General features: G+C 41.0%; 1 protein-coding gene across 1 annotated transcript; it reads right to left on the bottom strand.

The window, feature by feature from the left end:
- Nucleotides 1-23,049: 23,049 nt before the first annotated feature.
- EDN1 (endothelin 1) lies at nucleotides 23,050-29,919 on the bottom strand. The gene is made up of 5 exons (XM_041769900.1): nucleotides 29,499-29,919; nucleotides 27,702-27,870; nucleotides 26,591-26,749; nucleotides 26,323-26,436; nucleotides 23,050-24,290 (listed from the first exon to the last, which is right to left on the bottom strand). The coding sequence occupies exons 1-5, from the start codon at nucleotides 29,545-29,547 to the stop codon at nucleotides 24,188-24,190; spliced, it is 594 nt and encodes a 197-aa protein (XP_041625834.1). The 5' UTR covers nucleotides 29,548-29,919; the 3' UTR covers nucleotides 23,050-24,187.
- Nucleotides 29,920-72,089: the final 42,170 nt, after the last annotated feature.

Below are 72,089 nucleotides of genomic sequence, written 5' to 3' on the forward strand. Positions count from 1 at the left end.
GGAGAATGGCAGGAGATGAGCCCCCAAGGAGTCAGGGGCATGTCAGCCATGATTAGAAAAGCAGGTTTGTCTTAAAGGATATGGACACTATTATAGAGTTTTGAGCAGAGGGTGGATGCAATCTGACTTATGTTTTAAAAGGACCATTTGGGCTAGGTTGGGGAGAAAAGGCCATTGGAGAGCAAGGGTGGAAGAGGGAGACCGGTAGGGAGGCTATTTCCACGGTCGAGACAGTTGACAAGATTGGAGGTCATTAGTGAGTGTGAAGTCCATGCAGGCTCATTTGCTCATCCTCTCCACCCACTGATCCAGACAAAACTTCAAGTGGGGTTTCCAGTTCTTTAAAAAAATATACACAAAACCATATTAACCATTTTCTATTTTATTGAAGATTCCTCTGGGACGCCTGAAGAGGGGGACAATTTACATTGCAATCACCACAGCAAGCTATGCCGACAGTGTCATGTGACCTTCACACCCTCCTGTGCACCTGCCTGGTAGACAGCTCTCCTTTCCCTTCTGGATCCCTGCTCCCTATAGAGTTATGATTTCTTTTCTCCCTACCATGCAAAGATACCCATTGCTGCCCTAGCTTCTACTCCCAGAAAGCACATAGTGAATCCCCCATGATGTTTGGAAAATAAATTGCCCTTTAATTAACAAGATCTCCTCTTCCCTCAAGGTGTTGAAACCATCCATTGTTACTTGGGTATGTTTTTGTAATCTGTCTCCTTACTCCAAAGAGTTCATCTGAACTATCTTCTCCAAAAAGAACTGTCAGTTGAAATTTTCTACATCTAATTGTGCCCATATTGAGCAAATATTTCTCTTTATTTTTTAAGATTTTATTTATTTATTTATTTATTTATTTATTTGAGACACGGAGAGAGAGAAAGAAACAGACACAGGCAGAGGGAGAAGCAGGCTTCATTCCATGCAGAGAGCCAGACGTGGGACTTGATCCCAGGCCTCCAGGATCACACCCTGGGCCAAAGGCAGTGCTAAACTGCTGAGCCACCCAGGCTGCCTGCAAATATTTCTTTTAGTCTTATGACAGTGATTCTGTTGGTTCATGAGGGTTTCCTCCAGTGGACCACATTTCTTAAGAACTGGCATATCACCACACCCTCAGCATTAGTAGCACTGTCTGTCACTTAGCAAATATTGGGGGACTAGCACTGAATGGGCAGAAATCGTTATCTTATTTTCCTGCAATGAACCACACTAAACAGATAAGTTGATGGTTTTTCTCTGTGTTTAATAAACTGCATGCAAACTAATAAACCATTGTTTCAAAGTGGAGTACAGAAGTGCAAGTATCAGTAGTTCTTGCCTGAGACACTAATAAAATCCTTACCTTCCTCTTCTCTTCCTTTCTCTTCATTCCTGGGTAGTGTGCATGGTTTCTGAGCCTTTCTCTTGCTTTGCCAGTTAGGTCCCCTATAGTATTCTGGGAGGGGTGGGGGGGCAAGGGGAAGGAATATCAGTATCCCATGGAGGATGGAAACTTCTCAGGGTTGGGGATTTAGTCCCTCCACATGCTGTTTGGCACCTGGGACGTGTCACTCTTGGTATCACCCCAAGATATACACTTTCCATAGCAATTTGTCTAATCACACTGAGCAGAATAGGGATGAATTGCTTGATTCAGTAGGTCCCTTCTGACCTTCAGCATCTGGTTACAGAGGTTCTTACCAAGTGTGCCCAGTAACTCCTGTGAATCAGCTGTCACATGTTCTGCTTCATCACTTCTGGTCAACAGCTCCTGGATGTAGCTGGGAATGGAGGGTGACCACGAGGCAGCAGCACCATGAGCTGAAGAGCTGAACTGGGACAAACACACGAGGTCATTATGAGCTAGAACTTTTAAAAAGCTGCAAAGCATAGCAGATCTCTATCATCTAGCCTGCCCTCTATATCATGCCAACCAGTAAAAATCTAGTTTATCAGTATTACTTTTGTGGTTTTCTACACTAAATAAAAAACAAGGATCCTCAACAAATCATTGAATTGTATGATAGGTAGATTATGAACCACATGAGGGCTAAAGGTTGGGTCCAATTAGTATTCCCCAGAATAGTCTTGCCCACTGCCTGTCTCGTCGGGTGCCAAATTAACTTTTCTGAGCGAATGAATGAACCATGCCTTGTGTGCTTCCTCCGGGCTGGCTTTATCTTGCTAATTGTTGAGAGATTATGCTTCATCGTGTTCTTTAAAATAGCAAAGGAATCAAATCTCATGATATTCTTCAGTCTTCACATCAAAAGCCTAGTAATTCCTCCTGCTGTGAGTCTTTATTATTCTCTTATTGGTCTCAGAGGCTAATATATGTTTAAAGATCGTCTTATCACTCACCCCATTCCCAATTCCTTTTTTTAATATAAATTTATTTTTTATTGGTGTTCAATCTGCTAACCTATAGAATCACACCCAGTGCTCATCCTGTCAAGTGCCCACCTCGGTGCCCGTCACCCAGTCACCCCTTTTTCTTCAACCACTTAAAAGAAGAAATACCTCTAATCCCAGTAGCAAAATCCTAATTAGATGCTTGGATCTTAAAACAAAGACTTAATGAGCGAACTGTTGTTACCACCCCCGGGATGTTGACAAGGTCCCTCCCCAGCGGTGAGTCTCCCACCAGGAGCTGGCAAGGCTCCTACCACCCAGAAAGTGACAGACAAACCCACGGTAGATGCTTTGCCCTCAGGGTACCGCAAATGGAGAAGACAAAGGCAGGGCCTCCTCCAGAGGAGTGAGATAACCTGTCCTCCCTGTCCCTGTGTTTCCTAACCACATCCTCAGTGAAGAAGCAGAAAGAAGTTGAGTCTCAATTAGTCACCAGATGCACTCAGCATGTATCTGCTGACCTTATCTTTATGATAATTTCACAATAGCAACTGGAAGGGTAGATGCCCTCGTCTCCTTTGCTAGAGTGCAGGGGGAAAGAGACCCGTATGGAGGGAAAAGAAGACACACTGAGCTGAGCTTCATTCCCCAATGACGGGATCCACATTCCTAAGTCCAGATCTTGTGAGAAATAAAAAAGAAATGATTTTCCTGTGATTGACGGCACAGTAGGTACACCAAGGTAAACAAAGATTCCAGCCTTTTAGTTTGCAGATCGTAACTTTCCAATTCAGAGTCACGCAGTCCTTTTTGGCAAGCTGGGCCCTCAGCTGAATAAAGGGTGATACTAGGATAGCAAATACTGTCTGAGGCCTCCTTAAGCTAATTTATTTAATAAATTCCGTGTTCGTGAATCATATCTGGGACACGCCTAGAGCCTAGTTCCCTAGCCCCATAGAAGCAAATTGCTAGGCGCTGCCTTTCACTCTTTTTGTACTCTTCCTCAGATGGACTTCTTCATTTGAGATGGGTTTTCTCTCTTTAACTTAAAGTCTCTAGAAGGACTTCATTCACAGTAACCTAACTGGGAGGCAGGTACATGAAGGTGTAATCACAAATAGATGGAGCTGGCTGGGGTCCTACTTCAGGGTGGGTTTGGAACCAGGCATGTGTCCAAATACTTACCTGTGACTGGGACCTGGTAATGCCACATCCTCACCCCTGGTTCAACCAGAACTCTTAAGACTACAGTAAGTTTAAGAAAGAGCTCTAGATCTCACAAACCCTGGATATTTATAGAAAAAACAAATGAATAATTAAGGAGAATAAAATTTAAAAGATTACCAAAAAGATGAAGAAATTGTATTTCATCCACTCACGAGGTTTTCATAACTTATTAGTCTGAAGAGCTTCTTAAAGGAAAGCTGAAAACTGCTGGAACTCTCATGTAAGTGCAGAGCACAAATATACATGCCCACACATATACACATAATTTATTTAAATCATCTGAATTGGAATATATTTGAAAAACATTTCCTCACTGACTGTTCAAGCCTCAGTGAAAAAGCCTCAGGACTCAAACATGGTAATAAATCATCCATCCAAATATTTGCATCAGACAACTAGAGCAAAAATAACAAAAATAAATGCCAGCAACCCACACCAGTCTAACTCGTAGTATTTCCTTGTCTGGGTAAATTGGTGGTAAGCCTTACATCTTGTCCCCAAAGTGATTTTGGAAGATAAAAATTTCTACTGGTAATTGATTTTAAATAGTGCTGAGTTTCATATATAAATTTCTTAAGAAATATATTTATTTATTTTAGAGAGAGAGAGAGAGAGACAGGAAGCAGACTCCTCTAGAGCTCATGACCCTGAGCTCTACTCATCATGACTGAGTAGAAACCAAGAGTCAGGTAGTTAGCTGACTGAGCCATCTAGGTGCCAAAAATAAATTTATTAATCAGAACTATAACATACTCGATTCTCTCTATTTTTTTCAGATTTTTAAACATTTTTGAGGCTATGCTTTCAGAATAGCCATCATGAACATGACTTTGGTGACTCAGGGATGCATGCTTTTCTGTGGAGCATGCGCTGGGAAGGATCCTTCAGAGGCAAAGTCCATGCAATACTCAACGCGTTATCCCAGGGCCCAGTGCGGTGCCTCATGGCAGTGACCAGTCACAAATGTAGAAATGGAAGAATGGTTTTGAAAGAACATCCAAAGTAAACGAGGAGGTATTTGAACTAGTTGACTTCAAAAGCAGAACATCACTGTATTAACTTTGGGGACACACTTTTCAAATGCCCTTGTCCTTTGACAAGTAATGGGAGGCTCAAGCAGAGGCTTCATAAAAGAGGCTTATCAGATAGCAGGCAGCACATACACTTCACTCTTTCATCCGTGTATTCATTCAGCAAACATTTATTACTGATACTACCATGGTAAATCATTGTGACAAAAGATGTGGCAATGTGGAAGAGTCACTCACTGCCTTCCCAAGATTAAGGAGATAATACAAATATTCTTGCTTCCCCTTCCATTCCTTTGTGATTTGCTTGGTAGCCACCAGAATTTGTTGATTAAAAAAAAAAAAGAAGAAGATTGAATTTGCTATGGGCATTCATTCATATTCCCTTTGAACAGGATTTTTTAATTTCAGCACCATTAACATTTTGGACCAGATGATTCTTTGTTGCTGAGTGCTGTCCCACTCACTGATGGATGTTTAACAATATCCCTGGTTTTTACCCACTCTATGCCAATAGCACTCTCCCCGCCATAACAATCAGAAGTGTCCCCTGGGGAGCAAAAGCATCCTAATGGAGAGTCACTGATTTAAAAGAGGTGGGCAACAGGAAGTGATATGGATGGCTGAGTAGGGCAAAAGTTAAGAGAAATTAGGAAATGGACTCTGTGTGTGTGTGTGTGTGTGTGTGTGTGTGTGTGTGTGTTTTAATGGAAGGTATAGAATTTCAGTTGCCTAATGATTTTTTAACATCACTTTTAAAGGTTTGCTTCCTGTTAGGATATAAGAAGTAGCAAGAGACCATTGCAAAAACACATCCAGACAAACTATAATTATAATTTAAATTATAAATTTATAGTTTAATTTAAATTATAAATTTATAGTTTAAAGAAATTCTAGTTTAAAGAAATTCTAGTTTAAAGAAACCTATCAGAGATGTAGAGAAATAAATTTAAATGTCATGGATTTCAGGAGAGAGAGGCCCATGACTGCTTCAAGCCTTAGATGAAGTGAGGATTGGAAGAGCCTTCTGTAGATGGGGTGAGGAGAAGTCAGTTGGACTTTTGATGGACTTTTGATGTTCACTGGTTGGCTGGGATGGTGGGCTGGAGTCTTAAGGAACCCTAGTATGCACTCACTCTCTAGTTCTTGCCTATGGGTTGTCACTTGAACATAGTTTGGGGGCAAGAAAGTCCTGAGAGATCTCCCCTGTGAGATATGAGATGGATGGGGCCTTTGACAAATGCAAGGCAGAAGCTGCTAACTGCTGGAGATAGGGCAGGAGAGCTGATAGAAACCCTACAGGGCACTCTAGGCTTCCACTGGAGGGAGAGTAGAAGAACTACAAGGTTACCTCTGAGATGCTCTAGGACTTCACTAAGAGCCAAAGGCTGGGATCAGGACAGAAGAACTAAAATAACAACAGAGCCTCAGCCTGCCTCCACTACAAAGTTTACTCACCAAACCTCTACACTGAAAGTTTGACAGAAGAGGGAACATGCCTCTTCTCAGTGTAAAAGAATTGGTCTGGGTCTCTAATGTTCTTATTAATACACAATGTCTGGTATTAAATCTAAAATTAAGAAACTGAATATCTAAAATTAAGGAACATATGAAAAAGTATGAAAGCAAACCTGCAAAGAAAAATAGTTAATATAACCAGAGCTCAAGAAGTATTGATATTTTCAGAAAGGATCTTTAAAATTATATGTATATATGCTTAAATATATATTATATGCATATATAATATATGTGTACCCACATAATCCTTAATGAAATATTAGCAGTTAAAATTCAGAAACATATAAAAAGGGCAGCCTGGGTGGCTCAGCGATTTAGCACCACCTTTAGCCCAAGGTGTGATCCTGAGGACTGGGGATCGAGTCCCACATCAGGCTTCCCTGCATGGAGTCTGTTTCTCTCTCTGCCTGTGTCTCTGCCTCTTTCTCTCTGTGTGTCTCTCATGAATAAATAAATAAAATCTTTAAAAAAAAAAAAAAGAAACATATAAAAAGTCATCATCAATAGATAAAAATCATGACCAAGTGGGGTTTAAACAGAAATGCAAGATTGGTTTAATGTGTGAAAGTGAATCAATTTAACTTGAATGAGTGAATTTATTAGGAAAAGAAAGAAAAAAATAATTATCTCAATAAATGCAGAAAATCCACTAGACGAAGTTCAACACCCATTCATGCTAAAAACTATCAGCAAACTAGAAATAGTAAAAACCTTTCTCAAAAAAAGAAAAAAAAGAAAAAAACCTTTCTCCATCTAATTACAAGCTATTCTTCAAACTAGTGACACTGACTGCCTTTCCTCTAGGATTGGGGTTAAGGCAAGAACATCAACTCCTACTTCTATTTTGCAATATTCTAGAAGTTGTGGCAATTGTATAAGACAAGTAAATGCAATAAAAAGTGTGAAGATTCTAGAGGAGGAAACCAGACTGTTATCCAAAGAAAATAATTTTATGCATAGAAAACACTATGGAGGGGGATCCCTTGGTGGCTCAGCGGTTTAGCGCCTGCCTTTGGCCCAGGGAGTGATCCTGGAGTCCCCGGATCGAGTCCCACATCGGGCTCCCTGCATGGAGCCTGCTTCTCCCTCTCTATGTCTCTGCCTCTCTCTCTCTCTTTCTCTCTCTCTCCCTCTGTCTCTCATAAATAAATAAATAAATAAAATCTTAAAAAAAAAAAAAGAAGAAAACGCTATAGAATCTGTACAAATGTTAAAACTAATAAGTAAATTTAGCAAAGCATCAGGATACAAAGTCACCACACTCCACTGCATGCACTATACTCTAGCAATGAAAAATTGGCAAATAAAAATTTTAAGACATTACTTATTATATCACCACCCAAAACTTAAATAACCAGGAATAAATGTAGTGAAAGTATGCCAAATCTCTACACTTTGAAAACCACTAAACATTGTCAATAGAAATAAAACCTATTTAAATAAGACATACTATTTTTAAAAGCTGGTAGACTCAACATGTGAAGACATCCATTCTCCCTAAATTGATGATAAATTCTACCTAATTCTAATAAAAAAAAATCCAGCTGACTCTTTTAAAGAAAATGACAAGCTGATTCTAAAATAAATATAGAAATCCAAGGGATTTGGAGCAACCAAAACAATTTTGATAAAGAAAAAAGAAAAGTTGGAAGACTTACATGAACTAATTTTAAGACTTACTCTGAAGCTACAAGAAATGATATATGTCTGTGAAACCAAGTGAGTCCAGAAATAGATCAATGGAATAGAACAGAATACTGAGAAGTGGGCATACACATGTATATACTAACTGATTTTCAACCAAAGCATCAAGTTATTCTAATAAGGAAATAAAAGTCTTTGAACAAATCTTTTGAACTGTTTGGACACCTGAGTATTTGGGGAAAAATGAATCTTGACTTTCTACTTCGTACCATACATAACAATTAATTTGATACGGATCATAGACCATAAATATGTCAAGGCAAAATATAAAACTTCTTTGAGAAAATTTATGAGAATATCACAGTCTTTGGGAAGGCAAAGTTTTCTTAAACAGGTCGTAAAAAGCACATAAAAGAAGAAATTGCTAAGTCAAACCTCACAAAAATTAATTTCTATTCACCAGAAGTCATGATTAAAAAATGAATTATCAAACCACAGACTGGAAAATACGTATGTAATATATATACGTTTGATAAAAGATTCATATGCATAACATATAAAAACTCTTAAAAAACAAAAACAAACAGGCAAAAAACGTAGCCCTATTTGTAAAAATAAGCAAAGAATTAGAAAAGACATGTCACAAAAGAACAAATTGCCAATTTTTGAGCTCGTGAAAAGCACTCAATATCACAGATTATGGAGTGCTTGCCAACTGACACCACCATAGGATATGATTTCACATAAATTATAAAAAGTGAAAATACCAAATGCTGGCATAAGTAAAATTAAAATATTGATGATTCCATATATGGAGCAATTGAAACTCTTATGTTTTGCTAGTCAGAGTGTAAAATGGTAGAACCACTTGGGAAAAGTTTTGGAAGTTTCCTATAAACTTGCCATATATCTGCTTATAGTCCTAAAAGTCTACTTACACAAGAGAAATGGGAAAAACATGAGCACATGAAGACTTTTACAACAATGTCCATAGCAGTCTTAATAATAGCTGCAGACTGAATACAATCCAAGTGTACCCAATCAGGAGAATTGATAAACTTATTATGATGTATACATACAACGGAATACTACACAGAAATAATGTGATGCAAACAATGACATGGGCAATCCTCAAAAACAAAATGTTGAGCAAAATTAACCAGACCCAGAAGAAGACCTATCACTTCCAATTTATAAAGGCAAAACTAACTGATGGCAAGACAAATCAGAGCAATGGTTTCCTCCAAGTTCCATCAGATGGGGGCAGGTAGGTGGAGTGAGAGAGTGTGTGTATGAGGTACTGGCTGAAAAAGGACGTGATTTATTTCTCTAGGTGATGGAGATGTTCTACACCTTGGTTTAGATAGGTCTAGAAAGTTGTCAAATCCCACCAAGCTGTAGAATTAAAGTCTACATAGTTTAATCCATAAACTTTTTTTAAATATAAAAGATGCATCATTTATAAAACTGCTTGAAAGATTAAAGGCAAAATCTCTGAAAATATTTTTTGGAGGAACACGAAACAAAAACTTCCTGAAACCAATTGGCCACAACACTGTTACAACCCAATGAAAAGCGGACTCTTTGCATCTACTCCCTGTATACTTGAGCACAATCCTTTTTGGTATTGCAGTTGTGTCTGGTTTAGTAGAGATGCTAATTCCTTGGGCCCTGGACCAAAGTCATGGAATTGACCAAGTGGAGAGACCAGTGCAATTAGCCAAAAGAGCGCGAATGTTCAGCTTGGTCTTGAAGTCAAGTGTCAATCAACAAACACATCCTGCCAATTGATGCTCATCTCACTTTTAGTTCTAGGTCACAGGTGGAAAGAAACATACTCACAGGGCACCTACATCTGTCAAAGAGTTCAAGGAGTCAAATTCTCCAAGCTGCTCAAGGCCAATCAGCCACAACAAAGAATTGCTTACACACAGGCCAGTCTTTGCCGAAGCACTCTCTTTCCCGGGATATATTTGTTGATGGGCATGAGCAAGCAAAGAAAGCTTCAAGTGAAACCCAAGCATTAGTAAGAAATTAGAGTTGACACGTCAGTGTGGAGTGGGTGGGGAAGGAGGGAGTGGGGACAGCATCTCCTATGTCAAGCATATTTCCCAGTAGCTACAATGCTCCATACTCTCTGGTGTGTCTTTTCCCATGGAGGAAGTTCTTTGTGAAAGAGGGGGAGGTAAGCTAGCTCGTGGGAAAAAGACGTCTCTCAGACTGTGAGCAGTGAATTGGCTTGTACCCAAGTAATGTCCTCAAGGTGTGCCATGAGAGATGAAATCACTTGGCTCATTTTACCATCTTCAGGATGGCGTCAAGACCTGACAAAGCCAGGCAACATGTACAAGGAAGCTCATCTGAGGCAGGACTATGGCAGTGAAGGAACCTTCCTTATGCAGCCAGGATGGGGACCTTATGCAAGAAAATTGCATGGGAGGTCTTTGCTCTGAATAGGAAAGCTAGGTTTTGGAACAATGAAGTGAACTGAAGTAAGTAAAAATGCACATCTGATGCCCAGGCCAGACCAAGACATATATGGCTCCTTGAGGCATGCTGCAATCCTGGCATCCCTTCAAACTATTATTCTGTACATATTTGTTCAGCATATATTTAGTGAAGAAAGGGGACAAAAATGCTTTTTGGGAGGAGGAGGTAAACTTTCTTGAAATATAACACACGCACAACATATATCATAATGTACAGCTCCAAGAATTCCAACAAAGTGAACACACCCATGTTTTCAGCACCCGGACCAGGAAATAGAACATCAGAAGTCCCTCAGGCTCTCTGCTAGTCATGACCACCACTGCCCCCCACCACCCGCCACCCCAAGGGAGTGACTCTCTTGACTCCTAACCTCAAAACTGCTTTTTTAAATTCATGATTTTGTAAAGCTTCTTATGTTGATGTATTACTAAATTTATCATTTCAACTTATTAGAAATAATCTTTCATTTCATGGCTTATTCTGTTGCCTATAGCTAGAGAGCAATTTTTATTCACTCTTCAGTAGAGTTCAGCGACATGCCTGTAATGATAAAGCATTTCCCTGGAAAGGCCTCTTGTCAAGCCTCATTTGGGTTCAGAATGTCAGCTGCCTATTACTGGTGACTTTGGGTGATTGTCAGGTGGCCGGACTCAGAGACGGTTAGCGATCTGTCATTGCCCGAGTAACATATTCATGCACACAAATAGCAGAGGTAGGTTGATGCTAGGAAGGTCTTTATTTCTACCGAAGGACACTATCTACTTCAGCAGAGGCAGAACAAAGTTCTGTCTTGCCGGTGGTGAAAAGAGTTTCTGGTGGGAACCTGAGCTTCCAAGCACTGTTTTTCTGATTTATTGCAATGATATGTTAGCACCATTTCTTAGAGATTGGTATCCCAGCAATCAATGTCCAGTCTTTTATCTCAAAAATATTGCAAAATTTTTTTTCCCATTCTGTAGCTTGACAAGACCTTACTGTCTCCTGGACTAAACCTTTGTACGGTTCTCAGTTCAGGTTTGTAGAGGAGTTTAAAGCCAAGGATGGGAGAGATTCAAATCATTCTCCCCAAAATATGGGGTTGGGATCGTCATTTCTATTGCCAGACATTGAAAGAGTGCCTTTTCTACATGTTGAAGGCACAGAGATAAATAACACCCAGTTCCTCCCCTACAAGAGCTCACTGTCAAATGGGGAATGAGATGTATAAACAAATACCAGAGTAGAGACAGCAAAGCCCTTTGCCTTGAGGAGTCCAGGAAGACCATGTAGAAGAGAAAACATTTGAAGGAAGTCTTGAAAATAAATAAAATTTCACCAGCATAACTGTGAAGAAAGGACATTCCACTGAGGAAGCAGTATCCGAAAATCCAGAATGGAGAAAAATCTTGAAGTCCGAATGAAGAACAGCTAACAGAAGACTTTTTCAATTATAATCTAAAGGACACCTGCATCAGAACCATTCAGATGCTTGCTCAAATGAAGTTTGTTGCATCCTACCATGTATCAGATCCTAATTTCTGGGGTTTGTGACCTAGGGACATTCGTTTTTTGGCAAACTTTACAGTTTTATGTTTCACATAAAATTTGAGAGACATTGCCTTAAAATAGTCCCTAAAATAGGAGGTAGACACTGGAGGGTGAAGATAAGACAGGAGAAGTAAGTTGGAGGCACACAGCAACAGGTCTGTGTCAAGTGAGCTGATCTCTGGTGTGTTCTTTTATGTGGAAAGTTAATCTTTACAATCACATAGGTGGTAGGTACTGTTATTTCCAACGTTATGTATGAATAGATGGAGACTCAGGAAGGTAAAATAGCTTTCCAAAGGTCGCATAAATTGTGGATCCATGATTTGAATCCCAGTATGCCTGACCCAGTGACATGATTTGAATCCCAGTATGCCTGACCCAGTGACCATGCTCATAGTCATCTCACTGCATTTGGGCTACTATCCTTCTCGTATTTGTGCTGACCTGGCTCCCCTTCCTTCTCATGTTTCCCTCGTAAACAGGGACTCCCTCAGCTAGGTACAGTGATTGGATAGAATTAGAACTCATCTGCAGATCCCCAATCGCCTCAGGGAATGAGCCGGCTAGAGCCCTTTGTGCTCCTGATCACGTCACCTCCTGACTGGTGATCAGAGTTCAACTCCCGTGTCCCAGACCCTCATCCATAGGTAGCACAGGAAGATTTGATTTTGATTCTTTCTGAGCCCTTGTTTGATTTCTGGTGTCATCTTATTTTGGTTTCCTGCCCCCAAACATTTGATGATCTTTGTAAACAGTTGATGGTTTGTAGACATCTTTGTCTCTGTTGGGTGGAAGGTAATGGAGAATGTGGTTAATCTCTTCTCTTTGTCTATTCTGAGCTCAAATCAACTAAGAATTTCATGTCAACCAGGAAGTGAATGTCTGGACTGGTGAGTTTTGTATTTCTGGGTTTATGATTGAGCTAGCTGAAATTTTAGAATTGAAATCATAAGCTTTCTCTATCTGTGAGTCTATATGCTTATACACTTGTAATTTAGAAAGGCCTTTGCCTCTCGTATGAGTGTGTAATGTTTTCCTCTTTTTTTTTAAAGATTTTATTTATTTGTTTTCCTATCTCTTGATGGTATTAATGCACTAGATTAGAAAATCTCTTAAATTAAAGGAGCTCCAGTCTGATTGGCTTAGAGATAAATAAGCATTTACATAAATTAAATATTTCTAAAATTCCTAGAAATATTTAAAACATTGGTCTTTAACATTTTCAGTGTGGGGAGAAAAACATATTCTTATAGAAACCAACTCAGAAGTAGAAAGAAAGAAGAAAGAAAGAAAGAAAGAAAGAAAGAAAGAAAGAAAGAAAGAAAGAAAGAAAAAGAAAGGAAGAAAGGAAGGATAAAAGAAAGAAAGGAAAGAAACTCAAAAATAATTTAAGAATTTGAGTTCACATAATTTGGGTAAGTTTTGACAAGTAATACTAGCTTAATAATTTTGTTTTAATAAAAACAGCTGTTAAAAATGAAAACAGCTGTTTTCTCTTATTGGTGTTAAATGTAATGTAAGCATAGATTTTTATTCTACTTGTGTTTATGTTCTTTCTCAACTTCATAGATTTACTGATTGAATAAGCTAACATGATGTCTAGTAAATGTTTAAGACAATGAAAAATGTAAATTTATGTTTTACCCAGTTGAATCATTATTCTGAAAAAATTTATTTCAGCAATAATTATGTTTTGCAGTATGTCATTTTGAAGAGATTTGCAAGATCTTTAAGAAATTTAAAACTTTGAAACTTGCCATACTGAGTAAATGAATAGATATTCATTATGTGGCTAGATTATTATAATTTTACCTTTTCTTTTTATGTAGTCTAGAGGCACCATGTATGTATGTGTGTATGTGCATATATACACATATTTTTTAAAAGTTCCCTGGAAAGTCACCATGGCTTATTCCTTCATCTGTGTTAAAAAAGAAGTACTAGAAATAATTAGACTTTTGAAGAGTTACATTGATGAGTTAGTACACCAGAAGAGATGCTTAACTTTCCCTAGGTAAAATGTGTATGGATACAATTTTATAGATATTTCAGAAATTGATGTTATATGAGATATCCCTAGAAAATTATCAGTGTCCTCCTTGTCTGTGATATGTTTCTATCTATCAGAGTCCTAGTACTGCTTTGTCTAATATTAGGCAATAATAATGCAGCGTTGACAGTCATAATCTCAATTATTTTTTAAATATTTTATTTATTTATTTGAGAGAAAGAGGAAAAAGTGCGGGGAGGGGCAAAGAGAGTGCAGACCCCCCACTCCCCACTCCCAGCTGCAGGGCTCTATCCCAGGACCCTGGGATCATGACCTGAGCCTAAGACAGATGCTTAACTGACTGAGCCACCCAGGCACCATCAATTATTTTTTAAAAATATTAACTTGGGGCGGGGGGTGGGGGTGACTGGGTGATGGGCACTGAGGGGGGCACTTGATGGGATGAGCACTGGGTGTTATTCGATATGTTGGCAAATTGAACACTAATAAAAAATAAATTTATATAAAAATATATTAACTTGATCACAATTTTATTTCTTTAATTTGAATCTGGCATCTTTGGGACAGTGATTTTCAGTTTGGTATTCACATCACTCACTTATGGAGTTTTATTAACATATCGATGTATAAGACGTAGTCCAAACTTATAGAATCTCTTTGATATTCTTGACATATTCTTGAATATTCTCACTGTACATTTGGTATGCTATATTCATGGTATATTCTGTCAAGATTATTACAGTTATATCTGAGGATTTTTTAAAGATGATGTTCATCTACTTTTATAAACTAGATGAAATATCCATTCTTCTCTGAAATAGGAGTAGCAATTGTGTTTATAATTACTTTGTCTCAAAGTTTTTTGGATTGACTTTTTATCTTGTTTTGTATGCCACATAAACAACCACATTTTTTTGGTCAGTTGCACTATTCTTATAATGAACAATCCTCAAATATTTCAAAACTGAAAATGATCAGTAATAAGTTTACCACAGCCATGTAAAATCTTATGTCATCTACAGAAAGTTCTTTGTTTTACTCCAATGCTTCCCTAAAGCTCTTGCAATCAGCTACAGGCCAGAGTATTTCACCTTCAACACAGAAGTACTTTGGAGTATAGAGTTCTGGTGGCATCACTTAAACAAGTGGGCTGAGATCATACCAGTAGACTGAGTTAGGATTTCTGGAACTCTAGCTGAGAAACACATGAACTCATGACAGGGAAGAACAAGATTTAATTACATAAGACTCAATGAGCTGATGAAGAATGACTGTGTTTTTGTCTGGCATGTGGTTGTTCTAATATTCTATTTTCTGAGGAATAAGGAAGCCCTTACTTTTTCCTCTTCTACTCTCTATAATGGATAATTTAGTGGACGCTGTTTTTGTCAACTGAAAGATTTGCAAGTGATACCTTGTTTTTCTTGCCCAATTAATCCAGAACTCAGGAACTCTCATTGAGTATTTTTATATTCGTGGCAATAGTTTTGCATAGGTTCAGTAAGGATCTGTCCTTGTTACCATGACATAATTGAAAATATGGGTTACACAACCAAGGCCTTGCCCGGAATGTCATATTTGACAATGTTGCTTATTTAATCAGATATGACTAGCCACTTTGAAGAAATTAAGGTCAGCTTTATGGACTCAGTATTTACAAAGCTCTCAGGGGCAAACAGCCCAGATACCTGACATAAATTCCCAGCCTTATAGGTAAGTAAGAAAGGTCATTTCCAGGAAGGCCCATGAATCTCAGAATATTTGGGTAACTTCAAGAAGAAAAGAATTTGCCCAGATGTAGGCTATTACAGCTGAAATCTGGTAGCAAGCTTTCAGCTTGACATTTTAACATCAAGAGGCTTTTTTAAAAGTCCAGTCTGAAATTCCTTGTAAAAATTTCCAGAAAGTAAACTTAAAATGGCCTATATGGTAAATTACCATTCCTACTATACCTATCTAGGTAACTATGCCAGATTTAATTAAACTAACCTGATCAAGAATAACTTTTCTTTGAGGTTATCTTTGACCAAAACTGGGGTGACTGTAGAGAGAATTTTGGGTTTTTTGTTTTGTTTTGTTTTCTTTTCTTTTTGAGAATTTTGAATCTCAGTAAAAACTATATGTCATATAGCAGACCCTTCCAGGTTACCAGATTCTGACCCTGTTCATTGTCTTTGAACTATTTTAGATAGAACTCTTTTAAAATTGTGGATAACTGATGCCTATACAAACTCTGTCTTGCCTCTGGCTCTTTGAACTATCTTGCTCCCTACCTGTGGAAAAATCAGTGTGGGTACCTACCTGTAAATTGGACTGGCTCCTTTCCAAATTGTCAATCTTTATTAGATTTTCAATCCTTCCAATTTCCTTCAATATCTGACTATAATCCTTCAAACTAAGGTTTCCAATTTTTCGCCCTGCTACCTGACTCAGTGTCACTGAGAACTGGAACCTACTACCCAGGTCCCTGTGAGGACTCTAAGTTGCTTGGCAGCTGGCCCTTTCCTTAGGGTCCAAAGAATACTGCGAGCTAAAGCTCAGTGGCTTGACTTATGTCTCAAAGAACTCAGCACCACAGCCAGCCATTCACAGGTCTGATTTCTCCCTGAAAAGGCACAATCTGGACCATTAAGTAAGCCTGATAGAATGCTAGGTTCATGTATGGACTGGGGAAACATGATCAAAAGCATCAACATCCTAGCCCAAGAGTTCCTAGAAACTCAAAAAGCAGTGGTGCATACCATAAAGTATTCCTCCACTGGCCTCTTGGAACCCAGTGGGCTGCTTACCCTCAGAATTCAGCTCCCAGCTCTCCATTTTAATATAATCTTTAATGTTCACATTTATCTTTTTCATTGTAAGCATCTCCCTTTTAAGGGGCCTGATCTCCAGGATGCTATAACCACTGCTCTTTACCATCACTTATTAATAGCTGCTTCATTCACTTTAGCAGGAGCCGCACAAAAATCTTTGTAAACTATTTCTGAGACCTTGTTCTGCCCCACTCTGGAGGGTTATGATTGCTGAATTGTTCGATGATGAATAGACATTCATCCTAAACAAAAAAGGAGGACTGACAATGTCAAACTTTACCTGAGCTTTGTGTTCCTCAAAAGCAAGAGTTAAGAATACTCCTTCCCCTTTAGGGTTCTGAGAAATGGCTAACCACAAAATACCACCCTGATCTTGAATATTTCTCTCTGCTCTTTCTCAACAACTCAGAGGATACCCTCTCCAGCCTTCCTGGTGACTCTCATAGGACTATTGGACAACTTCTTTGTTTCCTTGCTTCTATAAAACCTTGGTCTCCTTTCCTTTTCTTGAAACAGTCTTCATTGATGAGCATTTTCCTAATTGTAATGGCCTGAATAAAAGCATTTCCTTAATTGCCCTGTGCATTTTGTCTTTCACCAAACTGAGGGACACCACCCATGGCCACTGACCAGAGAAAAATGAACCAGTTACTAGGGGGAGCAAGCCAGTGAACAATGTGTACAGGGGGGTGATTGGTAATGGCCTCTTAGCAAGCCCTGCAAGCCTGAAGAAGACATTTAAGTTTGGTTCAGCAGTTTCTACTCATATACCAAGTGGGAATTCTTGACATGGTGCAAGGACACTTGTGACCATGTGGCAAATCATAGGAGATTGGCAGAGTATCTGAGCTACAGCAGAATTTTATGTGTGGTTAAGTACAGAGGCTTCCGGTGGAGTTATTTCATTCTGTTAGACACAAGTTTAGTAAAATTTTCTAAACTTAGTTGAAAACTATTAGAATTGTATTCTTTTTAATGTTACGTCCCCAAATTTTAATTTACTTGAATGCCACTTGAAAAGAAGAGATTTCTGGAGCACCTGGGTGTCTCAGTGGTTGAACATCTGCCTTTGGCTCAAGTCATGATCCTGAGGTCCCGGGATCAAGTCCCTCATCCGGCTCCGTGCGGGGATCCTGCTTCTCCCTCTGCTTATGTCTCTCTCTCTTTGTCTCTCATGAATGAATAAATAAAATCTTTTTTAAAAAAAAAAGAAAAGAAAAGAAGAGATTTCTATCACATTTGCTATTGTCATGTTGCTTTAAGATTTTTCAATATTGTTAATTACACTTTCTGGGTTTTAGCAGAATGATTAATCAGAAAAATCAACACCACTTTGAAAAACAAAATTCCGACTTTATTTATCGTGATTGTGCTGCTTCAAGATTTTTAGTATCATTGAATTAATTACCCTTTCTGGGTTTTACTAGAATTAATCACCTCTTGATGAAAAAGATACCTATATACTTTTACTATAAGCCAGTCACGTGAGCAAATTAGGTTACATTCTTCTTATTATATCATTTGTAGACAAAGCATTTTATTGAGACTCTTACATACCTTTGGCAGAATTCAGAACCAGTGGTATTTTGCTTAGTGAGGGGCTCAAGGACCATTCTTCTCAGTCTCCTCCCATGAAACCTTCCCTGAAACCACCACTCTTCCTCTCCCTGTCTCCAGGCAGAATTGATCATTGCCACTTTTATACCATCATAGGACTTGTTTGTCCCCTGGTGTCACCTTTATTACTGTACTTTTCTTAGTCACAAAGCACAGTGCGTCAGATTATCTGGGTCATACCAGGCTCTGCCTCCTAATTAGTTGCGTGACCTGGGGCAAGTTACTACTCAGTCTCTCCCTGAGTTTCCTCACCTATAAAATAGGGTAAATAAAAATACCTGCCTCATAGGGTTATAGTCATGAGGAAGTGAGTTGATGAGGGCAAATCTCTCCATAGAGTATCTGGCACATAGTGAGCACTAAGTAAATGTTAACTATCATTACATGTGTTTATCTCCTTTGTTATTACGAGTCCCACAGGGTCTGGAAACACTTACTGTTCATCCCCTCTAAGCTCCAGACCCACATATCCAATTGACCATTTCACATTTCACTTGGTTGAACAAAGCATATCAAATTCATTGCATCCATACTGAAATATTTACAGATGAGATGACAGTGATACTATGGATTGTCTTCAAAGTAATCCACAAAGGGAACGCAGAATGTGGGTAGAGGTGAAATAACACTAATCCTATCTTGACAACTATATGATAGTTATACAGGGCTTATTATACTAATCTTTCAAATGTTGGGTATATTTAAAAATATCCATAATAAGGAATTTAAAATTCAAGTTGTCCAATAGCAAAATTATAATACTTTCTGTTCTTCTTTCTCAACCTGGTCCTTCTCCAGTGCTCCCTGCCTCAGTGGATAACATTCATTATTCTATAAGCAGAGAATGACAATGAAATGTCTTTTTGAGATGGGGAAATAGCATGAATTATTTCTTAAGTCCTTTCTAGCTCTGGATTCATTGAAATTATGATTAAAGCATTTGGGGAAGATTATTATGATGAAGGTGAAATGGATGAATTGGACTAGAGAGAAATAAAAAGATCCATCTCACTGTGACAAATAATTACCACTAGAGTGGAGCCTGAATAAAGGAATATTTCAACTACACAAATTCCCCCAAGGAGACCCCTGTAAGTGGGTCTTACAAACTTAACATCTGGCCTGGCTGGGGGCCAACAGGAATCTGATCCCAAATTTTTTACCTGTCTGTTCCAGTTGGTCACTGCCCATGCCATGCCAGTGGTAGCTTCATCCTAGATACTTCCACAGCAGTTTAGGGTGGAGGACCAGAATGACTCAGAATATGAAAGTGAAGAAATAAGATACAGAAACACACACACACGCACACACACACACACACCCTCTGAGCCAACAAGTCTGCATGTCAGATCCCCAGTGTGCTGCCTCTTAGAGCTATGAACAGCCTGTCATACTGGGGACCCATCATTTCCATTAGTCAGTGGAAACAGAGGCTTAGGCCCTCTGTTTTCATTATCCAATGGCACCAGCCCTAGATCTTTCTCTGATTATTCTGGGGAAATGGCACAACCTCTGCCATTCATTTATCACGGCAATTTCTTTCCACGTGTTGGACCTATGGCTGGTAGTTGTCAATAAAGCATTCCATGGTACCAGGTTTGAAAACAGCCATCATAAATTGTCATGATTTTTCTACCAACCGTGCATTGGCATAGGATGATATGCAATGAAAATGCTCAGGACTAGGATGCCAGTGCACACATGGAGCACTGATATCCGTAAAAGAAAAAAATAATTCCACTCATAGCTCACTGGCAAGATGGAAATAATCTACATTTGTGCAAGAGTCAGGGCCAGTACTATGCCCTGGGCTCTGGGGCAATTTTAGGGGAAAGAGTCAAGAGTCTTGAGATCCAGTATTGCTATTTGTCTGGGAGAAGAGCCTGAAGAAGTCACTTATTCATTCAATATATCTGTTTCCTCAGACATCATAGAGTATAAAATATGGCCCCAATATCCTGAAAAGATAGTTGGGTATGGGGGCGGGGGTCAATGACAAATGGGAAAATGCTGTGAGAAGTTCAGTTCTCTACAAAGATGAGAGGTTGCTGTTAAATCATAAGGTTCTGAGAACAGCAACATGCATTTGTAATACATACATCCTGAGCCCAGATCCAGGACCCCAAGAACCATGAGTGTGCAAAAAGGAGAGAAAGCCAAAGTGGGAGAAATTCCATTAGGAATCTGAGCTTGATAACAGTATTTTAAACATGGAGAACTTGGGTTGGAAAATAAGCATTTTCAGGACAAATGCTTTGTCTAAAGACAAAGAAAGAAAACATAGTACCTTGAGCATCACTATACTGGAGTATTACTAGAAGAAGAGAATGGAGCAAAAAGATTCCTCTTTACTCATATTATCTAAGGATTATTTAGTAAGTAAACCCTAAAAAATAATAGTAAATGCAAGTTCCCCATTATATTCTATTTCATCCTATAGAAATTGACTTCACAAAGCCATGGGACTTATACGTCTCCTTCTATTCCTTTTCTCTTCTCCAACATTTCTTCCACTACATACTGCAAGGAGGGACCACCAGCCACCACCCATGAGGCTGGAAGGCAAAGCTTTTATGAAGGCTGACTTTGCCTTTACCACCCAGAACTCTGATAATATCTACTTGGGCACCAGTCTCCGCTGCCCTCCAGGAGCCTCTGGGTAAAACATCTGTACTCAAGGGCTCAGAGTCCAAAGATGCCACAACTTGCTGTGTGATCTTAGGTCAGTTCTATCCTTCTCTGGACGTTGGCTCCTTCACCTGAAGACAAAAGATTTCTCTTCCTCAATGTCAATAGGAGTCTTCTCGAGGGAACTCTAGCTTCATTATAATACTTGGAGTTGTGAGAACTGTACTTAGTATAATATCCTGAATATTTCAGGAAGCACAGGCAGGATTAAAGCCAATGATTTCCATCATAAAAGAAGGCATTCCCTGAGGAGAAAAATCCAGTACCCCTTCGTGGGCTTCACCCTCCACCAAAGGTCACGACTCCGCACCCAGGATCCTCTGGTCCTCAGAGTACCGAGATCAAAGCCCTGCCTGGCCTCTAGCTCGAAGATAGAAATCTTTCCTAAGTGGACTTCCAGAAACCACACTTCTACTGGAAAGAAAAACAGCAGGAAATGTGACAGACCATTCTACCGCTTTACCTCTCAAGCTAGCATGAGCCTTGAATAATATCGAATCTTTCCTCTACATACTTGAAAAATATTCATTTCCTCTAAATCTTCCAGCTTAATTTTACTACTGACCTCATGCCCTAGGAGAGCTCCTTCATGCTTCTTGCTTTTCTTGCTGGCTACTGAAGCAGGAAGCATGAAGGAAGAGGATTTGAAGGCCCAAGTAATAGGGGAAAAAAGAAAAAAGAAAAAGAAATCTTATCACCTTTGCTTGATGCATCCTTCTTGTACTCAGTGGCTTCTTTCCATCCCAACTCCCTTTTAAAGGTAACGGATCCACGTCCTCCAAGCTCAGAACTTCACTCTCTCACATCACCTCCATTTCTTCATGCTTCAGAACATCACATGCTCTTTCTTGGAGCCGTTAGAGAAACTCCCCACTCCCTCACTTAACCGATGAGAACACTCACAATGCAGGAAGACTCGTTGCTCAGGATTAAACAGTGGCCAAGTTCAAGCCAAGCCCCCGGTCATTGTGGACAAAACTTCACAATTCCCTTAAGAATCACACACCAACAAACAGTTTGCTAGATCAAGGGATATCTGGTCCTCCAAGCCCTGAGATCAAAGCTCTGCCTGGCCTTTAGGGCAAAGAGAGAAATCTGCTCTAAATGGACTTCTAGAAAATACACTTTTAGATATTAGACTGTCCCTTTAAAAAGAGAGAGAGAGAGAGAGAGGAAGAAGGGAAGGTGAAAAACAATGTCATAAAGATAGAAACTCTGCCTGGGACATTGGCTACACACACCTGAAGGCTGGTATTCAACGTCTTTCAGATGTGTCATTGTTTGGACAACAGTGATCATCGTGAGCTAATATTTGTTGAATGCCAGGCATTCTTTCCTATTTGGGAAGGATGGTGGCGAGTCTCAAGAGCTCATCAAGCTCTTTTGGGCTTCCGTTGGTAACAACCATATGCAATACCAGTCTCCCAGATGGTTTGGCAAGACCAGCACAGCAAAGTGGACAGGAGAATGTGCCACAACCCCCACGCCCTACACCCAGCTTTCAGTATTTCAACCACCACAGGCATGTGTGCAGTCCTGGGCTACCATGGAAAAGCAAAGGCACTTAGTATTCTTTAATAAACAAAAGTCTTAATCTGAGCCAAAAAAATAAAATATAAAAAAATAAGAGGGGCCCCTCACTTGCTCTGAACCGGCTGTTTCCTCCAGGTATTTTTCTAGCGTGGAATTGTGTCTAATTAGGTATGATTCGGGGAGTCGTCTTGCCACTGCTTCCTTCGGCCCCTTGATTTGGAGAAAGCACCTCTCACCACACCATCCGCTTGAACTGTGGGATCCTGTCTCATAGCCTAAGCAAAGTTAATGGATGAAGCAAGCCCCAGGAGAGTTTTAAGGTCGGGGGCATGGGGGAAGAGGAAGCAGAAGGCTGCTGTCCAGGGAAACACAGAGGGATTAATGCTGGGTTTTTGTTTCGTTTTTCCCTTAATGTAATCTAAAGGCAACTTTTAAGATCTAGATCAAGTTCTTTTGTGATTAGCCAACACTATTTTCCTTCTTATTACTACCACTCCCCCACCAAAAAACCCAGCTTTAATCATTTCCCTTCATAATTCTTAGCACTTTGGTCCACTTCTTGGGAATTTCAGAAATGATTCAAAATCAGTACAGTAGGGAAAAAATATTTATTTTCTAAAGTTATTACCTTGACAGGCAAAACAAAGCATTTTCTCAATTTCATTCAGAAATACATTTTAAAAAAATACATAGACCAATATGGCCTGCCCAAATGTATATTTAACATGGTAAATATAAGGAATAAATTGTTTAGAATATAAATATCTATAAAAAAATAAGTACATCGAAATTTAATCCAACCTCTTCCATTAGCCAGTTACATAAAGGACAATAACTTTACTGCTTTAAAGCATAACCAAATGTTTACTTTTCAATGTCTTTTATGAACAACCCTATACCGTTGTGTTTCCAAAGATCAAGGTAAGGGAACCTCCAGATTCAAGGATCTTTTTCCTTATGGATCAGAGCTAGTAGATTACCATGAAAATGTTACATCTACTACTGGCATGTTAGACTAGACATCTATGAGGCCAAGATTTACTATGGGGGTTTTGGGGGAGGGGATGGCAAGAGGGGACAGAGCCGGGGTAGGCAATAATTAACGGTGGGGAAGTACTTCTACCAGAGTGCAATATAGGTGAGGTAGACTCAGATTCATCAAACCCATCCTGATTTACAGTAGTAACAGTTTCTTTTAGTTTTTGCATTCTGTGAATTTAAAAAAAAAAAAAGTCTTTTACTTTTTTTTTTTTTTTTTTTTACTTGAATGTCCTTCGAATGTGTTTTCAATTCGTGCATTCTTTAGAAAACCTTTGCGTGGACTTAGGAGTTTCTCCCTGAAATGTGCCAGGCACCTGAGTGAGACACAAACACTCCCTTCGGACTCTCTTCAGAAATTCCACCCTGTGTGGAATCTCTTCTCCAGAGGATGACATCCTAATTCACAAGTCACTGTGTCTCTCTGCTTTCCAAGTGGTCCATTGTCACCCCAAGCGAGGAGAGACTAAAGCAGTTATCATTGATGGAAGCAAATGAAGATGGATTGGGGGACTCCTTAACCTTCCCTGGAATGTTTAGAGCAAGGGCACTGGCCCGTTGCCAGTCTGGAACAAGAAACAGTCTAAGCAGGGAGGATGCTTTTGCTCTGATCTCAGCCATGGGGAGAGAGTGCAGAATTAGCTGCAGGGTTCCCTCCACAGAGGAGAAGGCTTGCGGGCCACAGGCCCAGTCAAGGTGACCAGTCATCAGTGTGTTCGATTATGGGTCACTTTGTTCTCTCTGTAGAGCTCTGCTTTCAGCTTTGCAACACGGAAAGCTGTTTTGATGCTGTTGCTGATGGCGTCCAACCTATTAAAACAAGACAAGAGAAAACAAATGTTATTTTTTAAAAAAATCACTTCTGGGCAAAAAGAGGCATCTAAAATTAGAATCTGGCACAAACAAATCTAAGTCTGATCCTAAACCTTCACCACCAACTGCAACAGCGTGCTACTCTTGGTTAATCTCAAGAGAAAATGAAGCCCATCTTTTATTCTGGAAATGGAGGTGGGGGTAGAGGAAGGGAGCTATGGTCATATCTAAAGGGAATTGGGCATTAAGTACAATTTTAAAATATATTTTTTAAAGATTTATTTATTTATTTATGACAGACATAGACAGAGTGAGAGAGGCAGAGACACAGGAGGAGGGAGAAGCAGGCTCCATGCTGGGAGCCCGACGTGGGACTCGATCCCGGGACTCCAGAATCGCACCCTGGGCAAAGGCAGGTGCTAAACCGCTGAGCCACTCAGGGATTCCCCTTAAAATATAATTTTATGGTAAACTGGAGATACTCTCTTTTATTCTGTTGCCCCATCCCAACTACCACCACCACGAGACTCTATGGAGAACTACCTCTGCATAGGTTTCAAATAACCATGGATGTCTTCTTAATCACAAAAGCAATTAAAGGTGACTTGGTAGAAAATAAACAAAAGAGAGGAGGCATACAGGTAGGGCCAAAGCAAATGGTGTACGGCACTTAGAAAATGCTATATTTTCTGCAGGTTTAATGTTTTCTTTTTGCAGGAAAAAGAAAGGGAATTGCAGTGGTGATTTGATCGTTGACACAATAATACTAATAGAAAAATAAGAATAATTTCCAAATCAATTAAGGAACTGTGGTTTATGTAACCCCATGATCTGAAGGGAACATCGGGGGCCTGCCATTATAAATATGGAACGGCAATGGCCCCAAACATCCCAGACAGCTGAGGATGTCCCATACATCAGCAGTAAACAACACAGAGGTGGTTGCTGCCTGCCAGGCCTGTGCTCAGAACACTCTGATCACAGAACTTCTTGCCTCTGGATTTCTAGGAAAAGTTTCCGTGGACCAAGATAGGGAAATGAAGGACACATGAAAGCTCTGAATACAGATTTCCTCCCTCCAGCTTACAAATTCCAAGATGTTTTGGATTTGGAAAGGCCATCACTCTAGAGATGCCCATCACAACCCCATGGTGTTGACTAATCGGCATCCTTTCTCTGCCCCAGCTCACACACAACCAACTAGAAAAGATGAGAACTATTCACAATGACATGGGCTCTCCACTCAATGCACTTCCCTATTTGAAGAAATAGGGACACCTGGGTGGCTCAGTAGTTGAGCATCTGTCTTCGGCTCAGGGCATGATCCCAGGGTCCCGGGATCGAGTCCCACATCAGGCTCCCCGTGGGGTGCCTGCTTCTCCCTCTGCCTATGTCTCTGCCTCCCTCTCTCTCTGTGTCTCTCACGAATAAATTTTTTAAATCTTTAATAAATAAATAAATAAATAAACCCTCAAAGCAGCATGTTCTAATTCTCACCATCCCTATCTAATGACTTTATTTTTCCCTTTGGCCATTGAAGTAACTGCTATGTTTTGGGGGGATTTTTTTCTTTTTTTCTTTTTTTTTTGTAACTGCTATGTTTTAAAGAACTTGATCATCCATGACACTTGAATTTATGAATAAAAAAATAAAATAAAATAAAATAAAACATCAAAACTCCTGTCCCTGAAAAATTGTTACTTTCTCAAGGAAAGTGGCAAATACATTGACTCAGAAAAGCAAGGACTAGATGTGACCAAGTGACAAGGGTGCCCGTAGATGTAACTTGTTTGGAAAAGCTACCTTTGGACTGAGTGGCACAGGCTCCAGATTATCAGAGTGTACAGTGGGCAAAGATCTGCCTTCAAAAAAAAAATATTTGAGAGGGATTCCTTTGCTTTTTTTAATCTATAGACTATGAAGATCTTTGTTGTCTTCTAAGCCTTTCTCTCATCAACAGGAGGATACCTGAAGGGAGCAGCCCCTTAGCACTGTTGACTGGGGCTAGCTGGTTGGGGGAGTCTCTTACCTTCTTATTTTTCTTCCTGCCACCAGCTGCTGCTGCTTGGACTTTTCTCCAAGCTCAGAACAGTCTTTTCCCTTCTTATGGCCATTCCAGCCCTTCTCCATACTGTCTTGCTTCCTGTTAAAATACAGATAGCGCAAAACATTTCAGCAACGGCACCTTCAGTTCTCACAAAGTCTCTGTTAATGTCTCTTAAACAAGGAGGCAACATTATGATGGGAAGATCAGGAGGCCATAAAACTTATCGAAAGCCAAGGTGTTTCTACCTCACCTGAGTTCTTTTCCCGCTTGGCAAAAAGTCCAGCACTTCTTGTCTTTTTGGCTAGCACACTGGCATCTCTTCCTGTGGTCTGTTGCCTTTGTGATAAATAAATCCTTTAAAGATCGCTTAGACCTAGAAGGGCTTCCAAGTCCATACGGAACAATGTGCCTATTAGCAAAAAAGATGAACAAAAGACATTAGCATACTTATGAGTCTTTGAAATGATGCATTCTGTGGCACAAACTCATTGCAGTGGGACCCAAGTTGCTCACCGCACAGCACCTGGTCTCACAATTTAGGAGGGTCCAGTACGGTGGTGGTCAGGGGCAGGTGCCCATCAATGTCGCCCTGAGTGTGTACCTCACCAGGAGAAAGCCAGTTTTCTAACTCAATGAAGTTCCATTTGGACTCTAAACAAATTTCACTTTCCTCTCCACGCAAACAGCTTTGTTTTTTTGTCCCAAATTATGACATCTCAGCTTTGGTGTCTGTTTCCTATTTTCTCCCTTTTCTGACTTTCTATCTAGTTAACAGCTACGGGGGGGGGGGGGGGGGGTACTTAGATGCAAAACTATGACTCACATGATTTTGAAAATCTATTTTCGATCCAAAACAGATGATAATGCGAAAAGTGCCCCCTGAAGGGGATGGGGGGGTGGGGGGATGGGGAGGACATACTACAGCACACACCATTCACCCCCAGGATTGCACGTCTCTCGCAACTGGTGATATCATGCGACTAATAGAAGGACTCATTGCCAGAAGGCTGTCCAGTAATTTCCAAAGTGTCCCTTTTGAGTCTCACCTAAAAGGAATAAAGTTCTGTCCTTGGAATCCTACTTGCCATCAGCATTTTCCATCTATCCTGTCATGAGTGTTTGAGCCACGGGGCCTCAGAAGACCCTCCCCTCTGTTTCAAAGAACCTCCCTGCCTGTGTATTTTTAGGACCCGAGGGGCACTGTCCCCGGCCCCCCACCCGGGGCACCTTCATGTCGTCAGAAGTGCTACCTTCGGAATCCACACCAGGAGCTCCCCTAAAAGCAGCTAGAGTCACTGGGCTCCAGAGTCTGGGGAAGCCAGAGGTAAGGAATAGAGTTACGACGCCCTCTAGAGACTTACTCAGGAGTGTTGACCCAGATGATGTCAAGGTGGCAGAAGTAGACACACTCTTTATCCATCAGGGAAGAGCAGGAGCAGCGCTTGGATCGGCGGGGCCGCCAGGGTGCACTGGGAGCCGGCTTCTCCCCGCTGCTGTCCGGGCCTATGCTGAGCTCCGCACCCAGGACCGCTGGGGAGAGAAAGAGCAGGTCAGCAGGGCATGTCCCCTGGGATCTAGAGGAGCACATAGAAGCCCGTGAAGCACACAGCCCGCCTTCAGCAAGAAGCACAGAGCAAAAGGGGCTCTTTATCTTTCCTCTCCTTAACGTGACTTCACCTTTACCCCCACTGGCTTGTGCACTTTCAGGGAGATTACACATGAGCTGGGGTGGCAACCACCTGGAAAGGGGACTGCTGGCCAAGCCCCAGAGAAACGGGTGGCCATGCTGCCTGTTAGAAATGCAGGGCGGCTTCTCCATGGCATTTAATAGGACAGACTGATCTAGTAGGACAGTGGCTTAAAGTTGGCCGATGACCAAAGATCTAAAGCTAAATAAATCCCCTGCCTCTTCCTACGTTCAGGGCCACTTCCCCATGCAGTTTAGGGGAGTACCTGCCACTTCACACCTGGTGGAGGGCAGAGAGCAGCCCAGGTGGTATACAGTCCTTGAAATTAGGAGGAATTCAAGAGGTTTGGGGGAGATGACTGGAGAAAAGAAGAGAAACCAGCCCTACAATAGTCATCACAAGTGGTAAACTCTAGAGAAGGTACCGACTTAGACTAAGACTGAGCAGCAAGGAGCTCGGGAACCTAATGCAGGTTCTGTGGATTTTGAATTCAGAGTCCCCCGAACAGGATGGCATGTGTGGGATTCGCTTCTTGCCCCTTCCCCACTGCGGCATCGCCTCTTCTTACTGACAAGTTAGCCATGCAGCTTATCTGCCCAATTTTGTACATTTCAAATGATCAGACACATTCCAGGATTTTCATTCCCTTGACATCTTTTCTCTTTAGTCAGGGTCATGAAAAGACACACAAAAAAAGGGCACTGACCCCAAGAAGGGGGAAACGGGCAGATGCACACGTACTATCTAAATCCTCAAGCAGCCACGACTTATCGCGGCTCCCCTCCCACAGCAGGTGAATAAAACTGAAAATAGACCTCACACCATCTTAGGTGCCAAAAACCTGCCAAAAGAAGCCTAAAGTCAATAGCGACAAATTTTAAAGAAAACATCTGCTTCACCCTGAAACCGCCGGAGGGTTATTCAACAGACTGTTCTGCAGGTGATTTTACTGCTCATAGATTGCTTGAATGACTTGAATAAAATTCCTTGGCTTCGAGGTGAAACGTCTAAATATTTTACACATTCACACGCTATTAAAACAGTATTTAAATAAGATGGAAGTTCCTTATATGTCCTATGAACTGTACAGACACATGTGTTGCAAATATCCATTTGGCTAACTGCGAAGCTAGTCTTTGCCTTTCTTGAGTTATAGATTTTAAAAGCCCAGCAAATCCACACCACCTATATAATAACAATAAGTTATTTCCATGCTCTGGGAGCAATTGTTTTCAAGAGAGGAATTCTCTTCCCCCGCAACTCGCAACTCGAAAAGTTTTGTTTTTTTTTTTTTTTTTTTTCCCAACTCGAAAACTTAAGTAGCTTTGAGCAGTAACTCCCAGACCCTTGCCATGTGAGCTGCAGGCATAAAAAAAGAGGAGGAAAACAGAAGCAAGAAAAACCAGGAAGGTGCACACAAATCAGTAGACAGCAACGTTCACAGAGATTCACGAGTCCCCGTTTGCCTACCTGCTTCTGGAGCTCCTTGGAAAGCCACAAACAGCAGAGAAAAAATCATGGGGAAAATAATCCATTTTGGAGAAGAAAAAAAAAAAAAGAGAGAGAGAGAAAGAGAGAAAGAGAGGAGTGGGGATGGATCAAAGTCCTCTCCTGCCAACCCAACCTAAAAGAAGGTTGAAAATGAAGAAAAAAAAAAAATAGTAGTAATAATAATAATAATAGCTTCTGGTTGTTCAGATCGCCCAGTGAGCCTTCAGCCTAAAAGCGCTCTTTAGAAAAAATAAAATAAAAAAAGAAGAGGTTTAGGGAGGAGCGCGGGCGGTGGGAGCGGGGCGCACGCGGGGGCTCGGCGACCTCGGGACCTCGGGGGCGCGCAGCCCGGGACCCTCCGGTGCGCTCGGCCCTGCGCCGCGGCACCAGCGCGTCTGGCTCGGACAGCTCTCCGCAGCCTTTTTATATTGAACCCCTATAGAGTGGGGGTGAGCAGCTCCCACTTTATTCCAGCCCCAGACAATGTTATTGTGTTATTAGTCACCAGCAGGCAACGTGCAGCCGGAGATAAGGGCCGGCCCCGAAGGAAATCGCTGCTAACTTCAGAGGCAGACGCCCGCCGCCGTCTGACCGCGCGGGGGCCGGGCTCGGGCCCAGAAAGCCCCAGCGGAGACCTCGGGGCAGACCTGGCCGCGCCGCGCCGCGCGCCGCTTCCCCTCTGCGCAGGCATCAGAAGAGGGACTCCGGGGAAGTCATACCATTGGTATGAAAAGTATGAGCCGCAGTTTAAATAGATGGTATTGTTGTGCGCGGGGGGAATTTTTTTTTTTTTCTTTTTTATTGTTGTTCATTTCGTTTTCCTTTTATGTCTCCGATTTCTTAGTGTGGATCCAACAAAGGGAACGCTCTCGCTCTTTGCTCCCCCCGCCCCACCTCCCCACTGCGGGGGTGGGGGGTGTGTGTGTGTGTGTGTGCGCGAGTGTGTCAAATTATTTGGGCAGGTCGAGGAGGTCCCTTACTCCAAGCCCCCTCCCTCCTCCGCCCCTAAGTTTTTTTTTTTTTTTTTTCTTTTTCTTTTTTTTGCTAAAGTTCTTTGCGTGCGCAGTGAAAAAGATCAGTGAAGCAATGGCAAGGACAGGACGGTTTTAAAAATAATAATAATAATAATAATAATAATAAGAAATCAGAGCCCTTACAGGCCCATACCCAGGGCTTTCAATATCACAGAGTGCCCACCTTGTCCCCCCACCCCCTCCCCCGACCGGGGTGCGTGCCCCCCCTCCCCAGTTCAATAGCACCCACGTTAAGAAGTAGCGCGAGAGGGACGCCAGGGGGAGATGAAGAGCTACAGGGGCTGATGTTTGCTGAGAACAAAAAAAAAAAAAAAGAAAAACAACAACAAAAAAAGCTAAAGCCCTGGCTGCCCAAGAACCCCAAGGAAGGCAGCCTGAGATGGGAGCAGAGCGAGCAAGGGCACCTCCTGTGACAAAGGGGTGCCCCCCAAGAAGGTTCACTTACTCCCTGCAGCTTTTCCAGATGGATCCCCCACCCCTCCCCAGCTCAAGATTTGCTTCTTGAGGGCAAAGGGGAGTTCTTGTCAAGGGTTGGGTGGATATGAAGTGAGGGTGGTGTTGGGAAGGAGGAAATGGCCAAACTGAATGAGAAGACCGCATAATACCTCACACTTAATAGCACGTTTACACTTTCAAAGCAATTTGGGTCTGTTTGCCCTTGAAATCCTAACACACACACACACACACACACACACACACACACACACACACACTCGCCCTGCGCAGGAGGTACCCACAGAGCAGCCACTATGCAGTTGAATGTGCTGTAAGGTACCAAGCAAAATAAATGTAAGGCATTGGCTTTTTCGGGTAGCCTCATTTTTCAGGTGGGGAAACCAAGGCACCCACAGCTCCCACGCTCTCTACCAAAGTCCTTGCACTGTGCAGAGGAAGGCAGAGGCCAGAAGTTTAGAGCATCTTCCCTGCATGGAAGAAAGGTGAGTCTACGTCTAACACCTAGGGGCACCATGGAGTAGAAGCTTCCAGCATTTCCTCACCTTGTTTAACTCCAGTCCTCTCCCCAGGGTGGTGGTGGGGGTGAGGGGATATTCAAATGTGGACCGCTTCCAGGACTCAAACCATTCCTTCCTTCTTCTCCCTGTTTAGCCCTCCCCTCTAGAATCAAAAGGACAGATTTTACCCCAGCGGGGGAGCTGTGAACCTGGGCCCACTTGGGCCCCTAGACCGCCCTGGAAGTCACAGTTGGGGAGACAGTAACGGTAGCGGTGTCAGGTGCCTGCGGAGATCTGTTCCCTGAAAGAGCCACTGTAGCAAGAGCTGGAGCTGAGGGAGAGGCCGGAACCCTCCCTCCCACACCCACACCAGAGGGGCCTCCACCCAGGCCCAGGGGACCCTCCCTGGGCCTTCTGCCTCTGCATAGGCTTTACTTCAGCCCAGCCCTGGGGGGCTGGGGAGGGCTCAGCTTGCCCTAGAACAGGGTGTCATCAAACTGGAAGCCAGCTTTGCCCACCTCAGCTCTGGCTGGTGCGTCCCCACCTCCTCTCCCCAGCAGACCACAGGGAGAGCTGCGAAGAGCTGATGTCACATTCACAGGATCCAAGCTCCCCCCATCCCCCCCCCCCCCCCCCCCCCCCCCCAGAGAGGGAAAGGCTGCCTGGGATCCCGCTCACCCCTTCTTTAACCTTCTGGCAACTTTGGCAAAAGCCTGGTCACAGTCAGGACCAACCTGTCCTAAGCTCCTCCTGGGAAAGGACCACCCCCGCCCTCCCCAGTGTCTCCAGGTGGAGCCTGGGTTACCCTCCAGCAGGGAAGCCCCTCTCCCTGCCACCCCCACAGTACTGAGGCTGCCCCTGCCAGCAGCACCCAGCAATCGGGTGGAGAAGTGAAGCAAAATGAAACTGCCCACATGCCTTCCCACAGTTTCCCCTCCTCTCCTCTCCTCTCCTCTCCTCTCCTCTCCTCTCCTCTCCTCTCCTCTCCTCTCCTCTCCTGTGTGTGTCATCTTGTGAATGTATTTGAATTAGAAATACAAAAAGTGGGCAGTGATCCGCCCCCACCCCTGACCCCAGGCCTTCGAGGGCCCTGTAAGTAAATGCACAGGGTTCCAGACTTGGGAGACTCCCATTGTTCCAAGTACAGTCTCGCCTCCATCTCTGAACCCTGAGTTTCCAAGATGCGCAAGGCCATGTACAGGGGTGTCCCGCTTTTCTCTGTGTGTCATCCGTGCGCTCTGCCCTTTCCATCCTGCTCTCCGTCTCCACCTCTGGGTGCAGCCCCCTTTCCTTCTGTTGGAGGAAGGGGAAGCCCCTTTCAAGCTCAGAAAAGGCAGCTAGGGCACTGCCAGGCAGCTGCCCAGCAAGACATTTTCCCAAGAAGCAAGAGGGAGGGGGAGAAAGAACCCCAACAAACCAGTTTTACAAGCTCCAAGCTTCCACCTCTCCTCCACTTACAGCATTGCTAGAGAGGGAGGTAGGAGAGGTGGAGGTTAAAAAAGCTGAACAAAATAATACATGCGGACATCCCACCACCCTCCACAGCCCGAACCCCACCCTTCCAAGACCTAGGAGCCACAGACCTCAGAGAGGAAAGGGAAGGGATGAGAGAGAAGACTAAGAACATGGCTTTTTTTTTTTCTTCAATAGAACAGTTTGCTGTTGCTGTTCTTGCTTTTGATATTACACTTGAATACTGGAAACTATTTGATAAAGCAATTTTTTATGTATTTCTTTCTGTATCTCTTGCTATGTATTAATAGATATCTATAAATAAAACCTCCTGAGCCCCAAGCAGATACTACACAGTAGCAAAGTGTACTGTTTTTAGCACTCCTCAGCTTTGCTCTTTCTCAACTTTTGCGTAATAAAGTTTGCAACTTTGCCAAGCCAATAAATCTGGCGTGAGATGTTGCATTTAGCTCAGCAAAAAGAACAGCCGTTAGGTTGCTTGACTATAGCTCAAAGGATGGGAAACCAGTTTATTCCAGGCACGGTGAAGCTGTCCGTGTCACCAGACTTGGTTCAATCAGGTGTAGTGTTGACTGTTTGACATTTTCCCTCTGCATCGTGCAGAGCACTCAGGTTCCCTGGTACTGCTGTGAAAGAGTGTGTACTACAGAGGCTACTCCATACTACGCTGCACACCTCCCGGAGTCAACACGGCTTCTCCCTACAGCCCAGAATATCACGGTTGATTCAGCCAAGGAAATAGGGTGACCCTCAGGAGAGATCCATCGCCTGCATTTCACAAACATATGATGCACGCAACGCAATCTCCTTGACGCTTTCGTTCATAAGCCAGTAACAGCCAGTCTTCAGTTTCAAAGAATATGTGCAATTCTTTAACATTGCATTCCTCAAACCTGTCATCCATAAGCCTTTTTCACAATGTTGTCGTACTCATGGCCACCTGTACTTTTTCACAGAATATTCTCCATTAACCGACTAATTTCTTTTACTTGAATAATTTTAAAGCAACGCACTATTACTACTATAGGAAGCAATAATGTACATGAAGTCATGCTTTCTATGGTCAAAGAATGTACATGAAATCATAGTTTTAATACACATTACAGTGAACATAATATCGTATTCGTTCAGCTATTGGAAATAAAAAATCTTCAGCCATGTACTATCACCTTATATCCTAGCATGGAGGTACTCCCCACTCTTAGGGAACACGGTTCCTTACGTGGCAATGTCTTACACTTTATTGTGTTAAGAATAAGCCCTGGTTTAATTCAACTCTACTTTCAAGACCATCTCAAAATATCGCACATCAAAACTCTCATATCGGTGCACTTCAAAGAAACACGTATTCTGACGTTCAGAATCTACAAAAACAAAGCTTCCCTATCTTAGAAGAGTTCCTAGTCGATATTTCCCCTTGGCTTATCGTTTTAGTGTTTTGGTATTTATCTTGTTTTCAACCCTCTACCTTGAAGTTAAATACCCTCTTCGAGTGTTTTCACTGGCATCACACACACACACACACACACCCCGCATGTGGACCTACAGATTGGAATGGAAGAGTAATTGTAATATTTCACACATCAGAGGGACCAAAAAAATGTGTCGGCCAGTGGCTGCCTCCCCATCTTTTTCCCCTTAATTTTGATTCTATGTAATTTATGACATGTGGAACTAAAGAGACTCTGATGTGGGGCTTAAAAAAAGAACACCACTTGAGAGAGTGAGTAGAGTAGAATCAAGCCACTTCGTTAAACCTGATTTATGTAGTCATTCCTGACAAATTTTCCTTCCACATTTTTGAATGAGACAGAAAACAAAACAAAACAAAACAAAACAAAACAAAAAACAAAAAACAAAAAACAAAACCTCATTCTAGAGCAGGTGCCCATAAATATGATGGCTACCTTCGCGTTTTCTTAGGCCGACAGCATATGTATGAGTCAGTAGGCTGCCTGTGGTTAAGTGTTGTCAGAATGCTTTCTGTGACTCCATTTCATTACTGGTTGTATATTTCTTGCTTTTTAAGAATTTTTTTTGTAGAATGGTGGTTACCAGGCTGAGGGGGAGGGCGGTGATAGAAACGGAGAGAGTTGGTCAAAGTGTACAAGCTTCCAGTTATAAGATGAATAAGTTGTGAGGATATAATGCAGAGCATGGTGTTACCATTGACAATGCTGTATTACAAACTGGAAAGTTGCTAAGAGCATATTTAAGTGTTCTCACCACAAAAAGAAATGGTAATTATATGATGTGATGGAGGTGTTAGCTAACCCTACAGTGGTTTGCATTTGCAGTATATAAGTGTATCAACATGTACCAAATCAACACTTTCTACACCTTAAACTTACACAGTGTTATATGCCAATTATGTCTCAAAAAAGGTGAAAAGAGTTTCTTTTGCACCTCATGTATAATGACAAAACAGAAGCCAAATGTCTTAGCTCTTTCTCAGCTTTTCTTTTAAGATTTATTTATTTATTTATTTATTTATTTATTTATTTATTTATGATAGACAGAGAGAGAGAGAGAGAGAGAGGCAGAGACACAGCAGGAGGGAGAAGCAGGCTCCATGCCGGGAGCCCGATGCGGAACTCGATCCCGGGACTCCAGGATCGTGCCCTGGGCCAAAGGCAGGGACCCAGGGAGCCCCTCTTTCTCAGCGTTTGTATAATAAAAGGCCTTTGGTGTCCGGCTGAAATTTAGAGAGCTACCCTCAGAAAGTATCAAAAAAATGACTCATTTGATATTCATTTTCATATTAGAAATCGGGATGCAGAAAGCTTCTATTATTTTATTTCTCCAATTTCATACATATATATGTTCATTGAGCCCCCACTGGGTGTCAAAAGTAATTTTAAGTACTTTGTGTGTTCCAATGGAAAGGTCCGGTGGATTTTGTATTCACAGGTCAATAAACTGGGATGGGATTAATAAAAATCACCAGCAAAAAAGCAAAACTGGGAGTGCATGGGAAGGATGATCACTGAGGTGGGGGAAGCTAAGACATTTATAAACAAGCAAAATCTGTGACCATTCCAGGCACCAACGATTCAAGAAGTAATCATGGAATGAAGGAGGCCGAATGGAGGATCTAAAAGAAAGCAAGGAAGATCTTCAAAGATGAGTGGGTTTGGGATCTGGGACAAAGGACAGGAATTGGCTAAGAAGGTGAAGGGAGGTCTAATGAGATGATTTGGTTATTGGATTTACAGTTTCGGGGGAACCAGATGGTCGATGATGAGATAGAGAAAGATTGTGTAGGTGAGGTATGTGGTCAGTGTGTCCCACACCCCTGTAATGTACCAGTAGGATGTAGAATGTCTACAGTTTCACACTGTGGTTTCTTAAGTCCTGATGGACATTGGCCACTAGGAGGAAAAGCCACAGGAATCATGAGGAACTCCTTCCCAGTACATAAGCTCAAATGATGTTGACAATTCATTGTGTAGACTATGTCGCCATTAGAAGGTCTGGATTCTATTTGTATTTGAAAATATTAAATGAGTTAAAATTATTCCCACATTTTGCAGTTCCCCTTTTTGGACTCAGCCATTTTCGGGGGGGGGGGTGCGGAATGTGTTCACTATGGAGTTCGAGACTCTGCTCCTTCAGTGAGAAAAAATTTAATGCAAGGATTATTTTTGTTATTCCTATCTGCTGCCTACCTACCAGTAACAATTCAACCCTCCCTTTCTAAACTATCACTCTGACCAAAGTACATTTCTCTTCAAATAATCATTTTTTCCCAAATCTGAATATGCAGTGAAAAAGGAAAGAATATTCATTGCTGGTTGTCAACATAGGGGGAAAAATTAGGGGAAAAGTGGGTTACATTTTTAAAGGGGCATTTGGATTCATTTAAACATGCAAATTTAATTTCACAAGCTCCAGAATATATTTAACGCTAAGGATTGTGTTTTATTTGGCATTTGTGCTTTTTTCCATTTGTTCTTTTGATGAAAAAAAAAAAAACTTTTGGAGTGGTTACAAGAATAATTTTCCTGGAAATTAATGTCTTTACTCTTTTTTTTTCTGTGAAGCTTAAAAAACTCCTGCATACTTTTTCTTTTAATATTATTTAACATTTATTGATTAACTGTCTTTCCCTGACTGTAGTTTTTACTAAGGACAGTGAGCTAAGACAAAAGACATTGAAGTACACTTCTTTCCTACATATGACTCACAAGAGCAAAGAATGCAGAGCGGTGACATCGTGTTTGTTACCACCTTAGTTTTATTTATTTTAGAGAAATATGGGAAAGGGAAAACTGCAGTAAAATGAAGGAATATAGGAGGTATCTGCTTATGGCTGAATTTCAGGCCACTGGAGGTCTTCTGGGAAAGCAGTACTCAAGGTTCCTTTTTAAAAAGAAGGGAGGGGTGGGGAAGGGGGTACGGGAAAGGGGAAATCGAGGGCAGAGGGCCAGGGAGGAGAGGCTGGGGGGAGAGGGCCAGGCAGGGAGCTGCACCCCATTCTCATTACCCGCCTTCCTGGGATGTGAGGGAAGCAGGGAAGCATGAGTTAGAGAGTTTAGAAACTGATAATGTTCATATAAAGCCCATTATCTTGCTACAAAGTGGAAAAGATTTTGTGAGCTGCAAAGTAGCTTGTTGAAAGCCTTTTTTTCCCCAAGTTGTTTCAAGACTAGTCAGGGAGAGCTAACATTTTCTAGATAAAGAATTTTAACAGCATTGTTTCTTTCTGGCTGTTCTTTCTCCCCCAACATCCATTCTATTTTTATACACTATCTGGACAAAACTATCTTTTGGACTAATGACCAGGTCTCTGCACCAGAGGCCTCCTTTTCTTCAGTACTTTCCCCAAGCCCCTCCCCCTTCCAAGGAGCATTTTTGCCACTTTCTGGTGACTTGGACCCCACAGAATGGGACAAAGAGTACAGGTTCCCAACGTGCACAGAGATTCCAAACCCACCTCTCCTCCTCGACTGGTTAGCATCCTCTTAGAGCTGTGGACCTATGGACTGTTTTCTTTCGGTCTCAAAAGATGATCTGTGAATGTGTAGAACATTTTAATCCTGATTGTGTTTTCAGTTTCTCTCAATCAAGGCTGTTCTTTATTCTTTCTCTTTATGAAACATAAATATGATGTTGCTTTAAAACCCTAGCTATGTAATGGAAAAAATGATAATTAAGAAATATATTCTCAGTAATTTTTTGAAGGCTTCCAGAGAACAGGGAATCTACAAAGGGCAACCACCCCAGGAGGAGCTACCACCTGCTCTCTGAAGAACAGAGGGGGAAAAAAAATTGGAAAGTGAAACAATGGGGCAAAGTGACACCATCTAAAATTTAGTCAGAATGCCAAATTATGAGAACACCCAATTCTTAGGAAAGTGAAATTCCTAATGATGACATGGTCCATGCAGAAGTTATCCGGCTCAGCAGGAGCTGGTGTGAACTAACTGGACAACCCTGCCCTCACACAGACAAAAGACTTGACCTCTCCATCTACCTCCTCCCGTTTATAAGATGGGGAGCCATCACCTGCTATTTATCTCAAGATGCCTAAGCAAAAGTGCTCAGTCGAGGCAGGATGTCAAGGAAAGGAGATAGTCATACGATTGGAAGAGTTTAACGAGTGAAGTGTATGCAGAGATCCACTTGGGATTCTTTTTTCAGTCAAGGATCCGCTAAAAGAGGCAAAAGCAAGACACTTCACCAATGCATCATGCCAATACAAGAAGTGGAGAGGACGAGGACAGAGGAAAAAGTTTTGTCTAAGCTACCACTACTGGATCTTGACTAGGACCGGGGAGGCGGGGTGGTGGGCAGGGGGGACAGAGGACACTTAATATGAAAATCATAAGCAATAGCAGAGATCTTCAATGTGAAAAGTCAAAAAACCTGAAACCTAAGAGACAGTGTGCACGAGCATTGGCAGGAGGAAGGGTTAGTTCAGACACTGAGCATGTGCGATCTTCCTCATAATAAGTGAAAACAGCACTCGAGCTGTGAAGTGGCAGTAGAGAAAACATAGTCTGCAAATATCTAAAAAGGACAAGAAAATTATTCTGAGAGGAAAGTCCCTTTTATTTTAATCTCCTGTAATTGTTTCCTGATCTGGGGTGAAGTTTGTTCTAGAAATGTTCAACTGGGCTGCAGAGACGCTAAACTAATCACAGATAAAGCAATGCGCTAAAATGCCGTAAGCAGTTAGCTAGAGAACAAAGAATCTCAATTTTCGGGGATCCCTGGGTGGCGCAGCGGTTTAGCGCCTGCCTTTGGCCCAGGGCGCGATCCTGGAGACCCAGGATCGAATCCCACGTCGGGCTCCCGGTGCATGGAGCCTGCTTCTCCCTCTGCCTGTGTCTCTGCCTCTCTCTCTCTCTCTCTCTCTCTCTCTCTCTCTCTCTGTGACTATCATAAATAAATAAAAATTAAAAAAAAAAGGAAAAAAAAACATTAAAAAAAAAAAGAATCTCAATTTTCCAATTTAGGACAGCGTTAGGGGAAAAGAGTCACATACTATTCAGCACAACAGAGTATGGAAAAGGTTATTGTGGTGTATAAAGTCATTAATAACAAAAGAAATATGCTATTAAGAAGATTAGGTTATCACAGAATAGAAAGAAAGAAGTTCACTCTCCTGATCTTCCTTTTTGTTAAAAGATTTATTTTTTTGAAGGGGAAGTGTGGAGAGGGGAGAGGCGGAGGGTGGGGGGCAGGGGAGAGGGAGAGAGAGAATCTCAAGCAGACTCCTGGCTGAGTGCAGAGCCCAGAGCGAGGCTAGACTCCAGGACCCTGAGATCATGACTTGAGCCAAAATCAAGAGTCAACCACTCAACCGACTGAGCCACCCAGGCTGCCCCCGGTCTTACCTTTTTATACCATTAAAATTCATGTCAATGCCAAAAAAGCAGAGCTAGTGCTGCTTCTCTTCACTGAGATTGTAAAGACCCTTTTATCAAAAAAAAAAAAAAAAAAAAAAAAAAAAAAAAAAAAAAAAGACCCTTTTATATCATTCTGCTGGAGTTATTGGGGTTTTTTCTTTTTTTCTTTTTTTTTCTTTTTCTTTTTCTTTTTTTTTTTTTTCAAGCTTTAGTTCACTCCAGAAACTAGCTTTTCTCTTCCCTTATTTTGCTGCAGAATTATTTTTTTTGCAGATAGATTAAAGCCATCTTTACATCTGTACTTGGTTATAGTCTTCTCCTTACATTTTTTATGTAGGTTTTTTATAAGCAATTCCAATAAGACTTCTTCCTGTTTAGTTACACAGATTTCTACCCTTTTCCTTATTCCTCCAAATTATTTTTGACTGGCTATCTTATCGTTGTACTTTTTTTGAGTCATATTTTTATCTTCCCATTCTTCTCGAACACTTTCCCTTTTAACAGTCACTGGAGGTTTATCTCTAATTTTTACCGTGAATTTTGAAATCTACTTTCTAGGAAGCCCTGATATCTGCCTGCCATCATTCTGGATTTTCCTTCTTTCACTGTTGAAATGAATAATAGGTCATTAGTTTCACTTACGGCTTTTATCATTTTCATTTCACCAGTCAGCTTTTCTTCTTCTTCGGCTCGTTTTCCCAATGACAGCTCTCTGAGAAATGGCTGTGCAAGAAAATGCAGAGCAAGCGAGTATGAGGTTGGTGAGAGAGGGAAATCTGTTCTCAGATACCCTGCCTTAGCCCAATTTATCTGGAACTAGCCCAATTCCGATCTTTGTCTGACCCCTGACCCCATCCCTCCAGCTTCTCTTATGTGTCAGAGATGGGAGTAGCTGGCTGGCACCCTGGTTCATGGACCACTATATCCTCCACCCCAACACGCTGTCTCATCCTACTGGCTCCGCTCGGCCTTGCACAGCCAGGTCCCCTCCTTTAACTGACTACCTACCACTGAGCTTCTCTGGGGAGCCTCAGGAGGCAGAGCTCATGGCCTACCCATTTCATTTTCTAGGGACCATTTTTGTAGGGTGCACCTCCCCTCCTTGCCTCTGGTCCTAGTGTGCGGATTGAAAAAAGCACTGAGCTTGAATTGAAAATAGAATTTGCACTGTGGTCTGAAAAAAAAGACACCATTCCTGTCTTCTTAGATCCTCAAGGCAGTGGGAGAGACAGCCAAACAAGTAAATGGACAAATAAACAAAAATTGACAAGTGCTGCTAAGGGCTATGCAAGCAGAGACTAGGATGACTTTATGACTATGAACTTGGGAGGTTAGCTGCAAACCCTGCCAGAGGGAGGAAAAGGGGATAGAAACATAAAAATTCAAATGGAAAGGCAGTATTCTTTAAAAAAAAAAAAAAAAATAGGCCAGGCACCAAGCTTTATAAACAACTCAAGCCTTCAAACTGGCTTTTTTTTTTTTTTAGATTTTATTTATCGATTCATGAGAGACACACACAGAGAAAGAGGCAGACACAGGCAGAGGGAGAAGCAGGCTCCCGACGTGGGACTTGATCTCAGGACTCCGGGATCAGGACCTGAGCCAAAGGCAGATGCTCAACCACTGAGCCACCCAGGTGCCCCTCAAGCTGGCTTTTGCAGAAATTTTTAAGTATAGAATGTAAAGGGAAAGTAAGTGTATATGCGGCATAAATAAAAAGGAATATATGGCTGTGAGTGTTTTACGAAGGGAGTGTGGCCCTGCATCAGAGATTGAAGACCCTCTAGGACCCTCAGGAACTCCACCAGGAGTATTGCTGCAAGGACAAAGACTAACATCAAGCATCTTTTTGAGCTAACACATTTCAAGGAAAGGAAAGGAAATGACTGGCCTTCCGGTGGCCCGAGAAAAGCAGCAATCTCTGAGAATTCATGTGGTTTGCTGAATTTTAATCTGTAGGAAATATTCCAGGAGGTTACCTTACCATTTATTACAAATAGTAAGGGTTGCCAACAAACGTTGTCAGCTGCAGGCTATCCAGGGTTAACTATACCAACAATGAGCATTGGAGGGATACCTGGATCCCAATAATTGGACCCCAGTTGGGGTCTTTTTTTTTTTAATTTTTATTTATTTATGATAGTCACACACACACACACACACACACACACAGAGAGAGAGAGAGAGAGAGAGAGGCAGAGACACAGGCAGAGGGAGAAGCAGGCCTCATGCAGGGAGCCCGATGTGGGATTCGATCCCGGGTCTCCAGGATCGCACCCTGGGGCAAAGGCAGGTGCCAAACCACTGCGCCACCCACGGATCCCCAGTTGGGGTCTTCTGCTTCTCCTCCTAGGTACTTTCTAGCTAGTTCTTCCTGGAAATAAAAGAGGAGGCATAATTTAAATCAGTTAATTTTCTAACTCATTAAGTGTTCTAGCAAAAGAGTTCGTACACAGGAAATTAGACTAACACCCAGCATTATAATAAGGGAATAATCGGCATTTAAATTCATAACCAAGTCCCAGCATTTCATTCCTCATCATTCTAGACAATCAAGAGTCCAAAAATAAAAATAAAAATCATATGTCTGTCCTCCGACGGCCACCTTAACCATGAGGGGCCCCAGAGTGGTGGGAAGAGCATGGTGTGGAGAATCACAGCAAAGCCCAGCATACACGTCCTCATTTGGAAACGGCAGGTGGCAATCCCAACCTTCAGGCCCTTGGCATCTATCAAGCCATTGTCTTCTGAGCTCTTCTACCCCTAGGCCTGGTCCAACTCCATCTCTCTCAGACACATCCCTTCCTTTGCCAGTTCCTGAAATACTGGAATTTCCCGGGGTTCTGCCCTTGGCTTTTTCCTTTCCTCACCCAACAGAAGCCTTCTGCTTAATTCTATCCATGTTTTTTTGCCTTCGGATCTCTATGAATTGACCACTCCCAAATTTGTTTCTTACTAATTATGTAACCTTGCACAAGCTACTTATCCTCGCTCTATGTTTCTGTTTCCTCATCTGTGAAATGTGGAAGAGTCGCACTCACGCCATCTATTGTTGTAAGGACTAAATGAGTTCATATAGGTAAAGCATGTGGAAGAGTTAGCACATAGTCAGTGCTCAATAAATATTACCTGTTGTATGATCACCATCCTTCTGGTTGCCCAAGCCAGACACCGGGTTCTCTTTCACCCTTCCTTCCCAGTCCTATCAATTCTATCTCCTGGTAACATTTCCACTTGTGGGATTGCTCAAGAATCTCATGACTGGTTCCTGCCACCAGTCTCAACCGTTCTCCGTGAGGCATTCACCACTTAGCAAGACAACTTACTAGACACTTCAGGAAAAAGTTTCATGGGGAGAAAATTAGGCTAACCACCAGCATAATGATCAGAAGAACACATGAATTTTTATCTATAGGGAGTTCCCTGTCCCTCCTTCCTTATCAATCCAGATCATCAAAAGCACAAAAACAAACCAAAATAATCATATGCTTTGATTCAAAATGCTGACAGATTCATTTTTTTTTTTAAGTACAAAATTAGTTCTATTTTTTTCCCCTACTTGAAATCCTTCACCGATTTCCCACAGTCCTCAGAGGAATCTAAACTCTAAAATGGCCTTGCCCCCCAGCCACATGTATGCAAGCAGTGTCCTTGACTGGGTCAGGTTCTCTGGTGCCTGCAGCAGTTGCTTTGTGTTTGTGGGGGGTTGTCCCTGGCTTCTGCACCAGTGTTTCAAGACTCAGAATGGATGCCACCCCCTTGGGGGAGTCTTCCTCAAAACACCTCCACGCACATATCTACCAAGCTGATACTGAAGCTTGTCATCCTCTGGCTAAGATTAAGTGGAGGTGCCCCTCCTAAGCGCGCCCATATAATGACTCTGTACAGACTTCTTGCGCAACCCTTAGCTACACCCCATTATAACCACCAGTTATTCTCCTGCCTCACCTTTGAGACTGTAAATTCCTTGGCGTGAAGGAATGCACTTTATTCATCTTTGTTTCCCTTCCCTCACACAGTAACTTACTTCTAGAAAGTACTTGGCAAAACAGATTTTTAAATACAAATTGAATTCACAATGGACATAAAGCTCCCAGCTAATAGTCACACAGTTCCCTCTCTTTCCCTTGGTAGAAATCCCCAGCTGGATGAAAGTTCTCCCTCCTAGAGATTGTCCTGAAACTATCAACATCTTTGTGTAAATAGCAAAATCTTTGTGTGCCAGGATTCTCTCTTTTTTTCTTTTTCACTTGTGTGTGTATACACACGCAGGCGAGCCCATGGGCACTTGTGCAGCAAACATACACACTCCACCTCTTTGACGGCCAGGAGTCACTTTGCACTTTAACCAGCTAATGAAGAAAGGAGATTTGAATATAAGGTGTCTGTCCTTAAATGTCCCTTATGATACGTTTCCAAAACTGGCGTTTGTTTAGCCCACCTGAGAGTGTCTGCCCCATATGCTGTTATAAAAGAGTGGGAAATTTTATATTTATAGGGTGAGTTATCATCTTCATTGTCTATGATTCAGAGTGGATATGTACTTGGTTTTAGTTCATTCTGGAAATACTGAAATATAGTGTATTATGGACCAGGTAGTATTCTCGTATTCAGTTGTGAACAAGACAGTCCCTGATCTCATGTCCTGAAATTCTAACTGGAGTCCAAAGGGTGGGGGGGAAAGTGAATTTTGGTTACAGGAGAGAAGAAAAGTGCTAACTGCAGATCTGCTGTGTCAAGTGAGAGATGTCTATTTTAATCAAAATTTTATAACAAAAGAAATATGTGTAACCAGGCCAAGTCTCTCTCTTCGAAAGTCATGCCAAGACTCCTTCTCATCTCTCTCCTGCCTCCTTAGTGACAAATGGCTTCAAGGCCAAAAATGACTCATCGGGACAGTACTCTGTTCATGTAACATGTAAGGAAGCATATGTGCAAAGGAAGCACAGGGATGCCAGCCAAGTGGGGGGCCCTGGGGCCATATAACCAATTTCTGAGCAAGAGCCCTTTGAGGGACTCCATGAGTAACACTAGCTGTGTTCTTGGGATCAAAGTTTTTGTTGTTGTTGTTGTCGTTGTTGTTGTTTTAGATTTATTTGTTTATTTTTGAAGGAGGTAGGGTCGAGGGGCAAAGGGAGAGGGAGAGAGAGAATCTTAAGCAGACTCCTTACTGAACAGGGAGCCAGACATGAGGCTCAATCCCACCCGCCCTGAGACCAGGACCTAAGCCAAAATCAAGGGTCTGACAGTTAACCAACTCAGCCACCCAGGCACCTAGGAATCAAAGTTTTTTGAGATTGCATAGTGTCCTGGTGTACCACTAAACATTTGGATCTAGAAGGAAATTGACTAGTAATTTATTTAATTCACATGATGGGTCTTTGGGGACCCATATACCAGGAAAAAGAAGAAAAACTTCAAAAAATTTTTCTAGCAGGCAAGACCCAGTCCTCCCACCAAAGAACCAGAATTATTCCCTAAACCCAAACAACGTAACCAAAACATTACTGAGAATAGAGTTAGAAGGCTTGCCTGGAATCCCAGATCTGACATGGACCAGCTATTTGTCTTGTACAGTTGGCCTCTCTGAGCCTTGGTTTCCATCCACATGGGTCAATGGATGCCTTACTAGCTATGATGGAAGTCAAATGAGACAAGGATTTTTAAAACACCCAAAACAGTGCCTGATTCAGAGTAGGTAGGCATGTGGTTTTAGTTCATTCTGGAAATACTGAAGCACAGTATATTATGAACCAGGTAGTATTCTAGATACGTGGCAACACAGTTGTGAACAAAACAGTCCTTGATCTCATGTCTTTAAATTCTAACTGGAGGAGAAACACAAGAAACAAGAATTTAGGCTAAATTAAAACGAACATTTTGAAGATAAATTGCCACTTTTCCATCAGGAAGCTATGTTCTTTCACTAGGGACTTTGCATGATTTATTAAATACGCCCCATGTACTTTGATGGCATGACAAGGCTCTGTACTAATATGCAACCAATTTTCTCTTGAAGTCATAGAGCCTTTTATTAATAAGTTCTTAACTGGGGGGTCTGGCTGGCTCAGTTGGTGGAGCTTATGGCTCGTGATCTCTGGGTTGTGAATTTGAGCAGAGATTACTTTAAAAAAAATCTTTAATTTTTTTTTTTTAATTTATGATAGTCATACAGAGAGAGAAAGAGAGGCAGAGACATAGGCAGAGGGAGAAGCAGGCTCCATGCACCGGGAGCCTGACGTGGGATTCGATCCCGGGTCTCCAGGATTGCGCCCTGGGCCAAAGGCAGGCACCAAACTGCTGTGCCACCCAGGGATCCCCCCCAAAAAAAAATCTTTAAAAGGAAAAGTTTTTTTTTTCAGGTATCTCAAATTTTTATTTTATTTTATTTTATTTTATTTTATTTTACTTTATTTTATTTTAGTTCAATTTGCCAACATACATATAGCATAACACCCAGTGCTCATCCCATCAAGTGCTCCCCTCAGTGCCCATCACCCAGTTACCCCCACCCCCTGCCCACCTCCCTTTCCACCACCCCTTGTTCGTTTCCCAGAGTCAGGAGTCTCTCATGTTCTGTCTCCCTCTCTGATATTTCCCACTCAAAGGAAAAGCTCTTATTGCTAATTGCCTTGCAGCCCAGTGTTAGTATTTATCTGTATCTAAATGAAAATCCATTAAAAGTAGTTGCATTTCAAACTCCAACTTTAGCTGGTTAATACTTCTATGGGATGTGGTGTACATATTCACAACTCACTGGTCAAAAGACAATTCATTTAATCACTTTGAAAAATGCACCAAATATTTCTTTTAAAAGCAGAGAGTTTTTGTTGTTGTTTGATTTTGTGGTGGGTTTTCTTTTTAAATGTCTCTTTGAGGATACATTCTTTTTTAAAAAAAGATTTTATTTTTTCATGGAAGACACACCGAAAGAGGCAGAGACATAAGCTGAGGAAGAAGCAGGCTCCATGCAGGAAGCCCAATGTGGGACTCAATCCTGGGACTCTGGGATCATGCCCTGAGCCAAAGGCAGATGCTCAACCACTGAGCCACCCAGGTGTCCCTTCTGGTGGGTTTTTTGTTTACTTGTTTATAATAGTGAAGACAAAGGGGGGGGTAACAGACAAAATATCAGCCAGATGAAGCAGAAACCAAGGGTTTCAACAAAGCCTATGGAAAAGCTGCCCTTTATGTAGTAAATACCACCCTGTCAGTGGTATTTAACACACATGAGTTTTCTACCGTTTGACCACTTCTCTCTTCCCATTAAAGTTGATGGTGCTGTTTTGTTCCATTTTCTACATTAGAAGACTTTGTTCATAGCTCCAATATTCAGGATTCTTGACCCAAAAACACCAATGTTCAAACATATCCCTTGAAAAGAAAAGGACATGTTGCTACATTTGGTATTGTCCTGAGTTATCTTTATTGTAATAGCCCTTGAATATGCGAATCATCCAGATGATTCAAGATAGGCAGATGTTCATTTACATTATTAAGATGATGTTTTTAAGACCTGAGGGGAACACTGTGAGTCTTTTCCCCTGACCTCCTTCCCTGGCATGAGAAAAGACTAAGATTCAGAAATACTGTTTTATACCATGCTAGTAACCTACTTGTAGTTGCATGAGTGAGTCACATTCTCCCAACTTCACACATTCCTGAAATGCACTTCATCTTTCTCTTTATTTGCCTACCCCACCCCCACTTTCTTCTGGGACTTGGCTTAGGAGGCTGGGAAGACCTCCTCAGACTCCCCTTTCACCCTAGCAAGTTGTCCCTCCTTTGTGCTTTCAATGGTGTTCCCATCTTAGCACCTGTAACACTGAAGCATTTGCAATTTATTTGTAGATGTTCATCACTGGACTGGGAGATCCTTGAGAGATTGGACCATGGGTTCATGACTGGACTCCCATTAAATAAATGAGAACAAATCCAGACATTTAATAAAAACTGGAATAGCACCCATCATGTTCTGCTCTCCACACCCTTTCCCCAGCTCCCAAACCGCCGTGGGCCACCCTGACATTCAATTTAGAGCTTCTGAGGTATCTTCCCCATTTCCTTGCCCTTTTAAGGCTCTCTTTGGCACATATTCCATAAAGAGCACAACTGGATACTTATTACCTCCGTCTTCTCCCTCCATATTTGTCCCGAATTATTTTGCAGGTAGAAAAATGTGAGATGCAGTCACATGATGAATTGTTCCTGGTCCCAACTTGGTCTTCCCAGTTCCCCTTACTTCCTTACCCAAGGCTCAGATTCCAGTTTCTCCTCCTTGTTACATCCCCGACCCCCCACACTCCTCTGCCCCATGTCTGGTATCTGAAAGAAGGAGCTAAGGGGTTAGCCCTGATTTCTGCTTCCTCCTTGAGTCCTGGTGAATTCTCTAGGGAAGCATTCGGTCATGTTGCAATCAGCGCCTGAGTCACTGGAAAAAGGTGAAGAGGTTCCCTCAACCTTGTATCAGGTTAGCCTTGTACCATCCCGACTGTGATTTTCATGTACCTGTTTCTGTTCCCCATGCACAGGTTTTCATATTTCTCCAACTTAATTTTTCCTCTTGTCCTAGCTTAGTCATTTAGGACATTAAAAAATGGGTGGCTACCATGGGGATAGAAAACAAACATAACTAAAGCACAATTATCATCCAAAGAAATTAAAATGAGAAGCGTAGTATATTTGTTTGCTAAGACTGCCGTGACTGAGCACCGTAGACTGAGTGGTTTAAACAATATGAATTTATTGTTTCACAGTTCTAGAGTCTAGATCAGGATTATCAGAGATTTTTTTTTCTGAAGCTTCTCTTCTTAGCTTGTAGATGGCTGTCTTCTTGCTGTGTCCTCACATGGCCATCTCTGCACGTGCACGTGTCCAATGTCTGTGTCCTAATCTCTTCTTACAAAAACACGAGTCACTAGGTTAAGATCCACTCTAAAAACCCCATTTTAGGTTGATCACTTCTTTAAAAGCCCTATTTCTAAATGCAGTCACATTCTGAGATTCTGGGGGTTTGGGCTTCAACATATGAATTTGGGTGGGACACAATTCAACCCAAAACAGAGAGATTTTTAGTTGCATCCACTCAACAAATTCAGATTTTTTTAAACCTTTTTAAAAAAGATTTTATTTATTTATTTGACAGAGAGAGAGAGAGCACAAACAGGCAGAGTGGCAAGCAGAGGGGGAGGAAGAAGCAGGCTCCTCATTGAACAAAATCCAACATGGGGCTGGATCCCAGGACCCTGTTTGGCTCAGGTCTAACGCAGACACTTAAGTGACTGAGGGACCCACGTGCCCCCAAATTCAGAAACTTTTACACATACTTCAGGCACCTTGCTGGGCACTGGACAAAGCATCCTACAACCACATCAGACCTACCATCAAGACCTCCCACTGCTGTTGGCACTCGGGAAGCTTCCTTCAATGTTCCTTCCTTCTCGGAACCTGCTGCAATCCTCCATTCCATGCTCATCTCTGACTGCATTTCTATTGCCCTTACAGTGAGTCTAAATGGTACAGCCCTTTACTGTCCTCTTGGTTTTTGGGTGTTGAATGTGTGGTCTCTTCAGATAAATGAAGTAGAGAGAGCAAAGTTGAGACTATGGCTCATAGAGGAAATCCCCCGTTAATAAATCCATGCTCTGTGATATAAAACTGTACTAAAAAGATGCCATTATTTTTTTTAAAAGATGCCATTATTAATATTAAGAAACACGTGGGCAGAAAAGATTGTCTTAGTCACTGTTTACTTTCTTTACCTCCTTTTACTCCCCCAGCTCATCTTCCCTCTACTTCTCCCATGTTCCATCCCTGAGGACACAGTCATGCCGTGCCTTCTATTTAGAAAGAACAATCTCTCTTCAGTGATGTCCCTTCCAACCTGCTCAGTGAATTTAAACAGGAAACTCATATAATTTCTCTTTTTCCATATTCTCACTTCGCTTGAGAAAAATGCTTATCCCATCCTTCAGGACCATTACTTGAAATCCCACTTATTCGCACCTGCATCTGTTACCTACACACACTGAAGTGAGGAGTTTAAGAAACTTTTTCAAGTTTATCCAGTTATCAGAGCAATGGATTCAAGCCCTAGTTGCTCTCATTCTAAACCCCAGGCTCCTAATCACAAGCCCCTGCTCTAAACCATACTGCTTTGGGTGCCTGGTTTTCTTCTCTCAGCAGAGCCCTTGGAATCTTGATGAGCAAAGACCTGGCCCTAAGAAAGATCAGAATAATAGGATGCTTACCAGAGCTTGCACACATCTTATGTTTCCATTAGATGTTACTCTTTATTCTTTACTCATTAGAAACTCTCGAATGTCACAGGTCAAAATTGTTATATAGGATCTGTTGATATATGACATTTTGTTTCTCAATAAAAATTAAAGGAAATGTTTCTGTGAGGTTCAAAAAAAAAAAAAAAGTAATTCAGTGACTTTAAATCTAAATCTAAGGAGAGTTAGACCTACAGGAGCACTTCCCCTTCCACTCTTTTTAAAAATCAAGACAGCGGCGTTGTCATTTAAAATGCAAAGGTCAGTTCACAAAGACAACTTCTAAGAGAGACATTCCTGTCTTTTGTTAACAAGGAACTGGAAAGGATAGAGAAAATGATTACACTGAAATTAAGAAGGCACTCAGAAAAGGAAAACACAGCAAAGAAATATGAGGAGACTGTAACTCTCATGAAAGATGTCCAGAATAATCCATTTAACCCTCTCGTTCAAGATCTCACAGTGTTTGTCTAACTGTGGGCCAGGCATCAATAATGGCCAAAGTGATTCATGGTGGTGAAAGATTTTTCTGGGAGCACTCTGATGATGGAAATCGCGTATTAGGAAGATAGAAACCTCATTGCAAACTCAGAGTAATGGGCTGGACAATGTCAACAGGGTGAAAAACAAGCCCTCTCTGTGAATGCCTTGGACCCTGGATGAGGACAGAGGTAACAAACAGACCTGGGGTGTGTTTTTGTCCTCCATCAATAATTTGCATCTGTACATCCATTGTGTATTCTTTTTGTGCTAAGCCCTCAAGGAAATTCTTCCTTTGGTTTTGGTAGATGTGTTTGTGGATATATAATACAGAAAAGGGTTTCTTTTGGAGACTGGACAAACTATGTTTCCTAGATTTATCAAAAAAAAAATGTGTATTGAGCAGGGGAAATTCAGAAACACAGCGTGGCTGCTTAGGGATCTGGAATGAGGTCACTAGCTAGTCTGAGAGTGAGTTTTCTGAATATTGTTTGTCAAAAAATGCAGTGCATTTTCTATTATCTACATAAACCATTTCTCAAAATTCTGGCCAAGGAAACATTAAAAGTGCTAATCATGCTAAGAGGATTGGACTGTCTTCTTCACAGTTCTATGGTCTTCTCTACAGAGGATTGTGCACATTGGCTCCTGATAATTTCCCAGAAATAAGAAAGCACATGTAAACAACTCACCTCCCACAATCCCACTCACTTTGAATTGTGCCCTAGGTTAAAAATAAACATTCGGGGAAGTGGGAGAGCACAAACATCACCAGGTGGTTCATGTATGCATCTACTTATGAGTCTCTCCGTCTTCCTTCACTAATTGACATTTACCCCTTGCTTTAGTCCAAATGTAGAACCATTTCTGACCAATTTTTGCCTCAACAGGAGAGTGAGGTCCATTCTGGTGGAAGCCAGATCCACACCTTGACCCACTCTGACTTAAAATGTGTCCAGGGTTCCACAGAGTCCCAGAATGCCCCCCAGGCAAACCACTTGTTCCCTCAGGGTACCCGGCCTGTCTCCGCTGTCTTGAACTACTGGATTCAGGCTTTTATTCATGCACCTCAATCCCAATATGTGCGTTTTGCTTTAGTGAACAAATAATCCTAACACTTCATTCTCTTGCAAAGTATTCATTCAAATTACATAGCCATAGGATTTTCCCCTGAAATATTTGTGCAAGTAGTCAACCTTTAAAAATCCTGATAACCCTGGGGCAATTAGGTGGACTTGAGCTCGCTGAAACAATTGTTTGTGGAGGCATTTTTGCAAACTCAGTACAGTTTCATTGTAACCCTAGAGCTGTCTGTTCAGTTTTATTGGTTCTGTTGATGCCCTGCATCTTTACCCCTCAACTCCCAGAATTTCTCCTGCTGGGGATCACTACAGGACAAATTCTGTTGGCCCACCTGTGTCTGAACGCCATCCCATTCAGAGCAGCCTGACCATTCTCTGAAACATCTTTCCCTTCTGACCTTCCTTTAACCCTGGCCATCATGTTCTCTGGTAGGCCTCCTTTGCTGCCAAGAAGCTTTCAGAAATTTGGAACATCTTTCTCAAATACACCCTTCTCCACCTCATCCCAGATGAAACCTGGATTTCCCCTGATGACATCATTTTTCCTATAATCTGCAAGGTGAGTCTTCTCATTCCCCACACACCCTTTCCCCAGCACCTTAGAGTTAGGATAATTGTGGCTGTGAACTCTATCCAGCTTTGTCCAATAACACCTTCTCCCCTCATTGTCAGTTTTACATACCCAACTAAGTCTTGATACCTGTCCACCCAGAGTTGTCCTCTGCATTGTTGGGGAGCATCACTACTATTGTGAAATTTTAAAATAAAGCCCTGCCACCCCCTTGGAGCATGCATGCTACATGGAGTCACCCATGTGAAGAGCCACTCCACAGTAATGAACACTTGGGAATTTGCAGTGTGTGTGCTTGTATCTTTCTATTTGAAGATCACTTTGAAAACAGATCTTGTTTGCTTAGTCTCTGTCTCCTGGATGTGTATAACATGGCTCAGCTGGTTGACAATCACCTCAGTTTTAGTTGCTTGAAGAAAGCCACTTCTCTCTTTGAGGTGTTTCCCCAAAGCAGAATTGAAAAAAATGCCCCACCAATGAATTTTAATGAATCCAGAGTATTCCATAATACTCCACAATTCCCCAATAAGTGGACACTTGAGTCACTTCAAATTTTTCATGTAAACACCACAGTAGCAATCATCATGGAAACTTAACTTTGCATAATGTGTCTGGTTATTTTCTTAGAAGAAATTTCCAGAAGTAAGACATGGGGTCAAAGTCTTTGAATGTTTATAGCTTCTGACAAATATTGACACCTTGCTTTCTAGAGTGGTTGTAACAGTTTACACTCCATCAGCCCTGGTGGAGTGTCTCACCACACCCTTTTTTTTTTCTATATAATCTTTTAAACAAATCTTTGCAGAGCAACCACCCAGACTGGAGCAAAAAGAGCTAGGATTCTGGGAGGGTAGTCTAAGTCCAAATGAGGATTTGCCAGCATGCTTGGTGTGATAAAGAGTTTAAAAAGAGCTTGACAATATGATAAAGACAATTAGTGCTATAAAAAAATAAAGGCAATCAGAAACTCCAGGGCATGAGGGGGCAAAAGACTGTAAAAGACATATCATCATAAAACATGACCCGGTTTTGAGGGAAACAATATTGACATGGTCACAGTAATGTAATAATTTAACTTTAAGACGCTATCTAATGGCCTGAGTAGGATGGGAGAGGAGAGGAAGGTATGTTGCAAGAGAGCTAAAATTTCATTTGTCACTTCAGAGACCAATAATTAAGGTATAAAAGTGACAAAAATAGCAAAAGCAATGTAAGCTTATTACTAAGAGATATGAAAATAAACATGAGAAGAAACAAAGAGGTAAGTGCTTGCCTTCAGAGATTGGTGGTGGCAATCAAGAGTAGGGGGAAGGCAAGAAAGCCTACTGATTTTCATTACAAGACCCTTTTAACCATAAGCATTTTTTTTTTTTTAAGATTTAATTTATTGATTCATGAGAGACATAGAGAGGCAGAGACATAGGCAGAGGGAGACACAGGCTTCCTGCAGGGGGAGCCCAATGCCAGACTTGATCCCAGGACCCCGGGGATCATGACCTGAACCAAAATCAGATGCTCAACCGCTGAGCCACCCAGGTGTCCCAACCATAAGCATTTTAACTTCGATAAAAGATATTTTATTAGTATTCTAAAACATTATTTGAAGGCTTGATTGATTTTTTAAAATTGTTATTATTTTGAATTCCTATTTTTATAAGTCTGTCAGGATTACACGCTGCTTTTATAACTCGTGTGTTCATGTACTTTATCAAGAGGTGTTACTGGTTTTCCAATAGACTTGTAAAAACTTTTTATATATTTGTCTACCACACTTGCTGGAAATACTTTACCCAGCTTGTTGTTTACTTTGTATTTTGTTTCTAGTGTTGGATGGAATGTAGCCAAATACCGATTTTTGCCCTTTTTTTTTTTTAAATTTCCAAATTCATCTGTATTTTATTAAGATTTAATGTTTTATTTTAGGTCTTAATATGTCTTGATGGCTTATATCTTATTTATTTACTTAACATTTATATGAAGTTTACTATGTGCCGGGCATTATTATAAGGTCTTCTGAAATATTAACCCAATTCATGAGAGAGAAGTAGGTACCTCTCTGATTGTTTCTCTTCAAAGAGCTCATTTTCCTTAATAGCCACAAACACCCATCTCGTCTCCATAGATTTGGGATCTGTTTCTGACATCTATCTTGTTTCAGATCTATCTTTCCATTTTCTCAGTAAAGTCATATTTTACTGAATGTTACTTTACAATATGTTTACATATAAAAGAGCAATATCCTTTTAATCACTTTAATTTTTTTAAAGTCTTAGCCACTTCTACCCACTATTCCTTTAGGTAATTTTTTGACCTTTTTTTTTTTTTTTTAAGTTAACATCCAAAATAAATTCCACTGGAATTGCGACCAGAACTTTGTTAAGCCAACAAATTAATTGAGAGGTATTCATATCTTTGCACTTAATTTAGCTCACTACTGAAAGTTATATCTTTCCATTTACTTAAATCTTATTTTAAAACTCTGAGCTGCTAAAATCTGAGTTGCTAATGAAGTCTCATTAACTCTGAGATATGAGATAGGTAGATACTCATAGGTTTTTAAGCTTATATTCTTGTCAGCTGCAAATAGTGGTAATTTTATCTCCTGTCCTTTAGGAATTATACTTCATTTCCATTTTATGATTTAATATATTAGCCAGTATTTTCAAAATAACGTTAAGTAGAGAGAGAGAGATACTGATGATATCTTTTGAAGGAATAGCAAGACCAAATGCTACAAATTTGTATTTAGCCAAACATGTGGCAAAGCTGTATGTTATCAACATAAAATATATTGCAGGAATATAAAATTCATCTGAAATTTTATTTAAAACTGTCATTATAAAAAATAAAAATAAAAAAATAAAACTTTCATTATAATTTTGTCATTAAAGTTTGTAGTAGTTAATGTTTTTAAATTGATAAATAGAATATTGACTCCATTTCAGAAAGGTTGGTAAAGGGGAGAGATTTTTCTGGAGCTTTCCCAGAAAAGGTACTGCTCATAGACATGCTACCAAGCTTTTTTCTTCTCTGACAGTAACAAAGAAAAGACATTACCTTCCATTCCACTCCTGGCTGTGAAGATTTGGTTGATGGTGATAATGTAGTTTCAGTGAAACAAACAATCTTACCAACTGAAGTTTTGTGCTCTGCTGGGGTAAGATGCTTTCTATACACTTTGAGAATCACACTTGAGATTTTTACTTTTAAAATTTTTATTTTACTTAAAATCTTTATTTTTTTAATTTTTTACATTCACTTATGCTTTTATTTCTAATATATTTTGCATTCAAATAAATCATTTGATAAAAATCTCTCCTTAAGGCTTACATCTAAAAATGTTGCAATGGAAAGCAGTCAGCTTTCAGGGAAATCTCTGATTTTCCCTCTATATCTCAGCTTTCACTGCCCATAAAGTAATTACAAGCATCTTTTCTGGAATGAAGTGATAAGAGAACTTTTATAGCAGAAATCATGTAAGAAGTATTTGTACTCTTAAGACTCAGCAGCTTATTGATGAGTTTATTGAATAATCAGTTTACTGATTATTTCTTAACCAGTCTCGAATAACAAACTAATTTTTTCTGGAAGAAAAAAAAAGTTGGTGGCTAGTATATCCTGTTAATCTGGTAACATTATCTGTAATATACAGAGTATGGAGGCTTTATTTGGTTCAACCAGCCTTTTTACACATAATGGCTGCATTATCACCTTTTTTAAACATGGCAAACCAGTTTCCAAATCTGAACACCATGTCGTTTGTCTTTGATAAAAAAAAAGGGGGAAAGTCTGGGCACCCGGGTGGGTGAATGGTTGAGCATGTGCCTCTGGCTCAGGTCGTGATCCTGGGGCCCTGGGATTGAGTCCCATGTAAGATTCCCTGCAGGGAGCCTGCTTCTCCCTCTGCTTGTGTCTCTGCCTTCTCTCTGTGTCTCTCATGAATAAATAAATAAAATCTAAAGAAAAAAAAATAGGGAACAGGGAAGAGTCCTGAGATCTTTCTTCTTGGGTATGTCATCCTGTTAAAATACTCTGTACTAGAATTAGTTTCCAAACACAACTGTAGGGCATGAGTAAAATAGTATATGCACGTGATTCCTAAGTCATTCATAGCCTTCATCATGTTCATTGTTGATAATAACTATGTTTACTAATATTCCATTCTGTAAATATTTCCTCAATCAGATTCATTATCTTGTTAGCATGTATCCTCAAATCTTTCATTCATCCCCTTGAAGAGAAACATAGCTAATTATACATACACCCACCACACTATCAAACTTAAAAAAAAATTTCTAGTGAGTTCTGCATGTCCCAACAACTGAGACACAAAATACAGCAGCACATTCCATAACATCAATGACTTTTTAAGCACAATAGCATGAATTCAGCAAAATATTTTTTAGTAATGTATATAGAAAGAATGGAATTTGTACCTAGGATTTATGTATTGTGCAAATCTGAATAATTATTTCTTTTCAACCACTGAAAATGCTTGACAGTCCATAGAATAATAATTTCAACCAACTTTTTAGTAAAAAAATGTGTTTCCTTTGAGGACTCAGAACTTTAGAGCACTCTTGTCAAATCTCTTTTTTTGAGACCAGCAATATTCAATTATGTTTTTAGTTTTTCATTTTTCTCTTACACACATTTAAAAATACCCTTTGTTATATAAATATAGATCATTAAGATTGTTGTACATGATTTTATAGAGTTTTACCTCCTTATGAAAATTCAGGGTGATAGAGTAGACATTCTGCTGTTAACACATCTTCACAAGATGTAAAGGATTCCCAAACAACACATTTCCTGGAAATACCCCAGGTTTAAGTGAAGTAAAACAACTGAAAATTGAATACAATTCTTAATGATTATTTTATTTTGTGATGTGAATACTAGTATACAACCTATGAGGATTACTAGTACTATGTAATCTAATTCCTTTATTCTTCTTGTATTAACTATTTAGTTGATTCAAAATGTCATGTCAAAGACTCAGACAAACTGTAGCCAATGTCTCCTGGTGCAGGATGAAACTCACAGGGAGTAAGTCAGCTGTTTCTCATCCATTCTTTTGGCACCTTGGGGAGGGCCATGCTTCCCTCATCACAGCTGTATGCACCCCAGGACTGTGAGCCAGCAGAGGGACCCCCTGCCTTGTTCCTGTCCTGTTACTAAAGAGGACTCAATGGGGAATATGGGTTAGTGGTGGGAACAATATTTTGAGTTCGGTTGTGCCTACTTTATAGGAGAGTGCTGGGAAATACTGGATCCTGAGCACTGGGTAAAAGAAGTTTAGATGGAGTTGAGAGACCCCTCCTTACTATGCACAATTTCCGGTTTGTTCCTGAGACATTGCTGCTTATCTCCACAGGTACAATGTCCTCCCTAAAGTTATTTAGCAGGGATGCCTGGGTGGCTCGGGGGTTGGGTGTCTGCTTTTGGCTCTGAGTGTGATCCCAGGCCCCAGGATGGAGTCCCACATCGTACTCCTCGCAGGGAGCCTGCTTCTCCCTCTACCCATGTCTCTGCCTCTCTCTCTCTCTCTCTCTCTCTCTCTCATCTCCTCTCTGTGTGTGTCTCTCATGAATAAATACATAGGATCCTTTAAAAAGAAAAAGATAAAGTTATTTAGCAAACTTACTTTCTCTTAGTATCTGCAGTAGAGCGAACCATAAGAAATGGCCAATGTTTGATCGTTTTGCCCTACAAAAATGAAACTTTAATAGGGCTTAGACCAAAATTAACTGTCAGTCATCACTGATTAGATGTGACAGTCACCTATATAACAATATGATTTTTGATCAGGAGGGCTCTCAGGATGCCAGAAATATAGTGAAGCAGGTATTTGTCTCTTCAGCTTAGCTATTGGATATTTACTAGCATTTTGAATAAATGTCCTTGTATTTTAGTTTATCCAGAATGATGCTAAAACGGTTTTATCAGCTTTCCTTTTTTTTTTTTTCATTGCATACATTTATATAATGTGCTAACCTATTTCTCTCACTAAGTCATTCTTGAGTTCCAGGAATAAATCCTCCTTGGATAGAGTGAATTACTTACTAAGGGACTATTGTATTTGGATTGTAATTATTTTAAGGCTTTTGCAACCATATACAAAGATAAGATAGATATTCGGTTTGGGAGTTTTGAGTTATTTATTCAGCCTTTTGAAGCAGAATCATTTCATCTACATAAAATTAATTTGGCAGATTGAAAAATCTTATTCTGTTCCATGGAACAATTTAAATAATCTGCTCCTTGAAAATGTGAAAACTGTAAAGCTGGTCCCACCTAGTTTTTTTGTTTGTTTTTTTTTTTTTTTTTTACAAAATTGAGAACTTTTCTGTTTCTTCCATAGTTACTGGAGTATTCAGACTTCTTAATTATTAAGACAATTTTGGTCATTCATACTTATTCAGGAAATTTACCATTTAAAAAGATGTTCTAAATCACAGTTTTAAATATCCTTGATATGTATTGTCTTTTCTCATACCAATTTTTCAATTGTGTGTATACTTTCCTCTTCATTATGTTTGTCACAGATTTATTCACTTTATTTTGTGCATATGTTATTTTCAAAGAAATACTGTTGGGACACGGGTAGCTCAGCGGTTGAGCATCTGCTCAGGTCATGATCCTGGGGTCCTGGGATGGAGTCCCGCATAGGACTCCCCACAGGGAGCCTGTTTTTCCCTTTGCCTCTGTCTCTGCTTCTCTCTGTATGTCTCTCATGAATAAAGTCTTAAAAAAAAAAAAAAAAAGAAAAAGAAAGAAAGATTGTTTTTCTGTTTTCTTTTGTTTTTGTCTTTTTTAAATCTTCATTGAGTCCTTCTACTGGTATACTTTGGCTTATTCTTTATTATCTTCCCTAAGTTTTTAGGTTAAGTATTTACTTACTGTTTAAAATATTTCTTATTTAATAATAAAAGCCCATCTGGGTAAAACTTTGGCCTGCAAGTATGGTCTACAGGCTTCATGGGATTTATAATTTAGTTTGGTTTACAGAAATATCAGTAGGAGTTGTGATAGATAAGTTCAAGTTTCTAATGAAATGAAAGGAAACTCAACCAGATTTAGTAAAGCTAAGAGCCAAGAAAGGTTTGTAAGTAGAAGTGAAAGGAAGATAGAAGCAAAGGGATGGCCCCAGACAGAGGGAAATGACTTATGCCAGGGCTGCAGGATGAGAGAGCCTGATGTAGTATTCAGCAATTGCAAATGTTCACGTGGTGGGATATGAAAGTCAACAAGAGTGATACCAGCTGGGGTAGATCATCAAGAATCAAACTACAAAGGGTGATACCAAGGAGTCTGGACAATGGAATGCCATTGGTGTCTTACGCAGAAAAATGACACAATCATTTTTTTGAAATGATTGTTCATTTCAAAAACCTTTGAAGGAATTCTATGATCTCTCTATGGAGAAAGAGGACTTTGAAGGGTTATTTTGGTCTTCCTGTGAAGAATATATTTGATGGAAACAAGACAGGAGGCAAAGAAACTAGTTTTGAGGTTAGGGGTTGAAAGCCAGGTAAGAGACGGTAGTGCCACATATAAGCGAAGCAGCAGTAAGCATGGAAGGAAGGAAAGACGGATTGAGACATATTTAAGAGATGGAGAAATAGAATTAGATGAGTAATGGGTTGGGCATATGGGATGAGAGAGAAGAGGGAGTGAAGAGTGATGCCCAGCTTCTAGGCTTCAGTTTCGGGGCTGGAGGACCATACCCTGAATAGGCAAGCAAGAGCAGAAACTGAGCCAGTTGAAGAATAAGAAGACCATGTCTGTGGATTTGCTGACTTTTTATATTATGACCACTATTAATATAAACTGTGCTTCATACCCTCTTAAATGCTATGTACTTTGATAAAGTAACTTTATCAATAGTTTTAGAAAAGTGAAATAACTTTCCTACATTTTGTTTGGTGGGTGCACGGTGTAAATACCATAAAAAAATATTAAACCCTTTTTTCTTGTTTCTACTTAAGGAATTTATCCCTCTTTTACTCACTTCTTCTGTTCTTTTCTATCCAACTTCTAAATTTTTTTCATCAAATCTGAGATACTGTGCCCCAAGAAATGCTATCGGGTTATTTCATAGTACGCGTTTCATTGATTTTATCTTGTTCATTTTCTGATTCCACTACTAAATATAAGTTCCATGAGGGCAGAATTTTTATTCTATTTAACTTTTGTCTATTTAATTTATTACTGCGATCTCATCATCTAGAACAGTGCCTCGTTTATCAGAGAGGTCTAATAAATATTTGTTGAAAAATATTGTTTTTACATTATGTATTATCACTCCCTTTTTGACAGCCACCCTCAGTTTTGAAATCATTCATTTCATTGCCATTTATGGTCTTATTTAAGGTGCTAATTCATTTCAATTTAAGGTACTAATTTATTCAAGTTTTGATTGGCTCTAGTATGTGTTCAAGCATTTTCTCCCTTGGAAGAGTATGTGCGGATATATTTTTCTGAGCTCCATTATGGAGACTCCACGTGGAGCGTGGATTGATCACAAATTTTCCTCTTCAATTCTGTAAGTTGCTCTATTGTCTTTGGCATTTAGAATTACGAAGAAATATTCTTTTTTTTTTTTTTTTTAGATTTTATTTTATTTATTTACTTGAGAGTGTGTGTGTGTGTGTGTGTGTGAGAGAGAGAGAGAGAGAGAGTGTCAGAGGGAGAAGCAGACTCCACTGAGCAGGGACCCCGATACGGGGCTCCATCTGAGGGTCCTGGGATCATGATCTGAGCTGAAAGCAGATGCTTAACCGACTGAGCTACCAGGTGCCCCTTTGAAAATTTTTGAGATTATCTGGATTTCTTGTCTTTACAGGTTATCTGTTCTTTTCTTCTTCAGTGCAAATTGGATTTTTTTTAATCTTTTAACTTTAAAATTATTTGTTCCTTGGGGACAAGTTTATTCTTCTTCATACACCAGTATCTTGCAGAACACAGGCTTATAGTGGGCATAAAATGAATCCTGAATGAATATATACATGAATAAAAACACAAATTAAGTTTGGGAAAAGTTAAAACTGAACCACTACTTCTCTACCTTACCATCAATCCCAAGTTTAACTCATACTGATGTGCCCTAAGAGAAGGCAGGCAAGTCACCTCACATTTCTGTAGAATTACCAACCCTGAAGGTTCTGGAAAGTCATTATGACCATTCAGAAAGTTTCATACTCAGAACCCAATTGAAATTAGCTGCTCTTTCAATACCTGTATTATCTAGCAAACTTCAGAAGCCTCCAAAGACTACTTGATTTTTACTTTGCAGAGTCAATACAATGAGAAACAGAAATGGAAACTAATTTTTAATGTCTTAGTGGTTTGGAGGAAAGACACAAAACAGATCATGTGTGAAATTAAAATCTCTCTTTTTTAAAATTCATCCCCTGGCTACCTCAAAGTTGGTTTCTCTCATTAGGAACAGAATCCTATCAGAATTTCAGAAGTAGGGGATCCCTGGGTGGCGCAGCGGTTTGGCGCCTGCCTTTGGCCCAGGGCGCGATCCTGGAGACCCGGGATCGAATCCCACGTCGGGCTCCCGGTGCATGGAGCCTGCTTCTCCCTCTGCCTGTGTCTCTGCTTCTCTCTCTCTCTCTCTGTGTGACTATCATAAATAAAAATAAAAAAAAAAAATTAAAAAAAAAAAGAATTTCAGAAGTAATCATTTCTGTTTCCTCAATATACCAGGAACTTTTGTATTACAACCAGTTTTTAGGAGCAAAGAAAATGGTGGACAAAGCCAACCAAACCTGTCAAACAATACCTAACAGGTGAATCAGTGTGACCTGATGTAAATACAGAAATTGCAAAGGATACTGCTCATTGTATATTTGCACATACACATTGATAACACAGATAAACTTAAAATGCATTTCTCTCAGAGTCACCTAAAAGAACACTCATTTAAAAAACATATAGTAATCTCCTCTTGCAAATTCAGAAGACAGAAATAGCAAATTTGTCTTCTGAGTGACACCTCACGTTTGATGAGATATCCATCAAAGGCATCTGATCCATATAAATTAGTTGATAATTAGTTTTACTTCTTTATTGACCATCAGCAAGTTCTGTGTCACTTACTGCTTTTCTTGTGTGTGTCCTTGGAATGTTCCCAAGAAGGAGAAATCTGTCACTGATCTATGCATTTTATCAAATGGAAAAATAACAAATGAGATGTGTAGGTTTTGTTTTGTATGGTTCAATACATCCTTTAGAGGTCTTTTGTTTTCATTCGACTTTCCTTCTTTCCTTTGAGGTACATATGCGTATTGTGATATGTCCCTTGCCAGCATCTATGTAATGTTTAATGTTAGAGGCATAGCAGCTAAGATGGTATCCCCCCTAATTATGTTATTTTGCTGGGCTGTGCCTTTCATCAGTCCAATATCTCTCTATTTTATGCTTGCAGAATTTTAGAGACATCTGCCCTAGCCAGATTCAAGTTAACCTCTCCGTCCCAGGAAACATGGCCCAATCTGTGTTACATCAGTGAAACAAATGACTTGCTGAACTTCATTATACACTTGAATGGTATGATTGGCAGTGACTGTAGGTCTGAGTTCCAGTTGGTATAAGCAAGCATGCTGAGAAGCACTGGAAGTCTATGCTAAGGGAGGCCTCGACTTACCCACCACCAAGGACAATTGACCGCATTCTTTAATTCCATCTCCTAGGGAGATCTTTTGTAAACAACCTTGTAAAGGACTTTTTTTCTTGAAGGAGTCCTTATTGTAAAAGGAAATTTGGAGACAGGAGCCATTAGATGGGGTTCCTAAGCGCCAAAGTTGGCCTTGAAATATTTTTTCCTTTCCTCTCTAAACTATTACAGAGTTTGCTTAGAAGTAGGCAGGAACAGGTGTTTGTTTGTTTTGTTTTGTTGGTTTTGGTTTTGGGTTTTTTTTTTTTTTTTTTTTTGGTTATACAGCATGGAACTTTTTCAAGACTGAATCTTACCCAAAATTTCTCTCCTGGAACATAACAGATTTTTCTGCAATGCTGAGAATTTCTACTCATGGATATAATGGCAAGAGAACCAGAAATTTGAGATTCTTTGGGAAAAGAGTTGACATGGATTCATCCTGAAGATACCTGCTCCGAGGCAATTACCCACAAAACTTTTAGCTGATTTTACCACTAGCAATAGTCATAGGGACCTGCTGACAGAGTGTCAATTCCAGGGTCAAGTCTAACTTAGAAAAGAAAAAGGAAATACCCAAAAAAAGCACACTGCCTTTAACCAACTCAGGCTATTGGCAACAAATATGATACCATATTATTTCCAACATCCAACATTCAACAGCCAACATTCAATAGAAACACTTAGAACTCTATGAACCTGATTTCTCGTGCATGCTTCTGAGGAATCTGATTCAGTAAGAATGGATGGACAAAGCACATTTTTTTGGAAATATTTTATTTTTCTGAGAGAGAGAGAGCATGAATAGGGGGAGGAGTAGAGAGAGAGGGACAAGTAGACTCTGCTGAATGTAGAGCTGGATGTGTGGCTTCATCTTAGGACCTGGAGATCATGACCTGAGCTGAAGTCAGACCTTTAACCAACTGAACCACCCAGGCGCCCCATGCACATTTTTAAAGTCAAAAATGCTCTTGGGTTTCAAAACTTAACTAATTACAATCTCCAACCTAATATTCATACATAATATGTGTCTCTGTGTGTATTTACACATATTCTAAAATGATTGCTTCAAGTAGGTTAGCCTTCCCTTGACCCCCGGGAATTTCCTAGTTCCACCCACAGGCAAGCCTAGTTCTGGCAGGCTCTGGTGTCTGGAGGGAGAGCAATCCCGAGTAGGCCAGGGAGGTGTAATCAGCAATAGGAATTTGCTTGTCATAAATCATAGGGAAATAAACAATAGTACACCCACATTCTTACCAAGTCTTGCAAATAAGGACTCCAGTTTTACCCAGGAGGTTTACTCTTGCCAAACTGTTCAATGCTTTTCCTTCACTCCAAGAGGGGCCTAGGCATAAAATTATGAAATGAACCTTCCTTACCATTTCCCAAACCAATTCCTCACCCCAGATGAATGCCTATTTGCAAAGGAGCTCTGTTGCTGGTCTCATATTCGCCATGCTTCCTCATTGGCTCTGACACTATTATTTTGTCTTGTCTCTAAATGCACAGAATTCAAGATCCCCTACAACAGGATGTATTATGTTCTATCCCTGGAAGATATCAGTTATACATCTCTGAAGATCCACTTTCCTGGCAACAGCCAATCCATCAGTATTAAGCACATGTGTTCATGTCAAGCACTTGCTACTGAAATTTTTTTGCAATCCTTAGTTCTTCTAAGTGCAAAGATTTTTTTTTTTTTTTTGCGGGGGGGGGGGGTGTTCTGATGTACTGCAAAATAAAGCAACAACTGAATCTCACATGGTGTTTTATCCATGGAGAAAACATCAGTCTAATGCACGGTATACTAGACCCTTGCTAGATTGGTAGCGTCAATACACAAGCTGAAACCCGTTAGAAACAAAGAATCTGGGGCTCTATTCCAAACCCACTAGATCAAAATCTGTACTTTAATAGGCTCTTCAGGTGATTTGCAGGAACATTAACATTTGAGAAAGCTGTGATAGACTTTGATTCATTTATGTCAAATCATTTTAATCTTTGTGCTAAATACCAAGACCGTAGCCCTGATCTTTCAAAAAATTAGAGGTTGAGAATGAAACCTAAGATCCTGAATGCAGTTTTCACTCTTGTTCTGTCACCATGTCCTATAAAACACAGTTTTCCCACTCTCCCAAAGAGTTGTTTCCCTGTGCGTGTCTGTGAGCGATGCCACTCAGGTACAGCTTCAAGTAGCAGTAACAGTGGTGTGTGCAAAGGTGTTTTGTCATAAGTAACTCTGGAAGTACTGTTTTAATAAAACCAGCTCTAATAGAAAGTCCCAGACCTTATCCATGTGGTTTGCAGAAAATCCCACAGGCTGGCTGAAATAACATATATTCTTTCACTCCCTGGAGTTTAATGGAACATACCCGAATTATCTGGGACCAGGCAAGGAAGAGAACTGCTCTCTGTAATCATCGTCATTCAGTAGATCGTAGCTGCCCTTTTCTCTTCTTTTCCATCATGCTTGGATCACAGGGATATTCAAACACATGCACCCAGTCCCCTCTCGGGCTGAAACGTGACTTTGCACATAGGATGGAGACAGAGGGATGGATGTCAGGGTAACGACTCACAGGTGAGCCAGACAAAGCAAGAAGAGAGGAGTGTAATACTAGTCACTTTGGATGGCCATAAAAAAATACCAGAGACTACGTGGCTTAAACCACAGGAATTTATTTTCACACCGTTCTGGAGGCTGCAATCCCAGATCAAGATGCCTGCCAATTTGATTCCTGGTGAGAACTCTTCCTAGCTTGTAGACAAACACTTTCTTGATCCATCCTCATGTGGCCTTTCCTCCATGGCACACGGAAGGAGGGAGGAGAAGATTAGAGAGACATCTGATGTCTCTTCCACCTCTAGTTAGGTGGCCAATCCCATCAGATTAAAGCCCAACTTTTATGACCTCCCTTAACTTTTATTATCACCTCCTTCTAGGCATTAGCTTCAAGTGCAGTCACACTGGGAGTTAGGGCTACAACATATGCATTCGAGGGGGAACATAGTTCAGTCCATTACATTCTACCCTCTGACCCCCCAGATTCTTGTCTTTCTCACCCGCAAAAGATATGAGTGAAACTCATCCTGGGACAAACTTTCTCTCTGATTGTAAACATGTGAAACTGGATAAAGTATGTGTTTCCAAGATATGATTGTGGGCCAGATAGAGGATAGACATTCCCATTCCAAAAGGGAGAAACTAGAAAGAAGAAAGGGAGTACTAGGTCCCAAGTAAGTCCCAAACCCAGCAAAGTGAATGTCATTAGATGTCACGGCTCAAGAATAATCCTCTTTGGGTCAGTGGTCCTCCTCAGGCCTACTGGAGTGGCAATGTCACCCCCATGGCCTAAGGTGGTGGTCCTACAGCTAGGCTCTGAGCCAGGGTAGCCTGGCCTGCTAACACCTAGGAGATGCTCTCCACCCTTTGAAACCAATAAGGAACCAGCCCTGCCCCTGGACATATGGTGGGAGTGAAAACCCTAATGATCTCTGAATCACCCTCGGGGTCATTCTTCCCTCTTCTTGAAAGTTAGCACATATTTATAGTTGAATAGCTCTGTTGTCTCATCCTATAGAATCCCAGAAGTTTGAGAGCCTGCATTCATTGTTTCATTTTCTTGGTTCCTTTTAACCCCCGATGATTGTGTTTCTGGTGATATAATCCCATCTCTATTCTGGGCTTTTCCACTAAAATGGCTGCTTAAGTCTGCGGTTCACACCCACGCTAATCTCTTTATCAAAGGGTTGTTCAGCCACACCCTTAGTGTTCTCTTCTGAATACCTTCATCATTTTGTACTCAGAATTTTCCAAATCTTCACCTTCTGATTTTCGCTTGATAATTCCTTCAATTTAGCTCCCCTTTTGCATTTTGCTGTAAGTGGTCAAGAGAAGCTGCTCCGTCAGTACTTTGCTTGGAGATATCCTCAGCTAAATTTCAAATTTCATTGTTCACAAGTTCTACCTTCCACAAAAAAAAAAAAAAAAAAACACTGAAACACACGCACAGTTGAGCTGAGTCCTTTACCACAGTATAACAAGGACAGTTTGCAATAACCTCTTTCTCATTTCTATCCAACACCTCAACAGAATGGCCTTGAATGTGCAGGTTGCTGCCAGCATTTTGTGAGGATATGTGTTCCCTGAGATAAAGGAGGTTCTCTCTATAGCTCTCCTCTTTTCTTCGTGAGCCCTCACTACGACTACCATCAATGTCCACATTTCTACCAACAGTCCTTTCCAGACAATGTATGATTTTTGGCCTTGCACCAGCTTCTTCTCATCACTCAGCTCTAAAGCCACTCCCACATTTTTAGGTATCTGTTATAGTAGCACCCTAACTCTGTACCAAAATCTGTTTCATTCTGCTCAGGCTGCCAAACAGAATACCATAGACTGGCTAGCTCAAACAACAGAAATTTGTTTTCTCTTAGTTCTGGAGCCTAGAAGGTCCCAGGTTAAAGTGCCAGCCACTTAGATTCCTGGTGGAAGCTTGCTTTCTGGCTCATAGGCAGACACCTTCTTGATCTGTCCTCATGTGCCTCTGTGGCATGTGGAAGGAGTGGGGAGTGGGATGGACACAGAGAACATGAGGGATAGACATTTGGTGTCTCTTCTTCTTATAAGGATCCCAGTCCTATCAGATCAGGGTCTGATCCTTATTACCTCAATTACCCTTAGTTACCTTCTTATAGGCCCTATCTCCAAATACAGTCTACTTTGGGGTTTAGGGCTTCGCCACAGAAACTTGTGGGGGATACAATTCACTCCATGACAATGGTATAAATGAGAATTCTCTGTAAGAATGTTTCCAAACTTATTTCATTTGCCATAATGCTGTAATAACTATTGCCCCTTGTTTGATCTGGAACTCCTTTGAAATTTTCCAGACCAATAAAATACCCAATGCCAGTATCTGTGTCATTTGTGGTATATGAAAATGTGTCATGAATTTGTAAGATCAGTCCTCTGGAGACCGGAGTTTATTTGCCAGCAACTGCATTTATACACCAAGTTCCCTTTAGCGCAATCTGCTGGGCAGCAGGTCAGAACCACACAAAGACATGGGATCACAGAACCCAAACAGATGCTGTGGACTGGAAAAAGATTCACTGCAACCCCGGTTATGACAAGACCTAGCTTGTTCCTACACCACACACAACAGAAGCCAGGGCCTGAAGCATTGCCCGCTACTAGTGTCATCTGTGAGAAGTAAAACAAAAACAGTTGTACAGTGCTTTTACAGTTTGCAAAACATTTCCCAATACAGCCACCCAATTAACAAATGTTTATGGAGCAACTGCTATGTGCACCGCTCACTGTTCTATACACCAGGATGAAACATCTTGTCAAATGGTGCTATATCATAGCAATTGATTCTTACAAGGGTCTTATAAAGGGGACAGAATAAGTATTGTTATTCCCAATTGGTGATGGAAAACTCAAGCAGAGAGAAGTTAGTGGCTTGGGCTATGCTAATACATGGTCTATGTATTATACATGGTCTATGCTAATACATGATGGTGTAAACCGAGTCTAGGTCTTGTGGACTATGGTCCGGGGCTTTTCAATCCTGCCCAGATTTTAATATCCCTTTTCATCCCAAATGATTATACTCCTAAACAGTAAATGTAGAAACAAATAGGCTGGAGGGCACAGTGGTGGTTGGGACGTCAAGAAATTATATGAAAGGAGCCAGAGGTGGAGGCAGAGAGAGGAAAACCAGATTGTGACAGAGGAAATAGTTAATTCCAACACTCAGCCTTGACATTTACACTGGCCCCAAGCAGCAGGCTCACGGATTCCGCTTGCATGTGCATGCCCGGGATCTCACCGATGGCTCACGGGAGAGGGACTTTTGATTGATATTCTTGGCACAGAATAACAATGTCATCGCAACTCCCAGGCAAACTGCTGTCTGAGGACATGGTTTTCCACCCAGGCAAGCTTCTGTTCCCCAATGGTAAGAAGCAAACAATGTGACTCTTGTGCTCTCCTTGACCCTGAGACTCGGGGTGCAGAAGGGAGACTTTCGGATGCTGCCCTCCAGGTGGCTTGGGTCGGGCAACTCCATTCAGAAACACTTCACCTGCACTTTCCATTGAAATCCTGTGCCCAGACTTACAGAATAGAGGGCACAGTGGAAATCATAGGGAAGAGAAAAATAAGTGCATTTTCATGAGGACAGGGCCATCTGACACAGAAGAGGAGGGAAAACACTTGCTCCTCTCTACATAAGACTGGGGGTCCGTGTGTTTAGGGATCATCGTCTGCCTTTGAGAGGTGAAATATGGGTCACATACATGCAACAGTGTTATAACAATCACTCACTGGTGGCAGGCGGAGAAGATCCTGTTACCTGGGACAGGCTGGTGAGATGCACATGATGTTTTAAAAACTGCTTATGGGGGCACCTGGGTGGCTCAGGCAATTAAATATCTGCTTTTGGCTCACATCATGATCCTGGGGTCCTGGGATCAAGCCCCCCGTTGGGGGGTCCCCTGCTCTGCTTCTCCCTCTCTCTGCCCTACCCCCTGGGTCATTCTCTCTCTCTCTCTCTCTCAGATAAATAAAATCTTAAAAAAACAAAAAACAAAAAACCCCGATCCTGTTTACAGGACCAGAGGGTCACATTTCCCTTCTTTTTTGCTCATTACCAATGTCCACCAACATCCTCCTCCCCCTGGACACATTCTACCTACATCTCCAGACCATATCACCAATAGCTCACAGCAGGCCAGTGGCAGCGGACTCCTTAGCCAAGTTTCCCCTCTGGCTGCAACGAGGAACAAGAAAAAACGTATCTGTACTTTCAGAATGAGCACCTCCAGGACATTCGGGCTGGAAGGCTCAGTCATTCAGGGTGTGCCTCTAATCTGGAACTCCAAATTTAGCAAGTGGTGTGGCCCAGGCATAGAGAATTTCTTTTCTAAGACCTTCCACCTATCAGCAGAAATGGAACATGGGAAAGGTCCACAGAAGTCACACTTTTCCTGCAAGTTTTCGGTTATTTTGTAAACTCCACCTTAGGGATTTCCAAAGCTTCTGCCTTTACGGGAATCTTCTCGGTTTTACTAAAGTGAAACATGTTTGCTGAGGCGCGACAGACTGAGTGACTTGAGAGGGCAGGAAGGAAAGTCATTGACAAGTTCATCAGGAGTACAGCCCTGGTCCCATCTCCAATGTCCTCTGTGACTATGAGTGAGTCTCGTATTCTCAGAGTCCTCGCCTGTAAAATGAAGACGATAAGAAATCCTGTGCAGCCTTATCACACCAATGTTTTAAAGTCACAGCAAAATAATTCATAAAAAGTCCTTAGGGAAAAAGCCACCGAAAGTACATGCAAAGGGGATTTTTTAGTTATTCACTCCAATTACGACTGCCATATCAAATTCTGATATGTTTTTAGAAAACATAGAAATTTTTAACCAAAATTTTAAAAAAAGATTTTATGTATTTATTTTAGAGAGACAGAGAGAGATTGAGAGAGAGAGAATGAGCAGGGACAAGGGGCAGAGGGACAGGGAGAAGCAGACTCCCCTCTGAGCAGAGAGCCTGATGCAGAACTTGATCCTAGGACCTGAGATCATGAACTGAGGTGAAGTCAGACACTTAAAACGATTGAGCCCACCCAGGCATCCCAGGGGTAGAACTTTTTAAAAAGACATTCTGAAACTTTTTTCCTTCTTTTTTATAGATTTTATTTTTAAGTCATCTCCTCACCCAATGAGGAGCTCAAACTCGTAACCCTGAGATCAAGAATCACAGGCTCCACCGACTGAATCAGCCAGGCACCCCTGAGACTTCTTTTTTATATTAATAATTATTTTAAAGACATTTCTTGAACGTCGACCTAAAACCCAGCCATCATACACTTTTGTAACATTTTGTTCTGGGTTTATTTGTTCCTGAGAAGGGAGGCAGTACAGAAAAGATGCTTGATTAAAAGACTCTACTGGTGTGAATGTCATCCATGTGATGTCGATGAGCCTTCATTTAATATCAGAATATCCGACCACAGTGATTCTCAAAGAGTAGTTTGTTGCCCTGGGGCTTCCCTGGGATCCTTTTGGGGGTCCATGAGATCAGAGCTATTTGACTAATAATACCGAGAGGTTGTCTGCCTGTTTCACTGGGTTGACGTTCGCACTAATGGTGCAAAAACAAAAGTAAGTAGAATAACTGCTGTCTCGGTACCAAGCAAGGCAAGGTCTGTGACCTTACTAATAGTCACTGTGTTCTCCATCACCAGAAAAAAAAAGGGGGGGAGGGGATGTGGTTTCATGTCCCCCCAAAATAAAACAAAACAGAGGCACCTGGGTGGCTCAGTGGTTGAGCACCTGCCTTTGGCTCAGGGTGTGATCCCCAAGTCCTGGAATCGAGTCCCACATCGGGCTCCCCACAGGGAGCCTCCTTTTCCCTCTGCCTATGTTTCTGCCCCTCTTTGTGTCTCTCATGAATAAATAAATAATCCTTAAAAATAAATAACAAAAAAATAACCACCTCAAAATAGGCGAAATGATTAAATTTTGTTAATCTCAATCCTTTGACGAGATATCTTTTCAATGTTCTGTGTGATGAAATAGGAAGTACGCAGAAAGCACTTGGGACACGTTACTCCAACACATACACAACTGTTTGAGTTACAATCTGAAATCACTCCTTTCCCTGTGGAACATCATCTTTGCTTGACAGACAACTGACAACAAACTATTGTTATTTGAAGTTGGCTACTTGACATGCTTTTCCTTGAGATTGAATAAAGAGAGCTTGTCACTTCAAGGAAAACAACAGACATTATCTGCTGCCAAAGATAAAAATGTGAACTTCAAGTCAAACTTAGAATTTGGGAAAACTTGTATCTGTTAATGTAAACCTAACAACCTCCTGGCACTTAAAGACCTCTCTGAAGAGGTCACTAGCATTAACAAACGGGATATTTAGATACTGTACAGCTCGTAGTTTAAGTATGGTGGAGTCAAATATTCACTCTGAAAATACTGAATCAGTATTTTCCAAATGGCTGATGCATTACATGGCAAAAATCATGCTTGGGCAAAAGATCTGTTAGGAAAATGTAATAAATTTTCATTAAAATTAGTTACTTTTTGCTAATGTGTGCTGAGTTTCTCATTGCTATTTTATACAAATAAACATCTTAATCTTTTCAGTCTTAA

The sequence above is a fragment of the Vulpes lagopus genome, chromosome 10, assembly GCF_018345385.1.
Source record: "Vulpes lagopus strain Blue_001 chromosome 10, ASM1834538v1, whole genome shotgun sequence".
In the NCBI taxonomy this organism is placed as follows: Eukaryota; Metazoa; Chordata; class Mammalia; order Carnivora; family Canidae; genus Vulpes; species Vulpes lagopus.

Excerpts from the sequence above, each read along its gene's own strand:
- EDN1 (XM_041769900.1), bottom strand. The coding sequence starts at position 29,547 with ATGATTTTTTCTCTGCTGTTTGTGGCTTTCCAAGGAGCTCCAGAAGCA. Across the intron at positions 26,750-27,701 it reads ATCTGGGTCAACACTCCTGA|GCACATTGTTCCGTATGGAC; the intron begins GTAAGTCTCTAG and ends TTTTGCTAATAG. Across the intron at positions 26,437-26,590 it reads CAAGCGGGAAAAGAACTCAG|GAAGCAAGACAGTATGGAGA; the intron begins GTGAGGTAGAAA and ends GTATTTTAACAG.